At 42.4% G+C, this 72,089-nt stretch overlaps 1 protein-coding gene across 2 annotated transcripts; it reads right to left on the bottom strand.

The window, feature by feature from the left end:
* Positions 1–22,107: 22,107 nt before the first annotated feature.
* LOC120020129 (cadherin-6-like) lies at positions 22,108–45,663 on the bottom strand. 2 transcript variants are annotated; one of them, XM_038963592.1, is made up of 11 exons: positions 45,445–45,663; positions 29,982–30,276; positions 29,646–29,765; positions 28,590–28,763; positions 27,351–27,538; positions 26,902–27,158; positions 26,061–26,198; positions 25,739–25,868; positions 24,941–25,058; positions 24,174–24,425; positions 22,108–22,936 (listed from the first exon to the last, which is right to left on the bottom strand). In XM_038963592.1, the coding sequence occupies exons 1-11, from the start codon at positions 45,661–45,663 to the stop codon at positions 22,437–22,439; spliced, it is 2,391 nt and encodes a 796-aa protein (XP_038819520.1). In that variant the 3' UTR covers positions 22,108–22,436. The 2 variants fall into 2 exon arrangements, with proteins under 2 accessions (XP_038819520.1, XP_038819521.1); XM_038963593.1 differs by having other exon boundaries at positions 25,739–25,860; positions 26,062–26,198; positions 45,445–45,661.
* Between the last annotated feature and the right edge of the window lie 26,426 nt (positions 45,664–72,089).

Raw genomic sequence — 72,089 nt, 5'->3', positions numbered from 1 at the left:
TTTTTGTTTTCCTGAGGGGGAATAGGCTTTGTCGGGCCCTCTTCACGACTTTGGTGTGTTTGGACCATTCTAGTTTGTTGGTGATGTGGACACCAAGGAACTTGAAGCTCTCAACCTGCTCCACTACAGCCCCGTCGATGAGATTGGGGGCGTGCTCGGTCCTCCTTTTCCTGTAGTCCACAATCATCTCCTTAGTCTTGGTTACGTTGAGGGAGAGGTTGTTATTCTGGCACCACCCTGCCAGATCTCTGACCTCCTCCCTGTAGGCTGTCTCATTATTGTCAGTGATCAGGTCTACCACTGTTGTGTCTCTGCAAACTTAATGGTGGTGTTGGAGTCGTGCCTGGCCATGCAGTCGTGGGTGAACAGGGAGTACAGGAGGGGACTGAGCATGCACCCCTGAAGGGCCCCCGTGTTGAGGATCAGCGTGGCATATGTGTTGCTACCTACCCTCACCACCTCGAACCGGCCCGTCAGGAAGTCTAGGATCCAGTTGCAGAGGGAGGTGTTTAGTCCCAGAATCCTTAGCTTAGTGATGAGCATGAAGACTCTTGGAAGAATGATCTATGGACAGAGTCAAAAGTATAACTTTTTTGGAAACATGGGTTCCATTATGCCTGGCAAAAACCAAAACACTGCATTCCACAGTAGGAACCTTATACCAGCGGTCAAGCATGGTGGTGGTGGTAGTGTGATGGTTTGGGGATGGTTTGCTGCCTCAGGACCTGGATGACTTCTGCTCGGTATCAGATAATTCTACAGAAGAATGTCAGGCCCACTCAAATGGCTAAAATGCAACAAATTTGAAGTTTTGGAATGGCCTAGTAAAAGTCCAGACCTAATCCCAATTGAGATATTGTGGCAGGAACTGAAACGAGCAGTTCATGCTTGAAAACCCACAAATGTTGCTGAGTTACAGCAGTTCTGCATGGAAGGCTGGGCCAAAATTCCCCCACAGCAACGTGAGAGATGGATCAACAACTCAGGAAGCGTTTGGTTGGAGTCATTGCAGCTAAAGGTGGCACACACCAGTTATTGAATGTCATTTTTCACACAGGGGCATTGGGTGATGCATTTTATAAGATGAATGAAATGGTACAAGGGCTCCCAAGTGGCGCAGCGGTCTAAGACACTGCAACTCAGTGCAAGAGACGTCACCGCAGTCCCGGGTTCAAATCCAGGCTGCATCACATCTGGCTGTGATTTGGAGTCCCATAGAGTGGCGCACAATTGGCCCAGCATCGTCTGGGTTTGGCCGGAGTAGGCAATTTTTGTAAATAAAAATGTGTTCTTAACTGACTTGCCTAGTTAAGTAAGGGTTACATCCACACTATTGTTCAAAGGTTTGGGGTCACTGAGACATGTCCTTGTTTTTTAAAGAAAAGCACATTTTTCATTCATTAAAATAACATCAAATTGATCAGAAATACAGTGTAGACATTGTTAATGTTATAAATGACGACTGTAGCTGGAAACGGCTGATTTTTAATGGAATATCTACATAGGCATACAGAGGCCCATTATCAGCAAACATCACTCCAGGTAGTCACCTGGTAGTCACCTCCAGGTAGTCACTACCTCATGAAGCTGGTTGAGAGAATGCCAAGAGTTCAAAGCTGTGTAAAGAATCTCAAATATAAAATATTGATTTGTGTAACACTTTTTTGGTTACTATATGATTCAATATGTGTTATTTCATCGTTTTGATGTCTTCACTATTATTCTACAATGTAGAAAATAGTAAAAATAAAGAAAAACCCTGGAATGAGTAGGTATGTCCAAACTTTACTGGTACTGTATATATATACAAACATACATACTGTATATACAGTGCTTTCGGAAAGTATTCAGACTCTTTAACTTTTTCCACATTTTGTTACGTTATAGCCTCATTCTAAAATTTATTAAATTCATTTTTTTCTTCATCAATCAACACACAATACTCCATAATTACGAACCTTGTTGGTTAAGCCACAGAAAAAGTCAGCAACCTTCCCACTAGCCATGATTGGCAGATATGTTGAGCGGCCTGGACATGCCGAGAGAGGAGTTCGGATTGGTCTGCCATATAGAAGGCTTCTGTCTGTTTGAGCTGGTCAGTCTGTGTTAATCCTGTCGAATGCAGCTATTTTTTAAATATGTCATGTAGTGGAGCTGCATAAGTGTTGCTCTCTACTTTCTGGAGGATCAATTTTTGAAATCAGTGGAATTAGAGTATGATAGTTAAAGAGATGGAGAAAACACCTGTCTCTGGATTACATCTTCAAACTAAGGGCAACCGTGGCATGGCATCAGTGACAGGGAGTCGCGTCCATCATGCATGATGATGTATACGGGTAGGATAGTCTAGCATTAGCTAGCTACATTTTCAGATATTACACATTTCAAATTTTGACAGAAAGTGGTTTCATTTCAAGCTAAAGTGTACTGCTAGTTAGCTGGCTGGCTCCCTAGCTAACGTTACTGTATGTGCATGACATTATTATTCGTATCCCAGAACCATTTGCTTTGCTAGTTAGAGCCTAATGTTAGCTAGCTAACATTGAACCTGGTTGGTTGGCTCCCATCAGATTCATGCAGGATAGTAGCAACATGATTTGGCACTATGTTCATTGTTGTGTAACTCGCTAACGTTAGCTGGCTGGCTTGTTAGCTAACGTTACGTGACGTGTGTGATCTTACACATTGTTTACCTAGTTAGGTTCATTGTTTACCTAGCTACATGTCTTAAGCTAAAGTGTACTGTTAGCTAGCTAGCTAACGTTAGCTGGCTGGCTCCCTAGCTAACGTTACGTGTATGAGGTTATGTTAGCTAGCTTACATTGAACCTCGTTGGTTAGCTCCCAGTAGATTTATGCAGGGTAGTAACGACATGATTTGGCACTCTGTTCATTGTTGTTTAACTAGCTAACGTTAGCTGGCTGGCTCATTAGCTAACGTTACTTGACGTGTGTGATCTTACACAATGTTTACCTAGCTGGGTTCATTGTTTACCTAGCTAGCTACATGTCTTAAGCTAAAGTGTACAACACACGTTGAATATGGCCGCTGTCAGTAAAGGTAGGCAAAAAATTGTAATGAAATTGTTGCCATCTCGTTATCTAGAGGTAAACAAATCATTGGCCAGAGCGTCAAGTGTGCGCTCTGAATGCTCCGAGAGCGAAATGAGATGGGTGGGGCTAAAGCTTAGAGGGTGTGAATGATGCTGAATGGGTGTAGACAAAGAAGAGCTCTTCATAAGATACCAAAACATTCAAAGGCCATTTTCTCAAAGTAAGTTTACAAGTTTATCAAGTTTCAAAGCAGAATAACTTTCCCATTGTTTCTCAAATGCAGTGTATGATATACCATTTTCTAGCTCCAAGTCTCTACTTGTATCCAAAGTCTTTTTGCTACATAACACCGAATCCAGGTGGTGAGTCACATTTACATAAGTATTCAGACACGTTGTTGAAGCATCTTTGGCATTGGTTACAGCCTCAAGTCTTCTTGAGTATGACGCAACAAGCTTGGCACACTTGTATTTGGGGAGTTTCTCCCATTCTTCTCTGCAGAGCCTCTCAAGCTCTGTCAGGTTGGATGGGGAGCGTCGCTGCACAGCTATTTTCAGGTATCTCCAGAGATGTTCGATTGGGTTCAAGTCCAGACTCTGGCTGGGCCACTCAAGGACATTCAGAGACTTGTCCCGAAGCTACTCCTGCGTTGTCTTGGCTGTGTGCTTAGAGTCGTTGGAAGGTGAACCTATGCCCCAGTCGGAGGTCCTGAGCGCTCTGGAGCAGGTTTTCATCAAGGATCTCTGTACTTTGCTCTGTTCATCTTTCCCTCGATCCTGATTAGTCTTCCAGGCCCTGCCACTGAAAAACATCCCCACAGCATGATGCGGCCACCACCATGCTTCACCGTAGGGATAATGCCAGGTTTCCTTCAGACGTGAGACTTGGCATTCATGCCAAAGAGTTCAATCTTGGTTTCATCAGACCAGAAAATCAAATCAAATTTATTTCAAACTACATCAGCTGATATATCAAAGTGCTGTACAGAAACCCAGCCTAAAACCCCAAACAGCAAGCAATGCAGGTGTAGAAGCACTGTGGCTAAGAAAAACTCCCTAGAAAGGCCAGAACCTAGGTAGAAACCTAGAGAGGAACCAGGCTATGAGGGGTGGCCAGTCCTCTTCTGGCTGTGCCGGGTGGAGATTATAACAGAACATGGCCAAGATGTTCAAATGTTCATAAATGACTAGCATGGTCAAATAATAATAATCACAGTATTTGTCGAGGGTGCAACAAGTCAGCACCTCAGGAGTAAATGTCAGTTGGCTTTTCATAGCCGATCATTGAGCGTATCTCTACCGCTCCTGCTATCTCTAGAGAGTTGAAAACAGTAGGTCTGGGACAGGTATCACGTCCAGTGAACAGGTCAGGGTTCCATAGCCGCAGGCAGAACAGTTGAAACTGGAGCAGCAGCACGGCCAAGTGGACTGGGGACAGCAAGGAGTCATCATGCCAGGTAGTCCTGAGGCATGGTCCTAGGGCTCAGGTCCTCCGAGAGAGAGAAAGAAAGAAAGAAAGAAAGAAAGAAAGAAAGAAAGAAAGAAAGAAAGAAAGAAAGAAAGAGAGAAAGAAAGAGAGAAAGAGAGAATTAGAGAGAGCATACTTAAAATCACACAGGACACCGGATATGACAGGAGAAATACTCCAGATATAACAGACTGACCCTAGCCCCCCGACACAAACTACTGCAGCATAAATACTGGAGGCTGGGACAGGAAGGGTCAGGAGACACTGTGGCCCCATCCAATGATATCCCCAGACAGGGCCAAACAGGCAGGATACAACCCCACCCACTTTGCCAAAGCACAGCCCCCACACCACTAGAGGGATACCTTCAACCACCAACTTACCATCCTGAGACAAGGCCGAGTATAGCCCACAAAGATCTCCGCCATGGCACAACCCAAGGGGAGGCGCCAACCCAGACAGGAAGACCACGTCAGCACCTCAACCCACTCAAGTGACGAACCCCTCCTAGGGACGGCGTGGAAGAGCACCAGTAAGCCAGTGACTTAGCCCCTGTAATAGGGTTAGAGGAAGAGAATCCCAGTGGAGAGAGGGGAACAGGCTAGGCCAGGCAGAGACAGCAAGGGCGGTTCGTTGCTCCAGAGCCTTTCCGTTCACCTTCACACTCCTGGGCCAGACTACACTCAATCATATGACCTACTGAAGAGATGAGTCTTCAGTAAAGACTTAAAGGTTGAGACCGAGTCTGCATCTCTCACATGGGTAGGCAGACCATTCCATAAAAATGGAGCTCTATAGGAGAAAGCCCTGCCTCCAGCTCTTTGCTTAGAAATTCTAGGGACAATTAGGAAGCCTGCGTCTTGTGACCGTAGCGTACATGTACGTATGTACGGCAGGACCAAATCGGAAAGATAGGTAGGAGCAAGCCCATGTAATGCTTTGTAGGTTAGCAGTAAAACCTTGAAATCAGCCCTTGCCTTAACAGGAAGCCAGTGTAGGGAGGCTAGCACTGGAGTCTTGTTTCCCATGGTCTGAAAGTACTTTAGCTGCCTTTTGGCAAACTCCAAGCAGGCTGTCATGTGCCTTTACTGAGGAGTGGCTTCCGTCTGGCCACTCTACTATAAAGGCCTGATTGGTGGAGTGCTGCAGAGATGGGAGAACCTTCCATATGGACAACCATCTCCACAGAGGAACTGGAGCTCTGTCAGTGTGACCATCGGCCCTTCTCCCCCGATTGCTCAGTTTGGCCGTGTGGCCAGTTCTAGGAAGATTCTTAGTGGTTCCAAACTTCTTCCATTTAAGAATGATGGAGGCCACTGTGGGGACCTTAAATGCTCCAGAAGTTTTTTCTTACCCTTCTCCAGATCTGTGCCTCGACACAATCCTGTCTCGGAGCTCTACGGACAATTCCTTCGACCTCATGGCTTGGTTTTTGCTCTGGCATGCACTGTCAACAGTGGGACCTTTTATAGACAGATGTGGGCCTTTCCAAATCATGTCCAACCAATTGAATTTACCACAGGTGGACTCCAATTAAGTAGTAGAAACATCTCAAGGATGATCACTGGAAACAGAATGCACCTGAGTTCAATTTCATGTCTCATAGCAAAGGGTTCTAAATACTTATGTAAATAATGTATTTCTTTTTTTGATTATTAGTACATTAGCAAAAATGTCTAAATACCTGTTTTCACTTTGTTATTATGGGCCATGGTGTGTAGATTGAGGGGGAAAAAACAATTGAATCGATATTAGAATACGGCTGTAAAGTAACAAAATTTGGAAAAAGTCAAGGGGTCTGAATATTTTCCGAATGCACTGTACTCCTGAAACAGTAGGGCTATAATTATTGTTTGCAGTGCAGCTTGCAATTTCAGCTAGCAGTGGCTAAAGTTAGCTGAAGTTGGTAGTGGCTGTTTTAAGAAGAAAATGTACTTTCTCCTAGCCCATAGACTACTTTCAGGGTGAGGAACCATCTAACATTAATGAGAGTACACGGTCTCTGTACCATTCCTGCTGAAGGGAATAATTCAATGGCAAATCTAAATGTGAGACAGTGTTCGTCACCCAGCTAGCACATTTGGTTCCTTGGATGTTGTGGGAACGTACATTTTTCATTTCGCATTGGTTCTGGGAACAAAGCCATACATTTCCTGACCGGTAAAACGTATATTTTTTAATTTTCTGAGAACATAAGTGAATTTTTTTCCTGTTCTAGGAACGTTAATGTTTACATTGCAGGGAGGTTCTGAGAACGTTTTAGGATGGTTCCCTGAAAGTTTTCCTGTTAGATTTTATTAACGTTCTGAGAACAGAAATTATAGGTATTTGGAAGTTATTGAATAAGTTTCTTAACTTTCACTGAATGTTTCAATAACACTTTTAATAACACTGCTAGCTTAGTTTGGGTGAAAGGTGCAATATACAGATATCCCTCTGCCATTTCCTGGTTGCTAAAATTTGAATAGTTCGCCTAATCACTTTATGTGACAAAATAAGTGCAGAGAATCATTGTACTATTTAAACCGCTGTGAAATATGTTTTCAATTTCCCAAAATGTTGTATTTTCAGCTGTTTGAAGTTGTGGATTAAACTGAAAGTAAAAGACGTAAAAACAACACTTAAGAACGGGAATCATAGAAATAGCACACATAAAACAGATCTACAACTTCTTAGACTTCCTTTCAATGAGAATGACAGATCTTTAACTCACATTTCTATGTGAATATGGTCGAGTCGCCCAAAAAGTTATATATTGCAGCTTTAACTGTTTTGAACTCCAAGCACAGACGGAAATTCAATTTCTTAGGCATTAATCATGCAAACACATTTCTGTTTTATTGTGGCACACTGTCTCGAACGCATGCTCTTTTGTTGTCTAACCATGAAATTAGTCTACTGCACCACCAGGATGGAGCTAGCATGTCATGGTTTTTAAACTCATACAAAGGTGTTCATTTTAGTCTATTCAAACAAACTCCATTTCAAAGGAAACAAGCACTCATTAAGATCAGGTGTGGCCAATTAGTGGGCCATGAGGAAACCTGCAGAAAAATGTATGCTTCTGTACTGAAATTGCCACAGAAGAACATTGTTTCTTAATATTCTCTGAAAGTTCTGAGAACATGACTTTAAATAGAACCGTGAAGAAACCTGCAGGAAAAGTTATGCTGAAGTACTGAAATCCTCACCTAAGAAACATATGGTTCTCAGAATATTATGTGCTAGCTTGGTATCCTGTACCATTCCCACAACATTGTTGGAAGGTTGTATGCAAAAGAACACTAGGACAACCACGCTCTCACCAAGCTCTATGTGCTAGCTGGGCAACTTCGCGTGGCATTAAGGAGCTCTCTCTAGGCAGTCCGTTTCATCTTATCCTCGCCCGAACGCTTTCTTCTCCACACTTGTCTGAACTACTGAACCTTTTATAGACCTTTGTTCTCCGCAAAAGCATATTCACTACATTGTACTCTGCTAAGTAATTCATTTCCATTTCTGTCTGGAACATGAAAGTGGGAAAAAGTAAATTCTTGCTTCTTTTTTATGTCCCTAATTTCCATATGCGGTTGATGTATGGATTATGCTGTGCTATGCGCTCTCATGCAGTAGATGGTGGTGTTCTGTGTGCCATTCTAAGTTATTCTTGAATAAAGCATTATTTGATTCAATGAATATTATTTTCAGTGCTCTGTGAACAGCGCTCATATATCGGATTTGTGGTGGACTATCAGAGTGGATAAAAGGCTTGAGTTCTACAGTGCAGTCATGTGCATCCTCCTGGCCTCAGTTGTAGAAATAGCAGCATATAGAACTGTACTTGGGTCATTATTGGTGGGCAATTTTGACAGGATACAGCGTCACAGAACATTCACTAATCTCTCCACCACAGGACATTTGAATTATCTGCTGAAGGACACTCTTGGTGAGGTCACATCCTGTCAACTGGTTTAATAAACCCTCACAAACACAATGCACCCAACTTTGTCATCATGCTGCATGTTAAATTGACACTTCAATACTATGAGTATTGGAATTTAATTTAAAGGAACAAATCTATTCGTTACAACCCAACTGCCCTCAATGGTAGTCCTAGTCAAAGCAACAGTAGGCAGTGTGATGGTGGGATATATGAGAAAAGTGTGTATTTGGCACAATATTTTCCTGAGATTAACATAATTATAGAAAAAATAATTATAATCATTGCTAGTTGACCTGTCATGGCTTAATATAATTTCAGAGGAAAAATGTGCTTAAAGATGCTTCTTTCACTGTAGTGCACAGTATCATCAACAGCAATTGCATCCCAATTTCATACTACAGTATCAATATGTGCGGAGGATGGGTGAACCTGCAATCTCAACATAACGTCACCCCCAGGGGTAAGTGCCCCAGGGTAGTCCGGCCCTGTCTTTAAAGCATCGTTAAGTCATGCGGTGGGGAAGATTGGAGACGTCATACCCTTGCAAACAGCTGTTTAGCCTCTGGCTACATCACCCTTGGCTATCTGCTATGGTGGAAGTTATTTATATTCTCTGTATGTGCAGAGAGCTAAACTGTTGAATTCTCCTATTCTGCTCTTGCAGTAGTCTAGGCTGCATTATTCATTTTCAAATAGATTCTCAGGAAGAATAGTAAGTGTTTTTAGATGGTAGTGGTACTATACAAGATGTGTTAGACAGGCTATATATATTTTTTCATAATATGAGCTCTTATTCATTCCTGTTCAAGATAGTTTAGGCCTATATTGATCAAGTGCTCTCTTGTGATCTCTCTAGCTCAGTGCTCAATATAGACATCTATAGGAAATATTCATATTCAATCATGTTTTTATACAGCTACACAACTGTCCCCAATTTTTATATCAAGTTAATACAGTATCTGTGATAATGTCCTTGAACAAGAAATTTTTATCAAGATGGCTGCCCTTCATACATATAGTCTCGGGGATTTGCTGTAGCCTTCCCTCCCTCAACTAAACATGAAAGTTCAGACCACAATTTCTCTCATGTCCATGCAGCTAGGCCAGCTGTTTTCATACCGTGCGTTAGGTTGATGGGATGATCGATTGTAAAAAGATGAAAACAGTGGAGCATGTAGAACTGCCAGTTTGGTTCCTGAGGGACATGGGGTGGCACAGCGAAATGCCACACCTAGACAGGTTGGGATTTATGCCACATTGGAGTGGACGTAGTGTGTGTATGTATGTGTGTTCCTGTGTCTGTCTGTGTTGTTGTGTCTTTTTTAGTCTTTGTGTATGTACTGGATGTGTACAGCAGAACTGTAAAGAATTTATTTCATTTATATTTCACCTTTATTTAACCAGGTAGGCTAGTTGAGAACAAGTTCTCATTTACAACTGCGACCTTGCCAAGATAAAGCAAAGCAGTTCGACACAAACAACAACACAGAGTTACACATGGAATAAACAAACATATAGTCAATAACACAGTAGAAAAAGTCTATATACAGTGAGTGCAAATGAGGTAAGACAAGGGAGGTAAGACAATAAATAGGCCATGGTGGCAAAGTAATTACAATATACCAATTAAACACTGGAGTGAATATGCATTGTTATCAGCCCCACTCCCTACCCACCTCCCTCCCAACTCACTGAAGATTGATATATACCTAGCTGGCCAGCTGGAGCAGATACACCCCATGCTCTGCTCAGGTGACAGATCCAATCCATAACACACAGGGCATAATTTACACTTACAGTATTGACCCATCAGATCCCCCTCAACTGAAGCATGATTAAGGTGTTCAAAGACCAGGGCAGGGCTCTCACAGGAGACCAGGGCAGGGCTCTCACGGGAACAGCTGGGAGGTCATCTTTGTTTGGTCTCTCTCTCTTACCTAATCTGGTGGACTCTCTTTCGCTTTATTTTTAATTTTCTCTCTTCATCTCCCTCTCTCTCTTTCTCCTCTCTCTCTGTCAGTGCCATGTTGGCTCCCAGACAGATAGATTTGTCCCCTTATATTTCGTTGTTCCCAACCCCATGTTGTTCACATTTGAGCTGCCTGTGGAGCTCTCTCCTGTATCGTCAATCAAACACTTCACCCTAATCTTTAGACCATGGATGGGCAGGATTTGAACACAGACATTTTTCACGGCCTACCAAACAACATGACATTTATTTTTCAGTTTTAAGGATCAAAGACAGACATGTAGTTCTTGTCTTTCTTCTGATGCAGACAGTCATGGTCAGAGGGAAAGGAAGTCTGGGATTGACTATAATACAGGTGTACGATCATCATTTGATCACTCTTTTGTTGCTGAGAATTTTCCTGCACGGCAGGAAATGCAGATGAGCTTCATTATTTACCTAAATTCACTAAAAACTCACGCTTAAACACAGTTACTGAATGTTAACAGTATTTCACTTTTCATGGAGCAGACTTTTAGCCAGCTAATAGCCTAGCGGTTAAGAGCGTTGGGACAGTAAAGGGGAAGTTGCTGGTTCGAATCCCTGAGCCTGCAAAGTGGAAAAATGTGGCATTCTTCCCTTGAGCAAAGCTGTTAACCCCCAACAATTCTCTGGGTGCTGATAATGTCAGTTAAGGCAGCCCCCTTCACCTCTCTGATTCAGAGAGGTTGGGTTAAATGTGGAAGACACATTTCTGTTGAATGCATTCAGTTGTGCAACTGACTAGAAATCTCCTTAACCACCGATCAAGCAACAATATGGACTGAACATTCAAATCATGTTGCTGCAGGATAATTTTGCTGTGAGAAAATAGGTCAAATTAAGGTGCTACACCTATACATACTGCCTCAACGCTCCAGACTCCACTTCAACTCTCCAATCTGCCACCCACTACCCTGTCTCTCTTACTGAGACTGTGTTGAGTGCTGGCACTCACCCATTAAATAAAATTGCAATTCATGTTGCAACCATTTCTATTCTAAAGCATATTCAGAACAGTTTCCAGGCAGCCGACCAACCCCATCATCACACACCACATAGAAATCCATCATTTGCATCTAACTGAAGCACATTTCTTGTCAAAGGGGACCCTTAAGTGGACGCTTTACCATTCCAAGCCACTAGACATGAGAAATGTATTTTTATGTTATATTACAAATATGCAAACATATGCATGCAACAAATATGACCAATCACTCTAAACTAATAATGAAAGGCACAGGCACTATGTTGATGGAACGTTCCATCTTGGAACTCTGGAGTATTTTGTTTATTTATTTTATTCAACCTTTATTTCACTAGGCAAGTCAGTTAAGAACAAATTCTTCTTTTACAGTGACGGCCTACCCCGGCCAAACACTCCCCTAAACCGGACGACGCTGCGCCAATTGTCTGCCGCCCTATGGGAGCTCAAAACAACATCGTATACTGTGAATTATACATACAAATAGAAATGTTAATCAAGATTACCATCCTCTCTCTAGATCTCCCAGTCCTTTATCTCTTCTCCGCTCTGCAGCACTTCTTCTTAGACCAGCAGATCACACTGGCCTGTAGAAAGTTTGGGATATCATGAACAGCATGCAGTTCAAGACAGCAGAATTCAACTGTTATTCTATATTCTCGAAAAAATGTGTGATGAGTTCCACTTTGTGAACTAGAATGTGTTTGTGGCACCATGCCTCATGTCCCTCCCTTGGTGTTTGATGGTTGAATGTCCCTCTGTAAGATCAGACCCCCCTTCCTGAAACCTTGATCAGGCTGCCTATCATTCCAGATGAGAATATATCCTGACTTTGATCTGCTTGCTCCTGAGACTCCGTCCACAACTTTGATCTATTCCCTGTTAACGGCACAGACAATTGTAGACGACAGCATCCCTTCCAGGGTAGAGGGGGGAGAAGTGAAGAGACTGAGCCAGCTATGCAGTATAGTAGTATAGAGGGAGGAATGAAAAGAGCAGGAGTAGAACAGAGGTGAATGGTAAACGCTCTCTAGAGTCAGATAAAAGTGAGAAAGGGCTAGGTTGTGGTGATAAATTGGAATTCTGCTCCAGCTCCCCCTCAGGTTGATCTCTCTATATCCTCACATCCATATTCTTTATGATTCTTTGTTGTGCTGGAGGAGGAACGGCCCACTCATCTTCACTCGGCCTCCATAGGTGAGAATTAGTGGCTCCTCTGAGAATAGAGGTGCATTTCGCAACATTCTATTTAATCTTACTTTCAACTCCTATGAGTTGGCTTGTTGCTATACGAAATGCCTGAAAATAGGAATTTGGCGTTTTGATATTCAAGGAAACAACATGATCTAATTGACAACATTATCTAAATAGCACATTTAGTGTAAATTATGCTTAGTTGTGTTTACCTACTTGGTGGAAACAATGTAAAGCAATAGTATTTACTGTACATTCCTAATTAGCAAGCTAGAGTATGACTACCCCTTTGTAAATGAATAAGCCTACTTGTCTCTTTTCATTCATCATTCTGTTGTTAGACCTCTCTCACATCTCTCATTCTATTTTTAATATCCATTAGAAAGACCTGATTGAATGTCTGTATTGTAGATTTTTGAATAGGGTTATTCACCTTTTATTCTCCAAGCAGGTACTCTGTGCTAATCAATCACCTGTCTCTTAAAACTAAACTGAATAGATGTGCAAACGAGAATATAGAGGGCTTTTTCATGGTAAAAGGGCTTTTAATCAGGCAAAACATTTTCAGTCCAACATCTTAGAATTCCCCATATGTGGGACCTGCAGCTGGAAAGCATCATAACATGGAACCTATCCAATAACTCCTACGACTCCTCTATCCTCTCCTATCCTCTGGGATAGGAGAGGTATTCTAGTTCAAAGTCAGACAGGAATTAAGACTTTAGTTCCACTTCTCTCCCATTACAACCTTCCAACCCAACCCACACTCCCTTCTGGACCTGGAACTTGCCTCATCCCAAAGATTGGGTTTATCGTTTGCACCCTTCTCCAAAAACAACAGACAATATATATATATATATTTTTGCTCTACCTCCCCACATCTCAGAGAAAAATGTGGTTACTTTTTGAATGTTCAGATTCATAAATTTTGGGCTGACATTTTTAATGATATCTCTTTCATCTGGGGAGTTTTCATGTTATGTTTTTTAATCTATTATTCTCTCTGTTGCATCACATGCCTCCTAATGATCTTGTTCGTCTTTGGAGAGGGCAAATTCGAATATACTGCCTTATTCAACGAGATTTCATTAGTGAATATGGGACAGTCATATTGATGAAAGGTTTTAATTCCTTGTTGGTCATGGTGGCAAACCAACTATGTTAAATCAACACCTACAGAGAGGGGTAGAGATACATTAAAAGTTATATGAATTCTAAAGTCATCACATGTCATCAGGATTAGCCAGAAAGAAAGAAGTCTAGATTCTGAGGCCCTTCTATCACATTCTATCACATCCCCCATGTTGTCCACAGTTGAAGAGGCGGCCAAAGGATTATGTCCTTGAGAGTTACCCATAATGCCGCTGGTCAGGAAGTACCTGATGGCCTACTCTTGACGGCCCTTAAAGGTAAGAACACAAGCATCTTCAGAAGCAGCTGAATAAAGCCCTCAGAGTTCCACGTTTAGGGTCCGCAAGGAAGACACTGAAGACACTGACTGAAGAGGCCAAGGAGGTCATCGGTTCTCCAGAGTTTTGAGACAGAGAAAAGCTATGTTCGGTATGGGGGTTTGGTTGAAGTACCTGGAAGAATTCTTAAAGGACGGACAAAGAGGGACTTTTTTCACCAATAGGTGTTTGCTGCTTTTTCAGAGAGTGCACGCAGTGAGAGGGAGAAATGTGCTCTGACTTGGGGCCTTGGCATGTATGTTACCACCATGTGGGCGTTTTGCAAAGTTAATTTTAATCCTCCAGTGAATATTTTCCTATCCAGATTATACTAGTTTGGTTTGTTTGAATATTTATAACCATGCCAACAAAAGAAAACAACATTGCTATGCGACTAGTGTCGCTTACCATTAAATCAGGTGTTGTTTTAATGCAAAAAGGGTCATACCACAGTATGCCAATTATGATCAATTTCCATCTCACATTAAAGCTCATGTCAAATTTATGTTGAGAGTGAGTGACCTTCAGTTGGAATGTATGATCGCTAGTCTATTCATACTGGGTCACAAGTAAGTGTAATACATTCTGTTCCCAACAACTAATCCGGCTAAATTAAGTTTTAACACTAGAAAAGCCGAGATGCTAAACAAATTTAACAAATTAAATGTTGATATATTACCCTTACAGCCAATAGTTGATGGTTGTAGTAAAGATGGCTGTAGTGGATTGCTACATTAAGATTTGCCTCCTTTAACAAATGGAGGATAAATTATAAAATAGGTTGCTAGGCAGGTTAAAGAGTGCCCTTCCAGCTTAATCAATGAAGCTCTTGTCATGAGGATCAGTTAAGTGGCCCTAATGGCCACACATGCTCTAACTTAAAAGGGCTGTGTCTCCTGAAAAAGATTAGCAATCCTGTTTGGACCCGGCGTTCAATACGTTTTTTTGAATTGTTCTCCCATTGAGAGAGACGGTTCTATTTGTAGACCAACCATGCAGTGGCGGTTGTAGACCATGTCAACTGGGGGTGGCCAAGCTGGGGCCAGTTGTACTGTTAGAGGGGCCAGTTACATTAGACGTTATTGTTGTCATCGTTTTCTTCACTGCATTGAAGGCATTAGCAGGCAAAAGACCATGTTCATAATCATCATCGTTGCCACTGTCTAATAACGGATGTAAAAAAGAAAGGTAGCAAAAATGTGTTATGTACAAATTATTTCATACTCCACATTTAGGGGGGCCACAAGGGGGTCCAAAATTGTTGTCACAGGGGCACTCCCCCCCCCCCCCCCCCAGAACCGCTAGTGCAACCATGCAGAAAATGTGACACTTTCTCTCTCAACTCTTTTCTCATCCATTTACAAAATAACTTTGTTACAGTAAATGGGGGTAAAATGTAACTTTATGTACTTAAGATGCTGTGTTTTCCTGCTACACATTAAGCGTGAACAAAAGTAATTAAATCAAAAGTGTCTTTCCACATATTGACTCATTGATTAGCAATTTCATTCATCTGCTAATTGATAAACATGATTTATCAATGAAACATAGTCAGGAATAAGTATAAAAAGGAAAGAGCAGCTTCCAACTTGAAAAATAACTAATGGAGATGGAGTCTCAGCTTTTAGATATCCCTCTGGAATATGGAGTGGGCTGCTCGCTATTCGTGTGGATGCCTTTTGAGGCTGTGACCCCTTCCATATCTCCTCTAAGTACCCTGTGATCTGTGCTCATCCCTTTCTCTTCATTGAATTATACATATAGAGTATTAGTGTGTCATCTGTGCCATTACTGTACTGAGCTAAAATACCAATAGCATTAGTGTTATTTTGACAGGACTGTTAAGACCAAAAATACATTTTACAGTGCCACATTCTGGTTTTGTTTGGCAATATCTCTGTATTATCATAGAGAGAGAATGTTCTATGCAGACTTAAAGGAAACGAAGAGAAAAACAAAGACACAAAGATGTATCAATGCTGTAGACACGTTTCTCCTGTATCATCAAATGAATGAATATTTATGACTAAATAGTAAAAATCTCAGACTTTGTACTGAGGCCAACAAGGTTACCTTTGTGAAAGATGGTCCGTGGCAAACATGCCAATTATTTCTTTCAGGATTGGTCTATGTGGAAAGTCCATCTTCCAACCCATTGGAGAAAGATGTTAGCACATTTAATGTGTTTAGTTTGATGGCGAACCCTGATCTGTTCAGACAGAAAATTGTGTTTGCTCAGTGATCTTGAAATAGTTCAAAAGTTGAAGAAGCACCTCCAATAGCGCTGCAGTGGTTAGTCCACACACACCAAACTATGTTTATATTGATTTGTCCCCGTTTTACCCATTTATTGTCTGCACCGGTACACATTCACAACACAATACATGGCCACCAACCTGCTCTCACACACAGATGAATTTCAAAAGGAGCCCAAGATGGAGTGTTTGCTGCTTCTTAAAATGGTGTAGACAAATACAGTCAGTGTCTCAGTGTTCCCTGGATGTTAACACACTGCAGTCAGTGGCTGCATGTTCGGCTAAACAAGTGCTAAGCCTTGACAGTATTCTTGTCATGCCACTACATGTACACAAATGGGAAGAAAAAAAACACTGCAAAGTGCTCGACAACCCATGCCAGACATGATTCTGAGAACCTAAAGCCATGCGTCCAACCCTGGGAGTTTATAATCTTATTCCACATAGATTTGGGTCCCAGTAACCCTAATCCAGCTTCCCGATGGTTGACTCTATGTCAAAGTTTGAAAGTCTGAAGGTCAACAAAATTGGATTTTACTACACCTCTCTATTTGGAACTCAATCAGTATGTTATGTTTACCAAAACACAATGGAAATTCATACCAATAAAAGCTGTTTTGTAACTACTTTCAATGATTTGACAGATTCAGTAACACCTAGGAGACCCAATATTCTATCAAATGTGACATGCCATCCCGCTCTTCAATTTGGTGAAATTACCAAACCTTACTTGTTTCATTTAATCAGAATGCACAGACAGATTTGATTTTATCTCATTTCAAAGCTGAGTAAAATAAAAAGCTGTGTGAAATTGAGGAGAAAGACTGTTGAGACAGTGGTGTTTTAGAGAAAGAAAGGCATAACCGATATTAATTAAAGTAATCCATCAAATGTAGCCAACATGACAGTGCCTAACAATCCCTCTCCCTGGATGAGCTTCCATCCATAAGCTCCTGGCGAGTGATAACTGTGTCAGTCATAGAATTGAAATGCTCGTCTCTCCTCTCCCTGAGTCCTATTTCGATTTATCTTTGCAAAGTCACGTCATTATTTTGCAGCTGTGACAATACAATGCATAATGGATTTCATTGTGAGTTGTTTAAAAGCTAAACTAGTCACAGGCGGCTTAGTCTGAGGCTCACTCGGATGAGAGTGAACACCAAAACATATACAGCTTTCTCTGGTCAAAATTAAATGTGAACAAGATGTGTTATAAATGCAAAATAGATCTAAGTTTTTTAAATGTTTTAGTCTCCCTAACAAAGCCAAAATATGAGCAGGGCAACCATGCTGAACACACTTAAAATACATTCTAAATAGCCTTTTAAAGAAACAAAAGCACTTTACCAACAGTCAAAGCACTTTATCACTATTTAAACCCCCCAAAATAAACCTCCAACTGTGTAAAACCTCACTGTACGGTATTAGTTTAATATTCTATGTTTCAGAAGGCCCGTTGGAACCAAAACCTTCTGCCAGTCCTATTGAGACTGGCGATTGATAGAAAACAATGTTGGATCCCATAGTTTGCCACCACACAGAAGTCACTTCAATAGTAGTCTCCTTTCATTCAAGAAAAAAGAAAGAATTCGATGGCAAACCATTGACCGTATGTGTGTGAGGATCTGAGGACTTCTGCATAAAGAAATCAAGCACCTAAACACTTCACTACTTTGTTAATCCATTTGAAATGAACAATTTGGTGTAAGGTGATGGCTCCACCTAGAGTTCTGATGAGAATTATGCAAAGTGAACTTGCAAAATCTAGTGGTCAGGCACTTGTTCATAAGTTCAGATGTCATGTACCGCCATGTACAGCGATGGCATAGTCACATGGTCCCACCCGCTAGCATCCTATCCAAAGAGAAAGACATGAACCTGACTCTATGCTGTCCATATACAAATATATTCATTATTGCACCAAAGCCTCTAATACTTTCATCCCCAAATAAGTATATGGCATTGATTCCATCTATATAGATATCCAGTTGTCAGGAAAAAAACACATCCAAGGTGATTCTTTACATAAAAAAGAGGTATAGTGCTATAATGCCATTGAGATTAAATGCATTCAGGTCACAAATCAGAGAGACATGAGAGAGAGAGGGAGCGTTCAGCATTTATCCTCACATGACAGTCCCGTTAAAGATTAACAGAGAAGAAATGGCTAGGCCTAATAAAACTGGACTGGTAATGCACTGTTCTTTTACTAATGCAAAGTTACATCTCTTAGCACTAATGCTGGTGCTAATGTGATATGGTGGCTAGAGTTGATGTGCTTTTGGCCAGCTCATTGTGTTGCATGATATTTAGCTGGTGGAAACTGATGTGGGTCTCTCTCTCCTTTTAGTTACTGGCAGGTTGCAAATGCCTTGAGCTCCTATGGACAGTAGGGAAATGGGTTTAAAACATTTCTATTCATGCATCACTCAACATGTATGATGACTATGGTTGGCTTCTTTGTAGAGTTGCTGATGCCATTGACATGCCACGTAATCTTCTGCTTTTAAGACGTCTGAACTTGAACACACTTCCTGAATGACAACTAGCGACAATAATTAAAACATGAGCAGCACTTGAACAACATATGGTTCTCGGCTGACTAAAATTATGCTTTTATCCATTGTGTTATTTCCAACAATGGAACTGGCAGACTAACTTCCAATTGTAACATTTTCAGCATTGGATTTTCATCTACAATTGGATGAGGCAAATTTAGCAAACACCATCAGATGAGGTGCTATCACAAGTATTTACCGAGTGGGAGAGAGATGGCTGGTACAATTCAATGAACAAAGGCATTGTCTTAAATGTCACCATCTGCACCACATCTGATCTGCTGAACCTAGATCCATTTAGAAATGAATCCCTTCTCTCTAAATCAGGTTTCCAGTCCTGCGATATCTCCAGATCTCAATCACAGATTGTCCTAACTAGGTAATGCTGGGAGGGAGCCAGAGTGAGTCATTTGGCATAAGTACAGTAGAATAGGCCATCGGTACTGAAATGTAGCCAGTCTGAGAAAGATGTCAGTGAGCAGCTTGTGTGATAATACAGTAGTATTGTTAGCATGGTGGAACCAGCCTGATGCTGCGTGCACCATTCTACACTGGGCTTATCATTCTGTTTAATTTTATGTGCAGTAAGAGCTGGATTCAATCCATAGTGCTGAACATCTGCGTTGTAGCACGGTTAAAAGGTAACAGTCATTTTCGATTGAGCCGACATATGTCGCGTTTACCATGAATGCAGTCTATGCAAACGTGGAAACATTACCTTTAAATTTCAATCACGCTATAACACTGACCTCCGGCTCTACTGATTTGAATTCAGCCCTAAAACAGAATTGTGAAAGCGATCAGGCTGGTTCCACCAGGCTATATATAGCATTGTAGCTGGGTTACCTCTTAAATGTAACTACATGTAATCTAAAATGTAATCTCCGTAATCCACAAAAGTCTTTATTTATCATGAGAGGACCATAAACAATAACTAGTAATGCTGCATACTACAAGAAAGGTCAAAATCTCACCTTTCTGTTAAAAATTGTTACTGAGGTGTAGTCACTTTCGAGGAGACAAGCTCAAGTACACAATACAAATATAATACAAATATTAAATATCCTTATACCTGTAAAATACATATTTGTATGTTTAGTGTTAGAGAAAATGTGCATATTTTATGAAGGTCTCTCTTGATCAAAACATCTGCCCCCATCATATTAATCTTGTCCATCTATGACAAACAGAAACAGTGCTTTTTGTTTAAAATCAATGAATTATTTTAGATTAATGGCTATAAATCGATCTCTGTACTACAGTGACGAAACCACTCTCCCCTGCTGCGCTATGATGTAAGGATTGCAGGCATGTGCTTTGTCAGTGGCTGTGAGGTAGGGTTCAGCCAGGATTTGATTGACAGTTGGAAGAGCGATTGAAATGGTAGGAGGGACATCACAGCTTCAAGTGGTTACAGATTTCCCATCCTACATCACACAGGCACAACAAATAGACTACTGTGTCCGTGGGAAGCAGGGCTATCCATTTCGATCTACGGTGTCCACAGATCAATTTATAAGCAAAAATATTGGTGGAAACCCAGACCAGAACCACGCAGGTCCCCTAAACAGGGGACTTTACAGCTAAGAGGTGATAATGAAATAAAACCATTTCTTTTGTAGTTTACTGGAAAAGTTTATTATGATAAAATTGGACAATTGTTAATACATCATAATATAACATGTAATGTAGCCGTAGTATCAACATACAATTGTACACCTCCAAAAGACATCAAAACAGTGATATTGGCTGGACGCTTGTGTTTCAAGAATATTAATTCAGCATGTGTCCTATAAATATATATTTTTTTAAATCACAATATAAAAAGAAAAGTAATACATCATGAACATCCGCTACGCTCCCAAATCACTGCAACAAAGCACTGTTTCAACCACAGTATTTACCATTATTTAGTCAAACAATTTTACTGAGAAAAGTCCTGATGTCAAATCAGAATGATGTACTCCAAACAAAACACATCATTATCCGCCAAACTTTTAATGTTGAAGCACAGATCAGCTGTAATTGATCCTTTGGATCCCGTCTTTGCTTCTTTCATTTTGAAGTTGTTTTGGAGTGACTGCTTATGTTCGCTTAGCTATTTAGTGTGATGAGTTCAGAGAGTGAAAAGCATTACCATCCAATATTGGCACAGAGAGAACAGAACAATTAGCCAACACATTATGGCTAAATGAAATATTTACTTCAGATGCTATTTATAGTTTTGGTTCATTTCAAAGGTGTTAGTTCATTCTTAATGTAAATGCTTGCTCTCTGTAGGTATAAACTGTATTATGAACACAGAAAGGTAGACTATCTGTTTTTCATTGTCAATCAATCTCCTTCTCTGCAGTTGCTTCAAAATGACCTTGTCAATGGCTTTTTAAGATCCATATTTAATAATAAAATGAAGTAATCTCTCCCCACCTTCAGACAAAACTCCCTGTACTTTGTGACAGCACTTCCAATCCAATGCTGAATCTACATGTTGTTTTAGCTAATCAAATGCATGACTCGGGTATTATGTTTAAGAATTATTGTTTTCCTTGGTAAGTACTATTATGTAAGATAATATGAATGACATGTTCATTCACCTTGAGGGCTTTTGTGCTAACTTGATGTAAGTAAACCACATGTGTGTGTATATTGTTGGAACAATCGCGTCTAATATGACAATGATTGATTGTTGATGATTGACTGATTATGGATTATGCTAATGTTGTCAGATGTTGCTGAAATTCACTGTAAATCTTGGTGCATCGTTCCTAATTTCCCTCCATTTCTTCAGTTATCATCATGTACAGAGATAGATACACACAGTTCTTGTGTCAAATCACATTTTCAGAGAGTTGCTCTTAGATAGTGAACTGTCTGTGTAACAGAAGGCTTGATAGAGGAATAGAGCATATGTACAGAGTGGCTGTCCATTCTTCAGTTCCATAAACATTCATGAAGCAATGTTTTATTTTGGTGCTGGGCTTTCCTTCCTTTTTAAGAATTTGGACTTTTCAAAAAAAGGTATGAAGAATATCTTAAGATATGTTCAATTCCAGTTCCTTGTTCCTGGAAAAGCAAAGTTCCATTTCACTAAAACACACAAATATACCAAGTACAACATATTGCACTTCAGTAACAGTACAGAGGAACTAAAGGAGATATCACTTAAGAATACACAGAAGTATTCAGAGAAATGTGTAATCAGTGTTGTATTTCCTTCCAATGCAGCATAGAGTGACAGACGTAAACAGAAATGAAAAATAAATGTATCTTTTTATAGGTTTTTTTGACACTGAACTCCGGTTCTTAACTTCAACTGAGGGACTGAAGTTCATCCTTTCTTCAAAGGTCGGCCTTGCAGTAAAAGAAAATCCACACAGCTGCACAGTCTCTGTCTGGTCTGGCCGTCAGAAGGAACTATGGCCTACTGAGTTGGAAGGAATAAAAGGGCACTTTGTAAAAAACTTGGGCTGCAACATTTATCCTCTTTTCTGAGAAGACAGATTACAGTCAGTCATAGTTCATAGGTCATCCTCCTAGCTCCCACCCACAAACAGTTCAGGTGGTGTGTTAGGATTCAAGGTCGCTGTCCTCAGCCCCGTACATGTCAGCCAGTTTCCTAAAGCGGGGCCCCCAGTCACTGAGGTAGTTGTAGTCCTGGTCCCCTTCAGAGGATGCTGACCCCAAGGAGCTCAGAGACTCAGCCACTGAGCCGGTTCCCTCATAGGCATATGTGGCCAGAGAGTCATAAGGGGGGGCAGTGGGGTTACTGTCGTTATCCTGCACCCGCTGGTTTATGAAGTCCCGGACGTCTGCGTTGTCCCGCGACGGGATGGCTGTCCGTCTGATAGGGGGGTACAGAGTGCCCGAAGGGATGATGTCCCGCCTCTGTTTGCTCTCCTCGATGGCCTCGGGGTTACGCAGAGCCCCGATGTCGAAAGCCTGGGTGTCCTCCTCTCCGCCCCCCTCGTCATTGTAGCTGACCACGTTGTCTCGCACGTCCTCTTTAGAGATGATCAGAGGCTCCTTCTTCTTCTGCCTCTTCAGTGCAGCAAACAGCACTATGATCACTGAGAGATAACCAGGGAGAAAGAGACAGACAGGGACAGAGAGACAGAGATGGACACAAAGAAAGAGGGAGAGATGGAGCGTCAGCGTTAGAGAGAGGTTTGCTGTTCAGGGCTGGGTGATTTCATATTATCTTGCTGCTCATGCTGCAGTGAACACTGCATTAGAACACGGCCTGCTTCATGTATCCACAGCCCAGTAACAATTTAGAAACGACTGCAGTAGAGATGCTGAAAAATGTTTTAATTCCAACATCGCAATGAGATTGCAACTACTAACTGATAAATAACCAAGAATGGTGCCACATTTTAAAGCTGCTATATGTAACTTTTTAGGTGATCCGACCAAATATAGAAATGTAAGTAATAGATATGTCATTCTCATTGAATGCAAGTCTAAGAAGTAATAGATCTGATCTATGTGTGCTATTTCTATGCTTCCCGTTCTCAAGTTTCGTTTTTGCGTCTTTTACTTTTGTTTTTGTAGACCAGCCTGAAAATACAATATTTTTGGTTATTGTAAATATATTTACTTAGATGGTACAATGATTCTCTACACTATACATTGCTTATTTTGTCACATAAACTGAAATGAGGCTAACTATTAGTATTTTAGAAACTACGAAATGTTGGAGAGATTTCTGCATATTGCACCTTTAAATAAATGCATTTCCATTACACTGTATATGTAGTTAATGCTGCTGACATAATATATTGGGGTAATTGCATTCCATGTTGTATTAAAGTAACTCCTGGTGTATAAAAGGTTAATTTTACTGCCAGTCCTGTTGAATTACTATCCTGTCCACAATCTCAATCCCCTCAGACTTGTTTTGATCCTCTATATATAACACTTTTACTGTAGACAGCCAAGAGTGAAATAGGCTATCTTCTGGGAAATGTAGGGCTTTTCTTAGAAGCGCCTGTGTGTGTGTGTGTGTGTGTGTGTGTGTGTGTGTGTGTGTGTGTGTGTGTGTGTGTGTGTGTGTGTGTGTGTGTGTGTGTGTGTGTGTGTGTGTGTGTGTGCGTGCGTGCGTGCGTGCTATACAGAAGGGGCAAATTGAACTACACTATAACCTGTGAAATTTCTTATTAAAGACATATTTTCCAAACAGTTTGCATACATTAATATGAATGACTAAATTGGAGATGGAGATGTGTCAGAGAATGACAGACCGACAGACACACAGACAGACAGACAGACAGACAGACAGACAGAAAGACAGACAGCTATACTCACTGAGGAGGATGATGACACACAGCAGGATAGCCACCAGGGCCCCGGTGCTAAGTCCAGCTGAGCTGGTCTGGGCCTCGGCGTTGCACAGCTCCATGTTTCCCTCGCGGTCGCAGATGCACACGCGCACCGTCAGCGTCCCCGTGCTGCTCTGCATGGGGAAGTCCCCGTCCGTGATCAACACAGGAACCAGGTAGATGCTCTTGTGCAGTTGGCTGTAGCTGGAGCGCCGGGTTAGGACGCCAGCTGTGTTATCTAGGGAGAGAAACAACATACAGTACCAGTCAAAAGTTTGGACACACTTACTCATTCAAGGGTTTTTCTTTATTTTTACTATTTTCTACATTGTAGAATAATAGTGAAGACAGCAAAACTATGAAATAACACATATGGAATCATGTAGTAACCCAAAAAGTGTTAAACAAATCAAAATATATTTTATATTTGAGATTCTTCAAAGTAGCCACCCTTTGCCTTGATGACAGCTTTGCACACTCTTGGCATTCTCTCAACCAGCTTCACCTGGAATGCTTTTCTAAAATGTCTTGAAAGAGTTCCCACATATGTTGAGCACTTGTTGGCTGCTTTTCCTTCACTCTGCACTCCAACTCATCCCAAACCATCTCAATTGGGTTGATGTCGGTTAATTGTGGAGGCCAGGTCATCTGATGAGGCACTTCATCACTCTCCTTCTTGGTCTTCTTCACTATAATATCAGGTGATGACAGGTGTGATAGAGACCCCAAAATATCCTACAGTACAGTACTCACCGCCATTGTCTTTGACTGTGAAGTTGCCTCTGTAAGCCCCCTCCATAGCCAGACTGAAGAAGAACTTGTGTCCACCCACCGGGTCATCTGCATCCACAGCACTCACCGTCTGGATCTTCTGTTTACGGGATAAACAAACAGATTGATAAAAAACAAACAATCTGTGTGCTCTCAGATCGCAATAATAATAATAGTAAGGTGCTCTTTGGTTCCCCCGGTTTGTGACATCAGAGGAAAAATTGGAGGCTAAACTTCTAGGATATAGACCATCTATATAGACCAAACAGATTGATATGTTTATTTAATCGGTGGCATAAATAACCATTGTGGAAGATATATTGTGGATGATTTTATTGAGTCCTCTCAAGGGACCTTGCTTGGTAAACAGGAGCACAGCAAACACAAACACCTCAGTGAATTTATGATTATGAATAATGACAGAGGGATGAAGGAGGGATGAAAGGCAAGGGAGTAGAGGAGAAGGCATGTGTTGGGCACCTATTTAAACATGCCCTTGATGTGTGACAGCTACTGTCACCTGCCTTGTGCTGCCATGATAGATTATCTCATCAGCCGCCTCACAAAGTAGACCCTGGAGACCAATCACTACCCCAGAGGACTGCAGTACTCATCACAGTGCTTTATCACCATTTACATACATGGGTATTCCTGGGCATATACTGTACCTATTGTAGCACCTCTAGATGTCACTAGGATATGGACGTAATTATAGCAGCGAGAATAATAAAATCATGTCAATCTATCATGGGACGTAAGTGGAGGATCCATGTTCTGTACCTGTCCAGCCTTAGTCTTTTCACAAACAAATGTCTCGTAGAAAGAGGCGAACTTGGGTGCGTTGTCGTTGACATCTAAAAGACGGACATAAACAGGCACCCAACTGGTCTGCAGAGGTTTGTCTGTGTGTAGAAAACATACACATCACAACAATGTATAATAATTGTAATAAATAATTATGTATAATGTTATTATGTTTTTTATGTTTCAACAAAGGACAGAATATTATCATTATCATTATCATTATATTATCAACTCCATAGCCTTGGTATAAGTGTTTGTATTGTGAATTCATGTGCATGATAAAGCTGAGAAAGACTTACTGAACTCTGTTGCGATAACAGAAATGTTGTGCCAGGCAGCTTCTTCTCGGTCAAGAGGTCTTATGATAAATATGGACCCATTCCCAGAATGCACGTTGAAAAGCCTGTCTAGATCAGTACGACGATCAATGGAGTACCTGTAAAATAGGCATACAAATATTGATATAAGAACAAATAAAAGCATGGACTATTTTCTTCCGTTCCCCTACAACCTCTATTGCTGCACTTGACAACCCTTTTGCACGGAATTAGTCTTTCCTTCCCTCTCTGTGTATTCACAAAATTATTCTGAATACTGCACACCCTGGGGATCTGCCCTAAACAGCCAATGGGACTTAAATCACTCTATTGTCCTCCCTTTCTTCTTTACCCTGACTGGCCTGGAAGGAAAACAGCCCTGAACAGAGGCACAGAACAGACCAGCCCTATCAGTTTGATCATCCAGCGGATTACGCAATGATCTAATTAAATGTATCCTGGAATGCCCTTTCAGTTTATTTCCATGAGGAGTGGTAATTAAGGGACTTGGACATTGATAAGAACTCACAAAAAAAGTGTGTGCATGTGTGTGGAGATGAGCAAAACACACAGCTTGTCCTTCACTCATTAGTCTTTCTATGGACACAACGTATTCTCGACTCCAAATTTAATGAGATGGCTGATTCAACTCTAATCATTCTACATTTAAAAAAAATACTGCAACACAACCTTTGACACTCATCAAATGACCCCTGATACAAATTATTATAACCAATCTCCCCATGACCTTGGTGTGGGTGGTACGTACAGGAGAACTGAATGGGTGGGCTGGAGGGAAAACAAAGCAGTGCTCTAACTAACCTGACTGGACTGTTGTATCCATCCGGGTCCATAGCCCTGACAGACCCTACTGCAGTACCCACGGCTGCATCCTCCTTCACCTCCATCACGTAGCTGGCTTTCTCAAACAGAGGAGGCTCATCCACATCTTCTATGCCGATCCTGACTGTGGCCATGTCCTTGGTGGGTAGGTACCCCAGGAAGCGAGTGTCCAAGGTCTGAGTGTTCTGTACCTGGATCTCCAGTGTGTAGGATCGGGTCTTTTCATAGTCCAATGACTGCAGGGACAGGGACACAATAGAACATAGTAGATGACTCATGTTTTGTAATGATGCAGTACAAATGTATTTTGATAATAGCGTTTGTGATGGTCTAATGGCCTCAGGCCTATCCAGGGCTGATAATAGGGTATATATGCCCTAGAGGTTTGGCTGACTATCTTTGTCATTCACAGGGATAACAGATATTACCTTTAGAACAGTAATGATGCCCTCCTGTGAGTCTTTGTCCGTGATGACATCGAACATGTCCAAGCCATCCCCACTGACAACACTGTAGTACATCTCCGCATTCTTCCCAAGGTCTTTATCTACTGCGTTGATTCTCCCAACTGGGATTCCAGTTTTTATAGACTCTGGAACGCTGAACTGATATATACCTGGAATCACAAACAGACACACATACTGTATGTAAATCAACGGATGTTCTAACAAATTAACTTTGAGATACTTCATATTAGACTATTTGCATTTGTAGCATTCACTCCCATTTCACCATTTGTGTCACTAATTATGTTGGAGAGTATAAGGAAAGTGTCTTAACAAAATGGAGCCAAGACAGCCTGGAACCATGAACAGAATTGCATAAGCTTGTCACAAATAGAAGAGGTTGTTTGGCTTGAGTGAGTGTTTTTTGTGTGCCAGCTTCTCCTCAACACTTCCATGTTTCTGATGCTAACACATTTAACAATTCAGATTGTTAGGGAGCCTGTGAGCCTGTATCACTGCCCTGCAGCAGTGTTAGTGGTGAATTAACCTTGTGCTCATGGTGACCAATTAGACAGTTTCTGTTTCCTCTAGCATGGTTCTGACTGGGGGTGTAAGCCTCCTGCTGTAAGGTGTCATCAACTGACAAGGTGGAGAGAGAGATGTGAGAAGGCATATTTCACACTGTGTGTGTGGAGTGTATCAGAAGTGTTTTACCCCTTTACTTTCCACCATCCAACCACTGGACTTTAACAGAATAGTAATGACAAAAGCAATCTGTCAAAGTCAAACAGATTCCGGGATGTTTCTCATTTGTGTGTGTGTGTGTGTGTGTGTGTGTGTGTGTGTGTGTGTGTGTGTGTGTGTGTGTGTGTGTGTGTGTGTGTGTGTGTGTGTGTGTGTGTGTGTGTGTGTGTGTGTGTGTGTGCATGTGTGAGAGAGAGAGAGAGAGAGAGAGAGAGAGAGAGAGAGAGAGAGAGAGAGAGAGAGAGAGAGAGAGAGAGAGAGACACTCAGTATTACACTGCTCATCTAATCAGGATTATCAAGCTGATTCACTTCGTGGGACCCGGCATTGCAGTTTAATCACAGCTAACCCTATATAAGATGGACACACTTACACACACAGTACACTGACACTACCACTTATACTAGGACTACTATGTATACTTCAACCACCAGTATAATTCCAGTCATTGTGCCTCACTCTTAGTCTTCTACTCACTCTGAGAGAAGCGTGGGGGGTTGTCGTTGACGTCGGTCAGGGTGATATTGACTGTGGTGGTTCCAGTTAAGCCTCCCCTTTGGCCCGCCATGTCCTTGGCCTCAATCACCACCTGGTAGTGCTCCCGCTTCTCCCGGTCCATCTCTCCAGGCCCCAGGGCTGTCCTGATGATACCTGAGGACAAACCAGAAGAATACAATATTCATGTGTCATATAATATAATGAGATGTATTGTTAATGAGTTAGCTAAGAACATTTATCCTTCTCTGGTCCTGTAGGGATTACTCATGGTGCCACCATGCCAAACAGATTTAAGTGATGTGGGTATAGTTAGAGTGACCTAATTTATGTGCATGTCCTTTATTTAAATACTGTATCAGCAACTACTATAGTTACAACTACCAATGGGAATAATGTAACTAATAACTGTTCTGAGAAAGAAGCACCTCTTGCAAAGAAATGGTCACCACAATCGTTTCACATTGCTAAGACCTTGTGCTTGAATTTAATGAGAAACATTTAATACTGGTATGTAACCTAATTATTTTTATGGAACAGTAAAAAATGGCAACCGCCCCGACCTTCCATTAGATAGCACACAAGACCATCTGGCCTGGCTTGTTTTGTTTCTGTGAATGGGTTCTATCATCTGCAACATGACTGTTTTCAGATAAACCCTCAGAAACATCTATTTTTTTCCAAAGCTCTTAGGATTTCATGTCCTCTGGTGTGATGGGGACATCATCTTCCATGTCACATCAGGGATAAACCATATCGTTGTTAAGCCACACAATAATCTGCCAGTTGGAGGCTTTTATTGTTTCCATTTGTTTAAACACAGAACGAGCGACAGGATGTTCCAGAGTGCACATTAGAAATGATTAAATGTTTCAGTATACTTTGGAAAATGCACAGGGGGCTGAGAGAATAGCAATGGCTCTGGCAGTCTGACTCTGAACATTACATTACCGTCTCTCTCTCTTCATTGTAGTAATAATTGCTTTGAGGATAAAAGAGCATTGCTGGTGGTTCAAACAAACAGACGGACAGACAGACCTGTGTTTGGGTCCACAGAGAAGTATGGGTGCCCCTGGCTGATGCTGTATCGTAGTTTTGCGCTGTTCCCGTACATGCTGTCATCTGCATCCGTGGCTGTTACCTGGGTGACTGAAGTACCTGAGAACGGAAGATAATAGCTGAGGATGAATATGAACTCACATCAACTGTCAAAACCATTCATGGTTCAAAGAAAAGCAAACAAAATATTTGACACTTTAAGGCACCATTGACCTTGAAATTTTACTGATCGTTAATCATCAAAGGTTAAAACATAAATTGAAAGGTCATGACCCTGTCATGTCAAAAGTCAAATTAAAGTGAAAGAGCACATACCTATATTAGACCTCTCAGGTGCACTGGCAGTGTAAAGTTCCTTTGCGAATTTAGGCTCATTGTCATTGATATCGTGAAGTTTAACGATGAACTCTGTCTCAGGCTCCAGTTTCAGGCCTGTGTTCTTGTTGACTACGGTGGCTCGGAGGGTATAGAAGGCCTTCTCCTCTCTGTCCAGTCTCTTATTGGCATGGAGGTCACCATTGTTTTCATCAATAGTAAATATGTCTCCAGCCCCGTCCCCGGTTAGAATGTACTTCAGGGTTCCATCCCCCTTGTCCATGTCAGATTGAAGCTGCCATAGAAAATCAAAAGCATAGTCAACATATTTGTCTCCTTGGAGAAATGGGGCCTGAAGTCAGCAAGGCAAATACCAGATGTATACTACAGATGTAGGATCTTAATTTCATCACTCTTTTGATGGTGAGAATTTTCCAGCACAACAAGAAATGCAAACTTGTAGTGTATTCAAGGTTTAAAAAGTCTTCTAAAGTCTAATTTCCACTTTAAAATGTGAGACTTGATTTGCCCTAGCGGAAAATCTATCAACCTCTACAAAAATGTTAAATGAATTATAATCAAGAACAAAGATCTGTTTCGGATTGAAACCTTGTCAATAAATCGGTGAATTGGGAGCTTTAACAGTGTGCGGGCCTTCATGTTCTATACTATTAATTATAATCTACATAAAACTTTTTTTTTTACCTTTATTTAACTACGCAAGTCAGTAAAGAACAAATTCTTATTTTCAACAACAGCCTAGGAACAGTGGGTTAACTTGCTCTTTCACGGGTAGAACGACAGACTTTTAACCTTGTCAGCTCAGGGATTCGATCTTGCGTCCTTTCAGTTACAAGTCCAACGCTCTAACCACTAGGCTACCTGACACCCCATAATAATGAACATTTCCTGTTAATGTAGGATTATTATACTACTTTAGCAAACTGGCTTAAATTAAGGTCCTACATCTGTATATACTGTACAACAACTGCATTTAACAGACCTAGGGTTTATTCCATATAAATATTCCAGTCCATTTAGGGATTGGACTAACACGCCAATGGGGAAACTCCCTATCCCTGACCCCAACTCCGGAGGTCAGCTAGTAAAACACCAACAGATTTACACTTTGCATTAGATGGTGTGACAGTTGATGGAATGTGAGGAGGAGTGTGAGTGACAGGTAGGGTAGGTGACGGGTGCTGATGGTGAGTGACTCATTCTGTCTTTCCTTAATACGGTCTTGCTTTGCTGACAACGTCTTGATTTGTATTAGGACTAAAAATCTAAAAAGTAACGCTCCGGTTTCTCTGTACCAGCATACCTGGCTTATAAAGGTTATATGTTATTTAGTACACACATTTAATACCTACCCATTTATCTGTCAAACAGTATATTATCTACCTCTCCAGGTCCTTTTGTCTATCTAAACTGCTAGAGATTATACAGTAGTACACCAATCCAAACAGAGATTCACTGAATTAATTAGTGAACATCCCAGTGTACTCTCAATGCCCTCTTATAACTGTCATTGAAAACACACAGCAAGCCAGGTAATTGTCAAAGTACAAGGCAGTCTCAGAACATGCACACTTGAATGAAACAGGAGTTGACAATGATTGAGGGAAAGAAAGGAGAGAATCTTTGAAAACGAAGAAAGCCAAGATGGTATGAAGCCTAGATATGACAAAGGATGAATGATTGACGCCTCCCACAGATGTCTTAGAAAATCACCTAAATCCAACATGTACCACATAATACCTGCAATTCCCCTCTGAGCAAATATGTTTCTGTCTCATCTCATCTCTTATTCCCATGCCTCTAAGTAGACATTATGCAAATTTGAGCAATGGGTATAGAATGGGGCTTTATCCTCTACCATCCTCAGTGTGTGTCCCATCTTTACTGCATCACACTTATATGCATTTCAACAGTGCTATAATTATGTTGGTGGTACACCTAAGCACATAGGCGGTGTTAAATAAGGCTAAGGGAGGCTAAGCTTCTCCTGAAGTAAACTGAATTAAATGACAAGTTTAATAAACAAGTTTTTCAATTAAAATTATTATACAAAATTATTGCAACCAATAGAATGTTATATATATGGGGGAAACAATCATCCTAGCTCCGCAGATGTTGCTGCGAAGAGACAGAATCATTAGATCACTTGTTTTGATACTACCCATATGTAGCTTGTTTTTGGTCACAGGTTCAGGAATGGCTGAAAAAATGCAACATTTACTTGGAGTTAACTATGTTGGGTGATTTGAAAAGTCATAGTAAATTGATCAATGTAATAATACTCGTAGCAAATGTGTTTATCTTTAACCATTGTGGAGTGATCGGGTCTGTGGGACCCATTTTCAGTGTTTACGAAAATAAAAATGATACAATGAATTATATTTTAAACCTGAGACTCATTGGCCTTGGCTCATTTTCTGTGAAGAACATGTAAAATAACATACTTTCATTGAGTGCACACTGTGCACCCCCCTACACATTTATATAACATAAGTGGATTTCGGGTCCACTGGACCCGAGGGTTGTAAAAGTGTGGAAAAGTGTGTGTGTAGGGGTTATTAAACAAAAAGGTTTGCTGTGTGCCTTCACTCTGTCTTCCTTCTCCCTGTGCCTCTTGTTTCAACATAGCACCAATAACCTGTCTGTCTCCCTGCCTGTCTGCCTGTCTCCCGCTTTTCTCGCACTCTTTACCCTTTGTACATTTACATTTTACATTTTAGTCATTTAGCAGACGCTCTTATCCAGAGCGACTTACAGTAGAGTGCATACATTTTTTATTACATTTTACATACTGAGACAAGGATATCCCTACCGGCCAAACCCTCCCTAACCCAGACGACGCTATGCCAATTGTGCGTCGCCCCACGGACCTCCCGGTTGCGGACGGCTGCGACAGAGCCTGGGCGCGAACCCAGCCCAGCCTGGGCCCGAACCCAGAGACTCTGGTGGCGCAGCTAGCACTGCGATGCAGTGCCCTAGACCACTGCGCCACCCAGGAGGTCATTGTAGTGTGTGAAACTACACAATGTCTTGCGGGAACCTGCACAATGTTATTACAATACATTATTTTGATACATTGTAAAGAATTCAGTATTTTCCCACACTCTACCAAAGCCAGGTGCAAATTGGGGGAGGGACACAACAAATAAATAGCTTTGCATGTGTGGCTCTTCACCACAATCAATCAGTATGGCAAAAATAATCTCTGCTCAGGGGGCCTTAGAAATGATTTTGCAGAGAGAAAAACTAGTGTGGAAGGAGCGTCTTCCATTTTGGAAGATGAAAAATTTTCCAAACATGAGGATTATGTCTCTGTCAATTTGGAGTCTGACAGTGAGTTGGAAGAAGAGGATGAGATTGACCCTCAGCCAGCCCCAGGACCAGCCGTCAGCAGCCAGCCCCAGGACCAGCCCATCAGCAACCAGCTAATCAGCAGCCTGCAGGAGGAGAAATATGGATGTCAACAAAATGGTGAAATTGAATGGTCTTGTTGCCCAAGGAATGAGCCACCCCGCTTGGCTGCCAATGTGATAAGGATGCAACCAGGGCCGACGCTGATGGCAGTTACTCATGTGCAGGACATAAAGTCTTCTTTTGAACTGTTCATCCTAGACACCATCCAGAAAATCATTATGGAATTTGTGTCCAGAAATCATAATGGATTACAATGCCACAAAAGGAGGGGTGGACAATTTAGACAAGCTGGTGACTGGCTACAGCTGCAAAAGAAGAACCCTACGCTGGCCACTTGTGATATTCTTCAACATCTTGGACAACTCGGCGTACAACGCGTTTATCAACTGGATGGCATTGAACCTAGATTGGAACAGAGGGAAGCTCCAGAGGAGACGGCTCTTTCTCGAGGAGCTGGGCAAGGCATTGGAAAGACCTCAAATCCAGAGGAGGCAACATATCCCAAGGACCCCAGCTTCTGCAGCCATCGTGAGGAGGATTCAGGAGGAAGATGCTGGTGCTGTATCCGTCCGACCCACAGAACCAACAACTCCAATACCGGAAGTAAGTGTGAGTGATGTTGTTGCATGCGTGTGTGTCTGACTCTCCTACCTTGGCCTGCTATAACTATATATGTGAGTGAGTGAGTGAGTGAGTGAGTGAGTGAGTGAGTGAGTGAGTGAGTGAGTGAGTGAGTGAGTGAGTGAGTGAGTGAGTGAGTGAGTGAGTGAGTGAGTGAGTGAGTGAGTGAGTGAGTGAGTGAGTGAGTGAGCGAGTGAGTGAGTGAGTGTGAGTGAGATGTTAGTAAAAAAATTCCTGAACTAAGTGTTTTCATCATTCTAGATTGCAGCCGGTAGCAACAAGAAGAAGCACTGCGATGTGTGTGGACCCAAGAAGGACAGGAAGACACAGTACACATGCATCAAGTGCAAGAAATACATTTGCAACACACACACACAGTAAAACTCTGTCATGTGGTGTGTAGACCAGCCTTAATTTGTTTTCAATGGGGCTCAATGATCATTTCCATAAAATACTGTATGTACTGTCAAATTTGTCCTTCCACTTTGTTCAGTAAAAAGCAATAAACATCAATAGTGATAAACCTTGTTTCATGTATATTTGTTCAAGATAAACAGGATTTATTCCACCTATGTCTTGATTATAATTTATTTTTGTTTACAAAAATCACATTTTATCAAATAAAAATAATAGCGCTTTTATTGATAAATGTGATCTAGCAGAGGTAAATGGCAAATATGAACCATGTATGCTGTCTATATGTCTTGTAATTGATATAAGTCAACATCTAAGTATTAAATATTAAGTATTTTTACGTAAATTGTTATGGCTGTATTGTTTTAAAAACCCAATAATATTGTGGGTCCATCAGACCTGTGAACATTGGGTGAATAACAAAAACATGACCATCACACAACGGTTAATTTACAATCTGTAGAAACTACAAAAATAGAAAGGTTCAGAACTTTTGTGAAACCTCACAGCTCAGTGGAAAATATATGGCAGCTAGAAATCAAAACTGGATGGTCTTCAGATATTGGAGGTTGGAGGTTGGAGTCAATAAAACTCGTTTTTTAACCACTCCACAAATTTCTTGTCAACAACCTATAGTTTTGGAAAGTCGGTTAGGACATCTACTTTGTGCATGAGACACGTAATTTTTCCAACAATTGTTTACAGACAGATTATTTCACTTATAATTCACCATATCACAATTCCAGTGGGTCAGAAGTGTACATACATACACAAGTTGACTGTGCCTTTAAACAGCTTGGAAAATTTCCGAAAATTACGTCATGGCATTAGAAGCTTCTGATAGGCTAATTGACATCATTTGAGTCAATTGGAGGTGTACCTGTGGATGTATTTCAAGGCCTACCTTTAAACTCAGTGCCTCTTTGCTTGACATCATGGGAAAATCAAAAGAAATCAGCCAAGACCTCAGAAAAAAATGTAGACCTCCACAAGTCTGGTTCATCCTTGGGAGCAATTTCCAAACACCTGAAGGTACCACGTTCATCTGTACAAACAATAGTACGCCATGGGACCACACAGCAGTCATACTGCTCAGGAAGTAGAAGCGTTCTGTCTCCTAGAGATGAACGTACTTTGGTGCGAAATGTGCAATTAAATCCCAGAACAACAGCAACGGACTTTGTGAAGATGCTGGAGGAAACAGGTACAAAAGTATCTATATCCACAGTAAAACTAGTCCTATATCGACATAACCTGAAAGGCCGCTTTCCATAAAAAAGCCAGACTACAGTTTGCAACTGAACATGGGGACAAAGATCATACTTTTTGGAGAAATGTCCGCTGGTCTGATGAAACAAAAATAGAACTGTTTGGCCATAATGACCATCGTTATGTTTGGAGGAAAAAGGGGGACGCTTGCAAGCCAAAGAACACCATCCCAACCGTGAAGCACGGGTTGGCAGCATCATGTTGTGGGGGTCCTTTGCTGCAGGAGGGACTTGTGCACTTCACAAAATAGATGGCATCATGAGGAATTTAAAATTATGTGGATATATTGAAGCAACATTTCAAGACATCAGTCAGGAGGTTAAGGCTTGGTCGCAAATGGGTCTTCCAAATGGACAATGACCCCAAGCATACTTCCAAAGTTGTGGCAAAATGGCTTAAGGTCAACAAAGTCAAGGTATTGGAGTGGCCACCACAAAGCCCTGACCTCAATCCTATAGAACATTTGTGGGCAGAACTGAAAAAGCTTGTGCGAGCAAGGAGGCCTACAAACCTGACTCAGTTACACCAGCTCTGTCAGGAGGAATGGGCCAAAATTCACCCAATTTATTGTGGGAAGCTTGTGGAAGGCTATCCAAAACGTTTGACCCAAGTTAAGTCATTTAAAGGCAATGCTACCAAATACTAATTGAGTGTATGTAAACTTCTGACCCACTGGGAATGTGATGAAAGAAATAAAAGCTGAAAGAAATAATTCTCTCTACTATTATTCTGACATTTCACATTCTTAAAATAAAGTGGTGATCCTAACTGACCTAAGACAGGAATTTTTACTAGGATTAAATGTCAGGAATTGTGAAAAACTGAGTTTAAATGTATTTGGCTAAGGTGTATGTAAACTTCCGACTTCAACTGTAGATGGGAGGGGTTGAGGGTAACTGAAGGTTTGGACTAAAAACAAAGAAAAGATAACACATTTTAAATATACTATCTGTGAAATGTATGTAGTATGTATAAACTGGAAGTCGAAGCCTAAGTATTGTTGTCCATTAGTTTACTCCAATTAGGGGAGGATTGGTAGGGTCATGTGAAAATAATAATGAAGCAATATATATTTAAAAAGAAAATATTTAAATATAATATTTATAAAAATCTATATGGGGGGTTGGAATTTATGCAGACAATTACATTGATAGAAGCCACAATCTATCTAGATTAAAGCTGATCTACCCCCTGATCTACCCCTCATTTTGGCTTCTATGCCAAAATGATATATCCTAATTAGCCTACTCCTGTCTATACAGAAATAAATGGATTCATTCAAAATATGCTACTACACCATAAAGCATGATTTGGAGAATCAGAGGAAGGGCCCGCAATTAGAGCAGCGCACACGGCAAATACGAAATACACTAGATGATTGTTGAATTGCGAATATCAATGAAAGAGAGGCCCAGCCATTCATATCGCAACATTTCAAAAATACAATTGCAGGAAAACATAGTTTGGAAACCAAATGCCTATTGCTGCAAAGAGAAGACAAGGAAAAGACTCTAAACTTAATAGAACGAACGGTAGCCTATCTTATTGGCACACGCGGAGCATTGGCCATATCCCCGGTGATTGCGCATATTCACTGTCTTTATTATTGGGTCATTGCCATTTTAAAGTTTGTTCTTGGACAATAATTTCCTCCTCCGTTAGATCATATTTTATTTATGTCTCTCCTTTCCGTAAGCCTATTAGATAGTTGCAGACAACGTCGTTTTTATTGATCTGCTTGTCAGTTTCAGCAGAGTACAGGCTACCCTGTAATTAAAAAGATTCTGCTAATGTCTCCAGTCATATACATTTGATTTAACCTTTATTTTGATAGAGAGTCAATACTGACACCAAGGTCTCTGATATACTGTGCATTTGGAAAGTATTCAGACTCCTTGACTTTTTCCACATTTTGTTACGTTACCTTATTCTAAAATTGATTAAATCGTTTTTCCCCCTCATCAATCTACACTCAATACCCCATAATGACAAAGCAAAAATAGGTTTTTAGAAACGTTGGCAAATTTATAAAGACTACAAAACTTAAATATCACATTTACATAAGTATTCAGACCCTTTACTCAGTACTTTGTTGAAGCATCTTTGGCAGCGATCACAGCCTCAAGTCTTCTTGGGTATGATGCTACAAGCTTGGCCCACCGGGCCTTCACGACTGGACTACCGACGTTATCTGCCCGAGGGAGTTATCTAACTGGCCCCTCCGTCGCGACGTTACCTGAACTCCCATCTGCGGCCTGCTAATTGTTAGCTGTCTTATCGGCTGCTATCTGAATAGGTCTATCGGACAATTTTTCTTGGGTCACTATAACTATATCTATTTTGCCAATTGGATTGATCCCCTCTACCACACGGAACCCCACTAATCTACCATCGGAAACGCACGAGGTGGCTAAAAACAGACCTCCATCCTATGCTAGCTTGCTACCGATGGCCCGGCTAGCTGTCTGAATCGCCGTGACCCCAACCAACCTCTACTCACTGGACCCTTATGACCACTCGACTAAGCATGCCTGTCCTTAATGTCAATATGCCTTGTCCATTGCTATTCTGGTTAGTGTTTATTGGCTTATTTCACTGTAGAGCCTCTAGCCCTGCTCATTATACCTTATCCAACCTTTCAGTTCCACCACCGACACATGCGATGACATCACCTGGTTTCAATGATGTTTCTAGAGACAATATCTCTCTCATCATCACGCAATACCTAGGTTTACCTCCACTGTATTCACATCCTACCATACCTTTGTCTGTACATTATACCTTGAAGCTATTTTATCGCCCCCAGAAACCTCCTTTTACTCTCTGTTCCGTAAATTCTAGACGACCAATTCTCATAGCTTTTAGCCGTACCCTTATCCTACTCCTCCTCTGTTCCTCTGGTGATGTAGAGGTGAATCCAGGCCCTGCAGTGCCTAGCTCCACTCCTATTCCCCAGGCGCTCTCTTTTGATGACTTCTGTAACCATAATAGCCTTGGTTTCATGCATGTTAACATTAGAAGCCTCCTTCCTAAGTTTGTTTTATTCACTGCTTGAGCACACTCTGCCAACCCGGATGTCCTAGCAGTGTCTGAATCCTGGCTTAGGAAGACCACCAAAAATTCTGAAATCTCCATTCCTAACTACAACATTTTCAGACAAGATAGAACGGCCAAAGGGGGCGGTGTTGCAATCTACTGCAAAGATAGCCTGCAGAGTTCTGTCCTACTATCCAGGTCTGTACCCAAGCAATTTGAACTTCTACTTTTAAAAATCCACCTCTCTGAAAACAAGTCTCTCACCGTTGCCGCCTGCTATAAACCACCCTCTGCCCCCAGCTGTGCTCTGGACACCATATGTGAACTGATTGCCCCCCATCTATCTTCAGAGCTCGTGCTGCTAGGCGACCTAAACTGGAACATGCTTAACACCCCAGCCATCCTACAATCTAAGCTTGATGCCCTCAATCTCACGCAAATTATCAATGAACCTACCAAGTACCACCCCAAAGCCGTAAACACAGGCACCCTCATAGATATCATCCTAACCAACTTGCCCTCTAAATACACCTCTGCTGTTTTCAACCAAGATCTCAGCAATCACTGCCTCATTGCCTGCATCCGTAATGGGTCAGCGGTCAAACGACCTCCACTCATCACTGTCAAACGCTCCCTGAAACACTTCAGCGAGCAGGCCTTTCTAATCGACCTGGCCGGGGTATCCTGGAAGGATATTGATCTCATCCCGTCAGTAGAGGATGCCTGGTTATTTTTTTTAAATACCTTCCTCACCATCTTAAATAAGCATGCCTCTTTCAAGAAATTTAGAACCAGGAACAGATATAGCCCTTGGTTCTCTCCAGACCTGACTGCCCTTAACCAACACAAAAACATCCTATGGTGTTCTGCATTAGCATTGAACAGCCCCCGTGATATGCAACTTTTCAGGGAAGCTAGAAACCAATATAAACAGGCAGTTAGAAAAGCCAAGGCTAGCTTTTTCAAGCAGAAATTTGCTTCCTGCAACACAAACTCAAAAAAGTTCTAGGACACTGTAAAGTCCATGGAGAATAAGAACACCTCCTCCCAGCTGCCCACTGCACTGAGGACAGGAAACACTGACACCACCGATAAATCCACTATAATTGAGAATAACAATAAGCATTTTTCTATGGCTGGCCATGCTTTCCACCTGGCTACCTCTACCCCGGTCAACAGTACTGCACCCCCCACAGCAACACTGTCACGCCCTGACCTTAGTATTCTTTGTTTTCTTTATTATTTTGGTTAGGTCAGGGTGTGACGAGGGTGGTATGTGTGTTTTTGTCTTGTCTAGTGTTTTTTGTATGTCTAGGTGTGTGTGTCTAGTCTAGACATATGTAGGTCTATGGTGGCCTAGATTGGTTCCCAATCAGAGGCAGCTGTTTATCGTTGTCTCTGATTGGGGATCCTATTTAGGTTGCCATTTTCCAGTTTGGTTTGTGGGTTATTGTCTATGTGAAGTTGCATGTCTGCACTCATTGTTTATAGCGTTCACGTTCGTTTTGTTATTTTGTTAGTCTGTTTAGTGTTCTTCATGTTTATTCGTCTTACATTAAAAGTATGTATTCACATCACGCTGCGCTTTGGTCTCCTCACTACGACGAACGTGACAGAATAACCCACCAAACAAGGACCAAGCAGCGTGATAGGAGGGAACAGCGCGTAATGGGGAAATGGACCTGGGACGAAAAACTGGATGGAAAAGGATCCTGGACATGGGAGGAAATATTGGATGGACCCTGGACACAGCCGGGGGAGTATCGCCGTCCTAAGGAGGAGTTAGAAGCAGCGAAAGCGGAACGGCGATACTACGAGGGAGAATGCCGGAGAATAGAGGAACAGTGAAGATATGTAGGTACATGGCTAGCACGGAAGCCCGAGAGGCAGCCCCAAGATTTTTTTTGGGGGGGGAACACGAGGAGATTGGCTGAATCAGGTAGGAGACCTGAGCCAACTCCTCGTGCTTACCGTGGGGCGAGTGTAACTGGTCAGGCACCGTGTTATGCAGAAATGCGCACGGTGTCTCCAGTTCGCATTCTTAGCCCGGCGCGCTCTATTCCAGCTCCTCGCATTTGCCGGGCTAGAATGGGCATCCAGCCAGGACATATTGAGCCAGCTCTATGTTCTGGATCTTCAATGCGTCTCCACGGTCCCGTGTATCCTGTTCCTCCTCTCCGCACTTGCCCTGAGGTGCGTGTACTCAGCCTGGTACCACCAGTTCCAGCACCACGCACCAGGCCTACAGTGCGTCTCCAGGGTCCAGTATGCCCTGTTCCTCCTCCCAGCACTCGCCCTGAGGTGCGTGTACTCAGCCCGGTATCACCAGTTCCGGCACCACGCACCAGGCCTACAGTGCGCCTCCAGGGTCCAGTATGCCCTGTTCCTCCTCCCCGCACTCGCCCTGAGGTGCGTGTCCCCAGCCCGGTACCACCAGTTCCGGCACCACGCACCAGGCCTACAGTGCGCCTCCAGGGTCCAGTATGCCCTGTTCCTGCTCCTCGCACTCGCCCTGAAGTGCGTGTCCTCAGCCCGGTACCACCAGTTCCGGCACCACGCACCAGGCCTACAGTGCACCTCGACAGTCAGGAGCTGCCAGAGCCGCCCGTCAGTCAAGAGCTGCCAGAGCCACCCTCCTGTCCGGAGCTGCCAGAGTCGCCCTCCTGTCCGGAGCTGCCAGAGTCGCCCTCCTGTCCGGAGCTGCCAGAGTCGCCCTCCTGTCCGGAGCTGCCAGAGTCGCCCTCCTGTCCGGAGCTGCCAGAGCCGCTCCTCAGTCTAGAGGCGCCCTTCCGTCCAGTGGCGCCCTCTACGATGGTCTTCAGTCCGGGGCCCGCTGCGAGGGTCCCCGCTCCAGAGGCACCACCTAAGTGGGCCAAGACTAAGGTGGAGCGGGGTCCACGTCCCGCACCCGAGCCACCACCATGAAAAAGGCCCACCCGGACCCTCCCCTTTAGAGTCAGGTTTTTGCGGCCGGAGTCCGCACCTTTGGGGGGGTGGGGGGGGGGTGGGGGGGGGGGGGGTACTGTCATGCCCTGACCTTAGTATTCTTTGTTTTCTTTATTATTTTGGTTAGGTCAGGGTGTGACGAGGGTGGTATGTGTGTTTTTGTCTTGTCTAGTGTTTTTTGTATGTCTAGGTGTGTGTGTCTAGTCTAGACATATGCAGGTCTATGGTGGCCTAGATTGGTTCCCAATCAGAGGCAGCTGTTTATCGTTGTCTCTGATTGGGGATCCTATTTAGGTTGCCATTTTCCAGTTTGGTTTGTGGATTATTGTCTATGTGAAGTTGCATGTCTGCACTCATTGTTTATGGCGTTCACGTTCGTTTTGTTATTTTGTTAGTCTGTTTAGTGTTCTTCGTGTTTATTCGTCTTACATTAAAAGTATATATTCACATCACGCTGCGCTTTGGTCTCCTCACTACGACAAACGTGACAAACTCGCCCAAGCCTTCCCCATTTCTCCTTCTCCCAAATCCAGTCAGCTGATGTTCTGAAAGAGCTGCAAATTCTGGACCCCTACAAATCACCCGGGCTAGACAATCTGGACCCTTTCTTTCTAAAATTATCTGCCGAAATTGTTGCAACCCCTATTACTAGCCTGTTCAACCTCTCTTTCGTGTCGTCTGAGATTCCCAATCTTTGGGAATTTATTTATTTATTTATTTTGCTCCTTTGCACCCCATTATTTCTATCTCTACTTTGCACATTCTTCCACTGCAAATCTACCATTCCAGTGTTTTACTTGCTATATTGTATTTACTTCGCCACCATGGCCTTTTTTTTGCCTTTACCTCCCTTATCTCACCTCATTTGCTCACATTGTATATAGACTTATTTTTCTACTGTATTATTGACTGTATGTTTGTTTTACTCCATGTGTAACTCTGTGTTGTTGTATGTGTCGAACTGCTTTGCTTTATCTTGGCCAGGTCGCAATTGTAAATGAGAACTTGTTCTCAACTTGCCTACCTGGTTAAATAAAGGTTAAATAAATAAAAAATTGGGGGAGTTTCTCCCATTCTTCTCTGCAGATCCTCTCGAGCTCTGTCATGTTGGATGGGGAGCGTCGCTGCACAGCTATTTTCAGGTCCGGGCTCTGGCTGGGCCACTCAAGGACATTCAGAGACTTGTCCTGAAGCCATTCATGCCTTGTCTTGCCTGTATACTTAGGGTCGTTGTCCTGTTGGAAGGTGAACCTTCGCCCCAGTCTGAGGTCCTTAGCGCTCTGGAGCAGGTTTTCGTTAAGGATCTCTCTGTACTTTGCTCCGTTCATCTTTCCCTCGATCCTGACTAGTCTCCAAGTCCCTGCCGCTGAAAAACATCCCCACTGCATGATGCTGCCACCACCAATCGTCACTGTAGGGATGGTGCAAGGTTTCCTCCAGATGTGACACTTGGCATTCAGGCTAAAGAGTTCAATCTTGGATTCATCAGACCAGAGAATTTTGGTGCCTTTTGGCAAACTCCAAGCGGGCTGTCATGTGTCTTTTACTGAGGAATGGCTTTCGTCTGGTCACTCTACCATAAAGGCCTGATTGGTGGAGTACTGCAGATATGGTTGTCCATCTGGAACTCTGGAGCTCTGTCAGAGTGACCATCGGGTTCTTGGTCAGCTCCCTGACCATGGCCCTTCTCCCACGATTGCTCAGTTTGGCCCGGTGGCCAGCGCTAGGAAGAGTCTTGGTGGTTCCAAACTTCTTCCATTTAAGAATGATGGAGGCCACTGTCTTCTTAGGGACCTTCAATGCTGCAGACATTTTTGGTACCCTTCCCCAGATCTGTGCCTCGAAAGAATCCTGTCTCAGAGCTCGTTGGACAATTTCTTCGACCTCATTGCTTGATTTTTGCTCTGACATGCACTGTCAACTGTGGGACCTTATCTAGACAGGTGTGTGCCTTTACAAATCTTGTCCAATCAATTGAATTTACCACAGGTGGACCTGTTATTTCTTTGTCGTTATGCGGTATTATGTGTAGATTGATGAGGAAAAATGTGTATTTAATCCATTTTAGAATAAGGCTGTAATGTAACAAACTATGGAAAAAGTCAAGGGGTCTGAATACTTTCCAAATGCACTGTAGCCTAGGCCTACTCCACTATGCACTGCATCGAACAGTCTTTTTTGCGAACAGTGATTGAGTTATATTATTAGCCTAAATTATGACTATCCAATTTACTCATCACTTTAGTAATAGTACGATATCTTACTTACAAGTCTGGAAATGTGATAATGCATGGAATGCTTTATTATAAAGGTACATTTTTATGGTGACTCACGCGCGGTCTTAGCCTGAACATCTATAACACACAACAAGGCTGTTCAGTTCCATCAGAGAGGACAGAACAGTCAACATCACATGTGACAGATAACATCTTATTATATGCATGGCAGCACAGAGCCAGGCTTGGTGAAAAAAAAGAGGGACCTGACAAGGTGAATCATTTTCTACAATGCATATGGAAATAATCCACCACACAGCGTTGCTCCACTCCCCAGGGCTCCACAGAGTAACCTAATGCAAGACTAGTGGTGGTGGCTCCAGAATAACTTTCTCTCCCACTCTGCGTTTGCCCTTTTTTCTCTCCATCCTTGATCATCTCCCTGCATGCTCTGTGAAGCTGGGTCTTGCTGTAAGAGCCTGGAGGGTTACAGGGTACAACAGGGTACAACATGGCCTCAGTAGCTCCAGTATTTCTTCTATCTCTAGCCTCCTAAAACAGGCCCCCTGCAGTGCTGCAGGCATCTCCACATCTAGCTACTCCACAATACTACTTCTGATTCATGGCTCTATCTATTGTCTTCTGAGATCTGAGGTAAAGGTGGCAATGCATGCTGTTTTTGTACATCAGAATATCCCAATCCTCGTGGGGGGATATTGTCTTAGGTTTATCTGGCCAGAGACATTGATATTAGGGTTGGGTGGTCTCCAGATTTTCATACTGTTCCTGTACCATACCGGGGTATATGGTATTACCGGTAGTGCACACAAGGGGTGCTATATTAATATGTTGTTTTTTTACGCACAAAACAAATGTAGGCAGCAGGGATCTTGATCCAGGAGGCGATTGATTGTCTCTGCTGTAACCAAGAAGCTTGATCTTGCAATCTAGCCACTTATCTAGCAAGTTAGCAAACCAAATGCATAGCAGGAGCCCTGAGCATAGATAGTTAACTTGGTCAAACTTTATGTGGATAGTCTGGATTTTCCATCTCTAGATGCTCTACGGGTGGTCATACTATCAAAAAACGATCTGTTGATTAGCAACTAAAGTTAGGGTAAGGGGTAAGTAGATAGTTAATTAAAATGTTACTGATAGTCTGTAGAGCATCTACAGATGGACTATCCAAATAAAGTGTTATCATTACTTATAGTTATAAGCAGCGGTGTAGCACGCACCCCCGCAGCTGAGCTTTAGTGGGCCCCCAACCCCCCAAAAATGTCAAATAAATTGACATTTTTTGTACGGTTTTGAAAATCTTACTGCCGGTATTTCAAAATACCCCAGTATACGTTATATACGGTATACCGCCCAAGCCTAATTGGCATTTGATGCTCTGGAAGATTTCTCAATATTCATATTATCTTTGTGTCAAGGCCGGAATTCAACAGTTGCAGACAGTGGAGTTTTCCCCACACACTGAAGTGCATGGCAACAATTAAACAAAAGGAGGCTAATGGACATACCTTGCCAATGTACTGCTTATCACTCCCAGTGTACTCTTCCTGTAGAAAGAACTGGTTCCACATCCATCCTCGTTTGAAACGTTTCAGTATCTTCCCTCCCTTTGCTCCATCGCTGTCCTCCTCTCCTCCCATCTCTAACACAGTCTTTCTGCTAATAGACGTGGAGTTCACATAAAGGGACAAGCACGCCCATATAATGGTCAGCAAGCAAGTCCTCATGGTGGAATTGTGGTATTTGCACAGAACGCCAATCCTCTATCTGCGCTGGTTTTTACGTCCTTTAAGGGAGCTGGGCTTCACCCTCATAGTCCTCTTCCTTGATGCCTGTGGAGAAACCTTGCGGAGGGGAAGATGAGAAACAATTATAGGGACATATTTTCACTCTGGAGATCATTTTGTTTCCCATTGCGTTTTTTCCCCTCCAATTTCCATCCATTTTGAAAAGTAGGGGGTATCATTTATTTATTTATTTTATTTTTATTTCACCTTTATTTAACCAGGTAGGCAAGTTGAGAACAAGTTCTCATTTACAATTGCGACCTGGCCAAGATAAAGCAAAGCAGTTCGACACATACAACAACACAGAGTTACACATGGAGTAAAACAAACATACAGTCAATAATAGAGTAGAAAAATAAGTCTATATACAATGTGAGCAAATGAAGTGACATAAGGGAGGTAAAGGCAAAAAAAGGCCATGGTGGTGAAGTAAATACAATATAGCAAGTAAAACACTGGAATGGTAGATTTGCAGTGGAAGAATGTGCAAAGTAGAAATAGAAAATCTAACAGACAATAAAATCTAACAGAAAAACAAACAGACAATTGAATAATGCTATTGAAAACCTTCATTGAAAAAACTGGAATGCCTTTGATTTCAATAAGCCTTTAACACAGAAAAGACTAAAAGGGGTTTGCACACTAATCAATTAATCGATAGTCCACATCCACATGAACTGCTCTATTTTAGAGAACAGAACACTTACAGAGCCACTTATGGTAATGTCCTTTTCTGTATCTACTGTGAACACTATCTGCATTGGTGTTATACAACCTAATAACATGCCATGCTGACCAGATGAAATATAAACCACACACAGACAGAAGCATCCTGCTACCAACATCATCTCCAGCAATCATCAGCGGCTTCACTCGTCAAGCCATGCCTCGGCCCCTTTTCTACTTATCAAGGAAATTGCCAACGTGATTGCAGTGGAAAGGGGAGGGTAGTGCAGATGTATTTTCTATTCAGTGCATTTCTGTTTCCCCTCTACGACGTGTGATCTACAGTGTCGGTGCTGGCATTAAATGTGTGCCTACTCATCAGCATAGAAAGCTAAGGGTCAACACTGCTTCACTAACGGTGACAGGGACGGATGCAGAGGCCACGAATCAGTTAAAATACATAATTAAGATGGGCGGATTAACTCCTGCAATCATGTCGTTGCTTTTCTACTGCTGCCATTCAACCTTTCAACCTCTCTTCCATTAGGACCATTATGCCTGCTTTATGAATTAGACTAATTGAATAAGGTACCAACAGATACTAAAGTGTATTGATTTGCTGTCAGAATCAGTCTGGTTTAAAGGACCCCAGGGGGTTGTAATTGTGTGCTAGGGTACTGGGGACCGTGGGCTGGGGGTTCTTACTATATGTTCAGTTGATGGGATTAATCCCTGTGTATATCAGTGTGGAAGTGAGGCCTAGAAAACTGCAAAGTAGAGTAGTGGGACTAGCCTAGTGAAGCACATTAGTCAAGGCCCCAGCCCAGCCGGGAGCCATTTGCCTCAGCTTTCTGACCTGTTAAATCCCCTGAGAGTCTCTCACTGGGGGAAGTCACCTGGATCTAGAGTGTTTTTTTTTACATACTATATCAGAGGACACAGACACACAGCTTCCCATACATTCCCACTACAAAATGTCTGTTAATGCATTGACAGGTCCTGCTGAGAGACAAGGGTCCATGCAGTGCAGCCTGAATATCAACTTGTGTGAGATGAACGAACAAGCCAGTGGTTAAGATTCACTGGAGCCTACCTCTGTACGTTAATACAATAACACATTAAAACCATCCAAAGGCTGCTCAATATTATTAAACATTAAGCTGAATAATCATTATATTAATAACACATCATATTTATTTCAGAGTCTGTATTCTGGATGTGATACATACAATATCTATCTAAATGCATCCAATATACATTACCATATAGATTAGTATTACATTCATTATACAGACTAATACAGACATAATACAAACACACAGCGGAAAAATCTATCTTCTATTTTGGACACCATGCCATCTCATGTCACTGCAATACAAACCTACTAGACCATCTAGTATGACCTTCAGGTGACACGACACTCGTTCTCTCCCTGCTGCCTTTATAGCCTTGCATTTCATGGCAGGGAGATTTAAAGGGGAGGAGGGCTGTGCCGTAGGGTGTTGAAGAGTAGTGCGAGGTAGGGGGGTTAGAGGGGGTCTGACAGGCTGTGGGGAGTCAGCGGGGAGGCGGGTGGAGAGCGAGGACCAATAGACTAGCAACACCTGTGGGGGTGACAGGAGTGAAGAGCTGGGCTTAAGATTGTGTCATGTGGTGGGGGTGAGAACCCAGCGCAGCAGCTCATCCCTTCTGTTCTGCCACCCTGCAGACAGCCTCAGCTACTGCCTTAGCCTCAGCCACAGCGAGCCTGATGAGACTGCCTCAGCCACTCCCTCAGCCACTGTCACAGCGAGCCTGATGAGACTGCCTCAGACACTGCCTCAGCGAGCCTGATGAGACTGCCTCAGCCACTGCCTCAGCGAGCCTGATGAGACTGCCTCAGACACTGCCTCAGTGAGCCTGATGAGACTGCCTCAGCCACTGCCTCAGCCACAGCCACAGTGGGCCTAATGAGTCCCACAGGAGCAATTAGAGGTGAAGAAAGGAGAATGTCAGCCCTGGGCTGCCTGTGTGTGAGGAGGGAGAGGGGGTAGGCGGTCAACAGGTGAAAGGACTGCTACAACAACAGGGCAGAGCAGCCTTATAAAGGCACCTAATGGGTGTTCCTGTGTCACAGAAACACGCACACTGTCTGCAGACTGCTAATGAATAAGTCATGGAGGTGGAACTATCAGCTGTTGACTAACTTTTGGAACAGTTTTAATGTGTACTGTATTACAAAAGCGTATGAATTTGGTATGGTACAGCAGCTAAGGCTGATATAAAATAATAGAAGCACACTAAAAGCACCCAAGGCCAGAAAAACATGTTTTTCTATATCTATTCCACAGTATCCAACTTCCCTATAAAAAAATGTATGTCTGGAAGGTAAATTGCATTTGGGTGGTGGATGTTAGGAGGGGGGCTGCTATCAGGTTGCCAGCACTCGGAGCGATAGGCAGCCAAGCAGCTGACTGTCATTCCCCAGGGACCAGTAGGCCATCAATACCTATTGATCTGTCTGTTTAGGGAGGGGAGTCTGTCTAGACTATAGACTTCATGATGCCATATTATCTATCACTTTGCTTGGCTCTGCTTGCAACACTCTTTGACTTGTCTGCTCTAAGTGATAAAGATTTCCTCCTCTCATGTAACATCTGTTATTTCTTTGTTTTGTACCGTTGAAAACAAAACAATGAGTGAAATCAAATGATGAATGATAACCTGACATATCTTACTCAATATAGCAATCCTCCCTTCAGGAAAAAAAAAAAAAAAAACTATTTGCATTGAGCAGTCTGATTTGAGCTTGTACAACTATTATAGTGCATTCTCTGAGTAGAGAAGACTGTCACAAAACATGGGTGCTAATCCCTGCTCCCATCTCCCCCTCTCATCTCCCATCACATACAAGGGTCCCAGTCCCTCCCCACTCCCACTATAATCTCCCCAGCAAAATGTGTGCACTAATCTTAACAAGAGGAGATAATAGATGTTGAGTGTGTGCGTTTTCCTGAATGGAACTGCCATGTGCACCAACACAATTACTGTCAAGGAGCGTCGGTCGCTGTCATGCTCATACCAGATGGGACCTCTTAATTACGTAACCAGAAAAGAGGCATGATGTGATTTGGAGGCAATGCTCATTACATTGTGCCACCTCTGATTCTGTATGTATTGGTCCTGTTTCCATCATTGTCTTTGAATGGCGGGACACATGTCAGTTCCACACCATTGCACCTACAGAAGTTCTTCTTACATGATTGCATTTTGAGGACAAATACATTCCACCCAAACATAGATGTCGGCTAACAGTTTTCCAGATAAATACATTTGTGTGTGTTTGTCTTGTTTAGACCTCCCAAAGCTGTTTTGTTTCCTCAATCATCCATGCGTGTGTAGTGGTTCATTGCTTTAGTGTTGGATACTAAAGAAGATTACACCTTCTTAACCTGTGTGTGTCTTTCATTTATGGCGTCGTCGTCAATGGGGCTTCCTGTGTAACCCAGTGTCTCCCAGTGTGTGTTGTGGGTGGCTGTTTGGGTTCCTCCTTGGAGGAGGAGAAAGTGTGAGAACGGCAGCTTTATGGTCCGCTTGTGCAAAGACCCAGCAGGAGTCTTCAAGTCAGAGCTTTTCCTCCGCCATTGTGGCCAGGAACTGGAATGTGGCTGCCTCTCTATTACAATGCAAATGTGCCAGCGTCTGGTGGAGCTACTGTTTATGTGTGTGTGTGTGTGTGTGTGTGTGTGTGTGTGTGTGTGTGTGTGTGTGTGTGTGTGTGTGTGTGTGTGTGTGTGTGTGTGTGTGTGTGTGTGTGTGTGTGTGTGTGTGTGGTTGAATCAACGTTGTTTCCACGTCGTTTCACTGTTTCAAATTACATTGAACCAACGTGGAATAGACACTGAATTGACGTCTGTGCCCAGTAGGCTTGTTCTATGGCCGTGTTCCAGCTTCTCTAATGAACCATAAAGGAATCATGAGACTGCTAGCAATTGCCAAAACCATAGGAAAATAATTATATAATAATATCTAATTCAAAACCACTGTCCATATTCAACCAACTCCTACTGTCCTCATGCAAGAGAATAATTTGTCTGGGAGTTGGGCCGAAGAGATATTCAATATTTCAAGTCTAAAATGTTTGACCTTCCACTCCCTGTTCCATGTTAACAGTAAACACCCACACATGTCAGAAGGGGGAGCAGCATTAAGACGAATCCCCTTGGAGAAATCAGTGCAGTGGGAAGAGGGCAGGGTCAAGCACTGGATGACCCCCAGAGGTCAACATGTGTCATCATGGTTAAGATGTATGTGAAAGAAGCACTGGCCATCTTGAGTTATGCCACAGGTTTGGTCAATAAACTACTTGATGTTAGGCCTAACTGTATACACAGCTAAATGTCTTGCAAATGGTCAATAGGAGAGCAAATACGTCTATTGCCTCAGTTAACACATTGCAGCTGATGGATACAAGGGTTAAACTATCGCACAAAATAAACATTTAAACGTTGCTTTTAATTTTTACCAACAAATTCTCATTTTTCCCCATACTTCTTAAATTCAATAATTGAAATGGCAGATACAAAGAGTGTTTCTGAAAACTTAGCTGCCGTTCTAATAGAGCGAGTGGGTCCATGAGCAATTATGTTTCAAACTAGCTTTCCTACATCAATGCCCTCTTTTCAAATCTCTTTCTGTGAAGTATTTCACCTTCAATTATGCTTGACAAAGCCTGAGAACTAACCAAACAAATAAAGCTAACATTTCTAATGGAAAGAAGAGATTGTGTGTGGGTATGACACCAGTGTGCGTGTTAGCCTCAGGGTGGGGATTCTGCACTGGGAAGAAATAAACAATCTATTAGCTTTAACAGGGAAAGAGCTCCTCTCTATTTCAAACACCAAACTCACATTTACAGCCAATCCTTCAATGATACAAAATAAGGCCCGTGGCAAAGAACACTTGTACTAGAGGTTGCAGCTCTCAATCAATAACAAATCGATGGGCTTGTTTTCATAGTTGGTAGTACACCAACCTATCTGAAAAGAATCCATTCATTCCCATGCCTTCACTGATCTTTGAAGACTATTTATTGTATTTTTTGTGTGTTAAATGTACAGTAGTGTTTTCAGTCCATTGATAGATTATCATGGGAATGTAAGTTGTTATTTTAGACTATTTTTGTCCTTGTTATTCCAGGTACAGTAGTGTTAAAAAACAAAGAGAGATTTAATGACAACATTAGGCCTTGTTATAGACATGCTGACTGCTGATAAGGCTCCCTCTCAAGTAAGCTATAATTGCCATGGCTGTCAAACAGTGCATGAAAATGTTTGAAAAGGGGCATAAGTTGTCTTCGAAAGACAATTTAATTATTCTATTCCAGGCAGAAGAGCAGATTTGTTGTCAAAAGTAATTGTTAATTTGAATATAACAATTCAGTAACTCATTATAGCTCTGCCTATGCTATTCAATGGCTTGGATATAGTACATTGTTCTCTCAGAAGACCAGTATTCATGGTGTCATCCCAAATTTCAGGAGTTTGATCAATAAAAATATCACAAACACCTTTATATGTAAGTTCCTGTGTAACTGATGACAGACCTGTGCTAGTCAATGCATTCCAACCTCTCGCTAGCTGGACAAACACACGGGGCAATGGCCCATTGTCAAATGAGGTGACACACAAGCTAATTAGCATACAACACTATTTACAAATCTAGTTACATTTACATACAGACCTCAAATAATTTCAGTTCGATTATACTGTTTGACAAATGTGAGTGCACTCGGATTACGTTGTGGTAAAATGAAACTGCTGACGGATGATGTGAATAAAGAATAGGTCTTCTGAGAATACAGTGGATGGCATGTACTATTCACACTCACTCTCAATAACACTTTTAGACATGTAAGATGAAAGTAGTTAAGAAAAAGGCTATTCCAAGAGACACATAGGTGTGAAAACATTACTGTGTGATCAATATACCCATATGGGAACATCCATTCCTGTGTGCATGTTCCTCTGTGACCACATGAGGGCACAATTAAAGAGATGTGTGGATTTTCCAAATGAGACTCAATTGGAACACCTCACATAGTGGACATAGAAATTAATCATAATTCCCTATAGTGAAGGGTCACATAATTGTTTTAATCTAGGTTTAAGACAGTGGGATAACCAATCTTTTCTACTGGAGTAATCAGTGGAAAGCAGTTTGTTCCAAAGGTCACAGTGACCTGGGTGGGTAGTGGGAAACTAGCGTAGAGCTGGGCTTTCTATAGTACTGGAGACACTCAGAATGTTGAATGTTGGGTATATTTACAACATCCACACAACAGGTCATTTATAAGATAATCATCATCAATCAATAGTATTGCAAGCTTTTTACAACAGCATTTCAGTATTTCAGGCTTCTAACATTCAGAGAAATTGTTTTAGACCCATTGCCTGTCTTGGTACAGTCGGCTATGCAGTACTATGTGCTCAAGAAGGTGTGTTAATAATCAGTCATGCTTTACCAAAATAAACACTTTCTTATTCATGAATACACACCACAAAAATGTTTGACTAATTTGAACAGGCTAATTGATCTTTAACAAAATTATTTATTTATCTTAGTCATTAAAAATGCTATTTGGCAACCACCTGGAATTCATGGGTTAAATAGATTCTAATTATTGCTGTGGAAAATAAAGGGCGATGTTTTGCCTGTATTTTCATTTTTTACATAATTTATCATTCACAAACTCCTGGGGCATGCTCTGCACATAGGACATAGCCGTCTGAGAACGGTAAGATACAGGTGTCTTGCCTCAGCTCTGACTAACGGGTAGACTAGACTTGGATTTAGGGTAACACCCACATCTACATTAGAGTATGTCCAGGTCCACAGCAATAGAGCGCCAGTGTCTAAACAATAAATAAAACAGTACACACCAAGCATTTCTAATAGGGCATACAAAAGGTTTTCACTGTTGGCTATGAGTGCTTTACCACTAATACAATACCACTATAAACAGTAACCTACAGTAGTCTACTATATCATGAGACTTCCCATTACCATTCAACAAACATGGCCATCATAATCCATTTAATCTAAAAAACAATTATATTTTACAAGGGAGCCTTGATATAATTCCCTGACATGTAACATGAAACAGGAACCCACACCTTGCGCCACTGGTGCCAAACAACACTATCACTAAAGACATAACTGCCACTAACAATAAAAAATTACTTAGATAACTTTAAATCGGATTAAATTAAGGGGTCTGATTGTATCATGACAGACTATACAGGGAACATGAAAATATGCAGCTTTTTCGACACAAAGCTAGTGCATTTTTATTTGAGAAAACATTCAGGTTTTAGCCTGATAAGATCAATTAGACCAAGTTATGAGATAGTTTAATTCTAAATTATCAAATGAAAGCAACTTTGTTGAAGTTATGAGCTATTTTTTAACAAACTGGAGGAAGCGCAGCCTACCGAACAATTGAACACATTAAAGTGCTCGTCTATTGTAAAAGACAGTCAAAAAGACAATATTTCACGACCGCTATTTCAGCATCCACAGTTAAATAAAACACATTGACACTTACCACGGTTTGACGTAGCAGAAAGTTCAATCAAGGTGCGCCTGTGTGAATCCGTCGTATGCGACCGACACACTGAACACGGAGTGGTCTCTCTCTCCCTTTCTCTCGCTCATGATGAGCATCTCTCCCTCTGGAAGTTGTCGGACCTTAGCTGCTTCTGATTGGGTGTCACGCGCTGGTCCACGATTAAAGGGACAGGCTGAGGTGAAAATTACGAATTCATCACCGATATTTATGAGGGGTTTTTCCAACGTATTTTCGACAGGAGCACATATTTTCCCTCTGAGCCATTCTAACAGGATACTGCTCTTCTCCTGCCTTTCAAAGCTGATTAACATTTGCAAATAAGTTAATATTCCACAACCACTGTAACAATTAAAGATACAAAGATAGCTTGACAATGCTTTGCTAATGTTTTGAGAGCATTTTAATAATGAAGTTTGTTATTGCATTGGACAAAATGTCCTTCTGTGCCTATATCTACACAGCTGCTACCACTAAGTTTAGCCACTTAAATGTCCGATATCCCACACTATGCACTATTTTACACTTGCCCTAAATCAAGCTGTTTTGATTCACATAGACTGGGGTTGTTGGTTATGAAATGTTGTAATGAGAGGAAAATGTCAGCATTTGTGAGGCACTGGGTGGGTGGTTGAGGAAGGCACCTGAGCACTGTCACTATCTGACGGTTAGAATGGCTAAAGGGTCATAGGGATGTGCTTCTCACTCTGAGTATTAAAAACAGGTTCAGCACCTGGTTCGACCGTGATCTTTGAACCAGGGGCTCGGAACACGCATACTCAGGCTGACTGGCTATCGTTCAGGCAAATGAGAAATAAGTGCACTCAGGCTATCAGGTAAGGCCAAAGTTAGTTACTTTAAGGAGCAGTTCTCTCTCTGTGGATCTAACCCCAAGAAGTTCTGGAAAACGGTTAAAGACCTGGAGAATAAATCCTCCTCCTCACAGCTGCCCATGTCCCTTAATGTTGATGATGTGGTTGTTAATGACAAGAACCACATGGCTGAGCTCTTTAATCACCACTTCATTAAGTCAGGATTCCTATTTGACTCAGCCATGCCTCCTTGCCCGTTCAATATTTCCTTATCTCCCACCCCTTCTAATGTGACTATCCCCGATGCTTTCCCCTCTTTGTCCTCTGCCCCGCTACAAAGTTTCTCCCTGCAGGCAGTCACTGAGTCCGAGGTGCTAAAGGAGCTCCTTAAACTTGACGCCAAAAAAACATCTAGGTCAGATGGTTTATACCCTTTCTTCTTTAAGGTTTCTGCCCCTATCATCACCAAACCTATCTCTAACCTTTTTAACCTGTCTCTCCTTTCTGGGAAGGTTCCCATTGCTTGGAAGGCAGTCACGGTTCGTCCTTTATTTAAATGGGGAGATCAAGCTGATCCTAACTGTTATAGGCCTATTTCTATTTTGCCCTGTTTATCAAAAGTGTTGGAAAAACTTGTCAACATTCAACTGACTGGCTTTCTTGATGTCCATAGTATTCTCTCGGATATGCAATCTGGTTTCCGCTCAGGTTAAGAATGTGTCACTGCAACCTTAAAGGTCAAAGGTCCTCAATGATGTCACCATTGCCCTTGATTCTAAGCAATATTGTGCTGCTATTTTCATTGACTTGGCCATGCTTTTGACACGGCAGACCATTCCATTCTTGTGGGCCGGCTAATGGGTATTGGTGTCTCTGAGGGGTCTTTGGGCTGGTTTGCTAACTACCTCTCTCAAAGAGTGCATTGTATAAAGTCAGAAAATCTGCTGCCTCAGCCACTACCTGTCACCAAGGGAGTACCCAAAGGCTTGATCCTAGGCCCCACGCTCTTCTCAATTTACTTCACAACATAGCTCAGGCAGTAGGAAGCTCTCTCCTCCATTTATATGCAGATGATACAGACTTATACTCAGCTGGCCCCTCCCCAGATGTTGTGTTAAATGCTCTTTCCAACAAGCTTTTTTCTACCCTTAACCTTGTTCTGAACATCTCCAAAACAAAGGTCATGTGGTCTGGTAAGAAGAATGCCCCTCCTACCACAGGTGTTATTACTACCTCTGAGGGTTTAGAGCTTGAGGTAGTCACCTCATACAGGTACTTGGGAGTATAGCTAGACGGTGCACTGTCCTTCTCTCAGTACATATCAAAGCTGCAGGCTAAAGTTAAATCTAGACTTGGTTTCCTCTATGGTAATCGCTCCTCTTTCACCCCAGCTGCCAAACTAACCCTGATTCAGATGACCATCCTACCCATGAAAGATTACGGAGACATAATTTATAGATTGTCAGGCAAGGGTGCTCTCGAGCGGCTAGATGTTCTTGACCATTCGGCCATCAGATTTGCCACCAATGCTCCTCATAGGACACATCACTGCACTCTATACTCGTGTAAACTGGTCATCTCTACCTGTCGCAAGACCCAACGGTTGATGCTTATTTATAAAACCCTCTTAGGCCTCACTCCCCCCTATCTGAGATATCTACTGCAGCCCTCATCCTCCACATACAACACCCGTTCTGCCGGTCACATTCTGTTAAAGGTCCCCAAAGCACACACATCGTTGGGTCACTCCTCTTTTCAGTTCGCTGCAGCAAGCGACTAGAACAAGCTGCAACAAACACTCAAACTGGACAGTTTTATCTCAATCTCTTCATTCAAAGACTCAATCATGGACACTCTTACTGACAATTGTGGCTGCTTTGTGTGATGTATTGTTGTCTCTACCTTCTTGCCCTTTGTGTTGTTGTCTGTGTCCGATAATGTTTGTACCATGTTTAGAGCTGCTACCATTTTGTGTTGCTACTATGTTGTTAATATGTTGTGTTGCTACCATGCTGTGTTGTCATGTGTTGCTGCCTTGCTATGTTGTGGTCTTAGGTCTCTCTTTATGTAGATTTGTGTTGTCTCTCTTGTTGTGATGGGTGTTTTGTCCTATATTTATACTGTACCCCCCCCCCCCGTCCCTGGGGGTAGGCCGTCATTGTAAATAAGAATCTGTTCTTAACTGACTTGCCTAGTTAAATAAAGGTTAAATAACAAATACAAATATGTTACCTAGTGTTATGTGAGAATATGTTACCTAGTGTTATCTGAGAATGTTACTTAGTGTTATCTGAAAATATGTTACCTAGTGTTATCTGAGAATATGTTACCTAGTGTTATCTGAGAATATGTTACCTAGTGTTATCTGAGAATATTTTACCTAGTGTTATCTGAGAATATGTTACCTAGTGTTATCTGAGAATATGTTACCTAGTGTTATCTGAAAATATGTTACCTAGTGTTATCTGAGAATATGTTAGAAGTGTGACATGTGAGGTGAATGCAGAGATAGGAGGCAAGCCTCACAGTGACCCTGACTGGATAACTTGTAAAATAAATCCATCTAAAACAAAGTAAACATTTATTGTTTTATTGGTTCAACAGTCACACGTGTACTCAATGATCATGTAGCAGATCGATAATACACATAACCCAGTTGATATAACAATTCCCTTCCAGCTAGCTTACCCAATAGTGGAGTCCCAAATGGCAACATATTCCCTATATAGTGCACTACTTATCACCAGAGCCCTATTTGGCCCTGGTCAAAAGTACTGCACTATATAAGGAATAGGGTGCTATTTGAAACGCATCAATGTCTTTCTAATTAGGATGCCCACCACAGGCTCTGGCAGAGCCAGGCTAATATATTACAATGTTGAATGGACAGTCTGAAGTCAGAGCACACCCCTACTGATCCCTACCCCCAGGCCCACAGACTGGCTCTTCAAAACCCCTCTCTGGTCCATGCCCCAGCGCACTGTGGAGAATCTACAGTTATCGCCTCAACAGGAAATGGCAGTGCCAGTAGATTACAAATAGTGGGGCCATACTTGGGAACATTAGAAACAGTTTAAGTTTTAGTTTAAGTTTAGCATCAGCCAACTAAAATCGTTGACATAGTTGCACGTGATCAAAAGCTACATGTTAGCTGTTTTCATTTCATAACCTGGCACATTAAGCCATATACTAACTTCTCCAGCTTATTAAAATCGTTGACATAGTTGGACATGATCCAACACTTGTTCATGGAAGCGTCCTTAAGAGAAGTCAAATGGCACGATCTGCTATTCAAAGTTACTTAAACATGCAAGAAATGTCAACTGGATCATTAGCAGTGTAGCCAGCCTGTCTCCTGGTACTATTCACTGTTTGTAGCAAGTTTCAATCCCAAGTGAGATATTGTTTTTTCCTTTGAAATGTAGAATTACATTTATTGTGATAGTGTGTTCTGAAAGGAAGTGCAACCAAAACCGTGTAAATAAAGATTAAAAATCTATTTAATGAGGAGTTTCTCACCCTCTTGCAGACCGACACATAGGCTACTGCTATACAGGGGTGTAATGCTGCCGATGCCAGAGCAACGCTCCACCGCTTTTCAGAATGGTGCTCGTTTAATAAAGTTTGGATTAAAGCTGAATCAATTTCTCGCAAGATCACTTATTGATGAATTACTATTTTACATAGGCCTAACATATCAAATATAATAGCATAGTATAATGTTACTGTTTGACCAAAAACACCACTTAATTTCTTATGTGGGCTACAATTACATGTACAACGTTTTAAGGTTAAGGTGTTTTCACATATAGTCCTCTTTAGAACAACCGATCTAAGCCCTCTTTAAAGTGAAGTCTGGGGTAAAAAAAGTGAAATAACTCAGTTCTCTTTTTATTCACACTGCCCTTGCTTATGAATGAGGACTCAACTCTTTTGCCAGTTCACTTCACCTATTTTGTGGTCTGAGTCCTCTTTGCATTCACATTGCTATGTTTAGAAAGGAACCAATACCTTTTTTCAACATTCCCTCAATGCACTCTGGGTTTTAGCAGGGTTTTTACAGTGCAGGACAAGCCATTCCATCAGAATGTGTTGTCGAACAGCTAGATATACCTACTTACATTTCCGAAGCTAATAGATTGCATTTAGCTAAAAGATGAGACATAATAATTGTAATTAGAAGATAATATGAAGATGTAAATATAATTGGTAATAGAATAACTGCAGATTAAATAATGCTGTAATTGAAAATTTTACACCCCGTGAAGGCTGCTGCCCCTTTAAGAGCTAGAATAGATTCTGTACCCTATGTTGTGATTCTCATCAAGTAAGTTGTTGTCTTCTCACACTATTCAAACCCCACAATCAAAAGAATAGTATGGAGCTCTTTTAGCCCATAGATCAGTTATTGAAAACAAATAATCCTGAACTAAAAATTAGACATATTTTGAATTCCTGTGCAACCTAGAAAAATCGCTAATCAATATCCAAAAACAGCACCTGTTTTCCTCGAACATGCACATCATAATCTTTTCTCTTTCGTGGCACCAATATGAGGGGTTATGGCAGGGGAAACGGTGTTGTGTTGCAGTAGTCTAGTGTGTGGTGCGGGAATAATGACAAGCGAACGTGGGGAGTTTTGTGTTTACAATGCCCTAAAAAAGGGAACTAGACCGCGAAATTCAAGCGAACCGAACAAAGACCACCTATCGACAATTAAGCCAACAGCACTGAGTTCAAAAACATTGTCTGAAAGGGACCAAGTGTGAAAACACCCTTATACGCATTATTATAACCATCCATTTCGTCACATATGCATAATTTTAATCGAGCATCCGCATTGACAACCGGCTGTGAACAGTTCCTTAACAAAAAAGTTTGACAGGAGGGGGGCTCGAAGCCACAGCTAAAGTGAACGTGAAACGGATAAGCAAAAACTTTTGGATTTTGTCCTATATGCGAAAACAAGTTTTGTCTAACGTAACGTTAGTAAGTAACCTAGTCAAGGATGTGACATTCATGCAATGTTGGTACTCTACACTTGAAACAGACCAAGTGAAGGGAAACATAAGTAAACTTGAATTTGGACGTTTAAACATGTCCTTCTGGTGGCCAAATTGACCATAAAAAATGCCATTTGTTTGTGGATGAAGTTTAAAATCGTTGATAATCTGATGCGAAATATGTTACAGGAAATAATCACTGCCACCTGGTGAGATTAGCATAGTGCTAAATGTGCCAAGTTATAAACCCAGCAAAAAAAGAAACGTCCTCTCACTGTCAACTGCATGTATTTTCAGCAAACTTAACATGCGTAAATATTTGTATGAACATAAGATTCAATAACTGAGACATGAACTGAACAAGTTCCACAGACATGTGACTAACAGAAATGGAATAATGTGTCCCTGAACAAAGGGGGGGTCAAAATCTAAAGTAACAGTCAGTATCTGCTGTGGCAACCAACTGCATTAAGTACTGCAGTGCATCTCCTCCTCATGGACTGCACCAGATTTGCCAGTTCTTGCTGTGAGATGTTACCCCACTCTTCCACCAAGGCACCTGCAAGTTCCCGGACATTTCTGGGGGGAATGGCCCTAGCCCTCATCCTCCGATCCAACAGGTCCCAGACGTGCTCAATGGGATTGAGATCCGGGCTCTTCGCTGGCCTTGGCAGAACACTGACATTCCTGTCTTGCAGGAAATCACACACAGAACGAGCAGTATGGCTGGTGGCATTGTCATGCTGGAGGGTCATGTCAGGATGAGCCTGCAGGAAGGGTACCACATGAGGGAGGAGGATGTCTTCCCTGTAACGCACAGCATTAAGATTGCCTGCAATGACAACAAGCTCAGTCCGATGGTGCTGTGACACACCGTCCCAGATCATGACGAACCCTCCACCACCAAATCGATCCAGCCTCTCTCAGCCTATTGCGGACAGTCTGAGCACTGATGGAGGGATTGTGCGTACCTGGTGTAATTCGGGCAGTTGTTGTTGCCATCCTGTACCTGTCCCGCAGGTGTGATGTTCGGATGTACCGATCCTGTGCAGGTGTTGTTACACGTGGTCTGCCACTGCGAGGACGATCAGCTGTCCGTCCTGTCTCCCTGTAGCGCGGTCTTAGGCGTCTCACAGTACGGACATTGCAATTTATTGTCCTGGCCACATCTGCAGTCCTCAAGCCTCCTTGCAGCATGCCTAAGGCACGTTCACGCAGATGAGCAGGGACCCTGGGCATTTTCTATAGTTTTTTTTCAGAGTCAGTAGAAAGGCCTCTTTAGTGTCCTAAGTTTTCATATCTGTGACCTTAATTGCCTACCGTCTGAAAGCTGTTAGTGTCTTAACGACCGTTCCACAGGTGCATGTTCATTAATTGTTTATGGTTCATTGAACAAGCATGGGAAACAGTGTTTAAACCCTTTACAATGAAGATCTGTGAAGTCATTTGTATTTTCACGAATTATCTTTCAAAGACAGGGTCCTGAAAAACGGACGTTTCTTTTTTTGCTGAGTTTATAATGGGAACAGCTAACATCTAGTCTTTGATCACGTGTACTACTTTTAATTGGCTGATGCTTGAACTTAAATTAATATTTAGTCCATTTTTTGTATGTGATTTAATCCTGATGTGACCTAAATGCATTATTTGACATGCCTGAGGCACATTCTACTCCGCTGCTTATGATGACGCAGAATTTCTTAAATCAAAGAAGTCGTTGTGGTGGGTGAGTTCAGAAAAGCTGCATGTACCTAAATATGTTTTTTAAGCCCTAAAAGTGGGAGTCACTGGCTCTTGAACTGTTACACCACACACACACACACACACACACACACACACACACACACACACACACACACACACACACACACAGATGGCTGAACAACAGTTGGGCTGGTGGAAAGTTAATAGATGCATACAGCACGGTATTAACATACTGGCTAGGCCAGAGCCTTCTCATGCATTTATAAACTCAAGAAAGTATGTTGAATGGCTTGAGTTGATTTCAAATGTTTATCAATGAATTCACAAAGCAGCATATTACAGTCTCAATTAAGCCATCAGCCAGTATATCCAGACTAATTAAGGATATACACATTATACAGGTAATTATTAAGTAATCACAGATATGTATCTCCTGTCCTAAATACACTACATGACCAAAAGTATGTGGACACCTGCTCGTCGAACATCTCATTCCAAAATCATGGGCATTAATATGGAGTTGGTCCCCCCTTTGCTGCAATTAACATCCTCCACTCTTCTGGGAAGGCTTTCCACTAGATGTTGAAACATTGCTGCAGGGACTTGCTTCCATTCAGCCACAATAGCATTAGTCAGGTCAGGCACTGATGTTGGGCGATTGGGCCTGGCTCGCAGATGGCATTCCAATTCATCCCAAAAGTGTTCGATGGGGTTGAGGTCAGGGCTCTGTGCAGGCCAGTGAAGTTCTTCCACACCAATCTCGACAAACCATTTCTCTATGGACCTCGTTTTGTGAACGGGGCATTGTCACGGTGAAACAGGAAAGGGCCTTCCCCAAACTGTTGCCACAAAGAAGCACTGAAACATCTAGAATGTCATTGTATGCTGTAGCGTTAAGATTTCCCTTCACTTGAACTAAGGGGCTTAGTACGAACCATGAAAAACAGCCCCAGACCATTATTCCTCCTCCACCTAACTTTACAGTTGGCACTATGCATTTGGGTAGGTAGTGTTCTCATGGCATCCGCCAAACCCAGATTCGCCTGACGGACTGCCAGATGGTGAAGCATGATTCATCACTCCTGAGAACGCATTTCTACTGCTCCAGTGTCGAATGGTGGCGAGATTTCCACCTCTCCAGCCGACGCTTGGCATTGCGCATGGTGATCTTAGGCTTGTGTGCAGCTGTTCTTGTACAGTTCTTGTGCCGGCGTTGCTTCCAGAGGCAGTTTGGAACTTTGTAGTGAGTGTTGCAACTGAGGACAGATGATTTCTACATGCTTCAGCACTCGGCGGTCCCATTCTGTGGGCTTGTGTGGCCAACCACTTCGTGGCTGAGCCGTTGTTGCTCCTAGACGTTTCCACTTAAGTGAAAATGCTCGAGAAGCCGGTGTTTGGAGGATATATTGGCACGGGTGTTGTTAGGCCCGAGATGGGTTACCAACATATTTAAATAATGATTGACATATTTTCATTAAAAACAGTATTTTGATTAATTTATTCATACTATTTCATCCTGGTGAGACAGTGGATTGCGGACTCAGATGGAACAGAGTGAATAGGCATTTTAACGTAATAGATTTAGCCGGTGGTAACTTGTGGAATAGACACCAGCTGGAATGCGGTTTTAACCAATCAGCATCCAGGATTAGACCCACCCGTTGTATAATTCACAATAACAGCACTTACAGTTGACCGGGGCATTTCAAGCAGGGCAGACATTTGATGAACTGACTTGTTGGAAAGGTGGCATCTTATAACGGTGCCACGTTGAAAGTCACTGAGCTCTTCAGTAAGGCCATTCTACTGCCAATGTTTGTCTATGGAGATTTCATGGCTGTGTGCTCGATTTTATATACCTGTCAGCAACTGGTGTGGCTGAAATAGCCAAATCCACTCATTTTAAGGGGTGTCCACATACTTTTGTGTATATAGCATATATTTAAGTGACCACCATGTTGACCTACTTATTAACCAAAGCCTGATGGTTTTAACTTAGATTACTGTGCTGATAGGGATACAATGGTAAACATGCAGTTATGGATACGTGTTTGATAGTACACATGGTTCTTTCTATAAACTAGGGTACCAGTGAGGATTTCCTATTCTGGACAACTTGTTACAGCTCTTGATAAGTCATTGATAATAATCTGCACATTCTTTTCATGTAATTACTTTAAGATATAAGGGAGGATCATAGCTATATTCAATCAAATTCACGAGTTGATTTAAAACCTATGGATCTGTCCAAAACCGCTAAATTAACATAGCAATCAAAAAATAATAATTGCTGACATGGGACTATCAGTGACTGACAAAACGAGAAAAACTTCTGATGAACCAAATTTCGAAATTGCACCTTGTGTATTCTGCTATTCTAACTCGCAACAGTAAACTGAGACCCAGACAGAGATCTTAGTCAGTCTCACTCAGATATCATATTTAAACTGCAAACATTTCTCTCCACCCTATGTGGATATGCAGACCCGGTAGCAACTGCGGCCCCTCATGATGAGGTCAGATTTTTTGTGGCCCCCACCCCCATCAAAGTTTCTCATCCCTGATGTTGATCATATGTTGTGGTCTGCTAGATATACATCACGATCTCGTTTAGATTTAACAGAGATAGCGTCAAGGTAATGGGTTTATGTTTTTGGGCCTCGGAATGGACACCCGAGTCTACTGTGCGCAATTGTATAGGACAGACTATTCCTATGAATTATTCTGGATATAATGACAACAAATGACATAGCCTAGAACCCTTATTCACAATATAAAAAATAAGAATATTTTTATTTAACCTTTATTTAAATAGGCAAGTCAGTTAAGAACAAATTCTTATTTACAATGACGGCCTACCCCGGTCAAACCCGGACGACGTTGGGCCAATTGTGCACCTCCCAATGGGACTCCCAATCACGGCTGGATGTGATACAGCCTGGATTCAAACCAGGGACTGTAGTGACACCTCTTGCATTGAGATGCAGTGCCGTAGACCCCTGCGCCACTCGGGAGTATTTTTAAAATGTTTAATTTAACCTTTATTTATACAGGTTTTTCTCATTGAGATAACATCTCTTTTTCAAGAGAGACCTGCTCCAATAGCAGCAGGGGGAACAAAGTTTCAGACAAAAAAGCTTACATACACTAACACAACGTTAGACAAAACTATAGACACACATACAGTACAACAATTACATATTACATAAAAAAACAGGAATGTCTTGACTACAAAACAGCTGTCCTAAAGACAATTACACTCTTCTCTGATATTGACATCAATCAAGTGTTTAAACTCCACCAACAAGACAAGATCATCAAATTTTGTAATTTTCAGGAGAGAATTCCAGGACCACAGAGCTGAGTAAATAAAAATATTTCTACCATGACCTGTTCTAATTCGTGGTACTGTTAAAAGCAAATGAGAATGGGACTGTAATTGATCTGGTAATGAAATAAAATGACACATTTTGTTTTCCATGTTACACCTGCAATTTTAAACAATACAAGGGGCTTGAAGTAGCCTACTTTAACTTGAATTTGGAGCTCAGATATTCAAGTACTGGAATAGGCCTACATTTGCTCAATTTGGTACTTGAAAAGTCCTTGTAATTATTGTAGCCAATTTAAAGGTTCCACTGCTCCCTTATTATCTGTGATTTCATTTTTGATCAGTTTTTGCGAGAGATGTGGCCACTTTTGTCAGGATGGTGTATTGGAGGCGAAGTCAAGTGCAGGAGAGCAGATAATAATGAACAGGCGCACTTTTATTATAGTTCCAAAAAACGAGAGCACTACATGAATCAAACGCGCTCAAAAAACGGAACATAAAATTAGAGCGCGTAAACTAACACCACCTAACAATGAAAACAATTACACACAAAACATGATGGGAAACAGAGGGTTAAATACAAGTAGCTTAATTGGGGAAATGAAAACCAGGTGTGTATGGAAACAAGACAAGGCAAATGGATATACGAAAAATGGAGCGGCGATGGCTAGAAAGCCGGTGACGCCGCCCGAACAAGGAGAGGGGCTGACTTCGGCAGAAGTCGTGACAGCATTAGTTTGTTTCCCGACTCTTCAATTGAAAGGGGGTTGCGCTAATGTTTTGCGATGAACCACTTGCGGTTATTATGAGGACGACAACATCTAATGTTGGCTTCAACTTGTCTTTCCATACAAATCCTTCCATTAAAAAAGGAACGTGGTTTTTGGTCACTTTCTCATAAAAACATTGATGGTGAGATTCAAATGGTGAGATTAATGCTACCGATATGCATGGTTTTATTCTGTGTGCCTGTGTCGGCCACCTCATGCATGCATCCAATCTATTTAGTCAGAAAATGTCAACATTATTCTTATATATTTTAGAATGTAATTATAACTTGTATATCAATGCATTGGCAGAGCCTAAAAAAAACATTATTATTAAAGTTGTAATGACCTACCTTTTTGACACTTGAATGCTAAGCTTTTTTATTAGGCCCTATGTACAATTATATAAATCATACAATTGTATTACACTGAGGTCCTTAAAAATTACAAAAGTGTTTGAAAAAGTCCTTGAAAGTCATTGAATTTGACTTGCCTATGTCTGTATGAACCCTGCTTAAATGATGTATAGTCCTAGTCCTATGTTGTTGTATACAGTTGGTGGAGTTATGGGTCAATTTGCATATATTCACTTTTATTCCTCTAAATACACATGTGAAACTGCATGAAAATCCGTTTTATTTTTGTTTCAAACCATTTAGAAATGTTGATCCCAATGTCACATATTGGCCCCATTATTTATAAAAACACCCACATACAGTACGTCAACAGCCAAGCTTTTTACTGACCTGTTTAAGAGTTTAATATGGAAAATAACACTTGAATGCTAAGTTTATATGCTGCACAGACTGTTCATTATCTACTACTGCTATAAAACCATTCATACACCCAACAGTATGTTATCTCGGACTAATGTACACGTGAGGCTTTGGATATTTCCCTGTTTAAACAAGAAATAATATGTTTTACATCTAAATAAATAAATAAAAACATGAAAACACAGTAATGATGTGTGTGTAGTAACAAAGAAGCTGTACAAACCAAGGTGTGGTCACAGAGATATTACATAATGTGGTCAAAATGGCTGTTGTTGCTTTTCTCAACCCAAAGGTCTGTTCTCCATTAATATTTTAGAGGATTCACCCTAAGATTAGGACAGCAAACCATAATCCGCCTTAAATCAGTAACAGCATATTGGCTAGGGTTTATGCTTTCTACCAGCAAACACAAGTCAAGGAGTATATCGTGTGATAAGGTTGAATAAGTAGCACAGATCTTGACAGGCACTCTATTTATGTACCATAATGAAGGCCTGCTGTAAATCTATACTGCATGTAGGCCTATGGAAACCTAGACTCATATATCAGTAAACAGAGGATTGTTTTGAGTACACACCACCATTAGAACAACTTCGATGGCTATACCCATATACTTTTCCCTGTTTTTTTCAACTGTGTTTGAAGCATGGTATCAAAGCTGTATCCCCTCCAGAATACCCCAGATAGTCATCGTTGAGGAGAGAGGCAGTGACTAGTGGGACTCGGTGACGAGTGGGACTTGCTGAGCGCGGATAATCGCTGGAACTGACCCAGCAGCCGGCTCCTCAGACAAAATGTGATTTCCACTGTCAGCAAGAGCAGTGGCCGGCAGCGACCTGGGGCGACATCACTACAGCAGGGGGAGAAATGTATTAGACACGCATCTCAATAGACTTTGTCATGTCACATTTACTAAGAGAATGCAGGGGTAAAACAGGGGGAAGGGAAGGACAAGGCATTCTACAAAGGAAGAACAAGGTTAAGTAAACCTTGTTTAGGAATGTGTCACCACTCTTTTTTGATAAAAACTGAGTCTCTGAGTCTGCGTGCAGCCAGCCCAGCAGTGGGTCTGTTTTGAGCCAGAGTAATATTCATTTTCTGAGAAACTCAAGAGAGTTGATTTTCTTTCACAGTACATGCTCGATCCACTTGTCCAAAATTGTTTCATGTCCATGTTTTTTTAGACAGATGTTGATTGTTCAGGAGTTCTAAAATATACTCCTGTACCCATCAAACAAACCATTGGTGCATTATAAAACTTCATTCTTTCCTCTCCTCATACTGCACAGACAGGGATTAATCGACCCCCCTCCACTGCCACAGATGGACTTTGTTTGCCAGCCAACTGGTATTAAATCCTCTGTGTCATACTGTACTATTCATCAACACGTCTCCAAGCCTCTATCCGTGAGAACTCACATCAGACCCACAACATGCTTACAATGGAACCAACACACAAACAAGAGGGGCTGTAGCTGTCGGCCTGTGGCACATTCAGCACTGTATAACACATTAGTAGGGTCTTTGAGTTTGCCCTCTGATGATAATTCTGAAATCTGGGGGTTTTGCCATTAATCTAGCTGCAATACTCTTTGCCAGGGGGATTACTGAGGGACAATTTCAAGAGGAACGAAAGATGTAATGCGCCGCCTAAGCCGCGGATCTATTAAAAGCCAAACGGTCCTGTCACTTAACACATAGGCCTTACTGCACAGTTGCCAAGTATTTCATAAATAAGTTGATGATGAATTTTCCTAAGAGAAAACAAGAACATTTCCCCACCCACCCCCCTTGTCCGTCAGATAAAAATCCCTTTCACAGTGCTGTGGTTTGGGGATTTAATGACATACAGTAAGACCCATGACCTGATGTAAAATCTGAACAGAACTGCAAGTAAACACATCCCAAAAATGTATTAATACAGTACAGCTTAGCAAAGGAAAATAGCTAAAGGAAAAAACCTATTTGAAAATTGACATTGTTTTGACACGTCCTCCTTTTAGAAATAGTATACTGTGGGTTCTTTGAGGTGTCGATGGGGTGTAAATCTAAATCCATGGTATATAATCCCTTAACACGCCACCTTAATTGCCCCCCACTGAGCAGTTTAAAAACAGCAAGGCAATAATAGGCTACAATATGAGGCACCGCAAAGGACCACAGTTTACAATCCTAAGCGGAACAATGACTGGGAGAAGGACTCCAAATACAATGTTAGAGTTTTCAATTGATCGTCTAGCAGGATGTGAAGGCGACAGTTGTCTCTCAACTGAACCTTTTACTGCGGTGGGCTAAATCAGGGTCACACTTGGTAGTCTTAAGCAAATCTACTTTGAACAAAATTATACACCTCACATGGTTATGGGCTTAAAAAGACACCTGTGCCATGTCAGATATAGAGTTTGAAATGTATTCACTTTTGAGTTTGCATCCCAATATTACACTTTATATACATCATAGAAGACTGAAATATAACAAAACCGTTTGACATAGAAACACCGGATTTTCAGCTTTAAAAAAATACGATGTTTCTTAAAATATGAATGACATTCCACCAATGAGGCCACTAGAGGGCGCTTTGTTCACTTGACTGCAGGAAAGGGCTACAAGATAAGTACAGAGTATAAGGGTGTCACGTTCCTGACCTGTTTTCTGTTAGTTTTTGTATGTGTTAGTTGGTCAGGACGTGAGTTTGGGTGGGCAGTCTATGTTTTCTGTTTCTATGTTGGTTTTGGGTACCTGATATGGTTCTCAATTAGAGGCAGGTGGTTATCATCTCCTCTGATTGAGAATCATATTAAGGTAGGTGTTTTCACTTTGTTTGTGGTGGGTGGTTGTCTCCTGTGTCTGTGTTTGTTTGCACCATACGGGACTGTTTCGTTCGTTCGTCGTTTTGTGTAGTCATTTTCCTGTTCGTGAGTTCTTCGTGTTATGTAAGTTCTTATGTTCAGGTTAGTCTACTCCGTTTGTTGTTTTGTTTAGTTTCAAGTGAAGTTCGTGTTTTCGTCTTTACTTAAATAAATCATGTCATATCAAGACGCTGCATTTTGGTTTAATCCCTGCTCCTCCTCTTCGGATGAAGAGGAGGAGGAACGCCGTTACAGAACCACCCACCGAACCAGAACCAAGCAGCGTGAATTCGAGCAGTGGCCTGCTACACAGGATTATTGGAGTTGGGAGGAAATATTGGACGGAAAAGGTCCATGGGCACAGCCGGGAGAATATCGCCGTCCCAAAGCTGAGCTGGAGGCAGCGAAAGCAGAGAGGCGGCGATATGAGGAGGCAGCAAGGAAGCAAGGCTGGAAGCCGGAGAATCAAGCTCAAGACCGGAGATATGAAGGTACGCGGCTAGCAAGGAAGCCCGAGAAGAAACCCCAAAAATTTCTTGGGGGGGGGCTTAGAGGTAGTGGGCCGAGGGCAGGTAGGAGACCTGCGCCCACTTCACAGGCTAACCGTGGAGAGCGGGAGTACGGGCGAACACCGTGTTACGCAGTAGAGCGCACGGTGTCTCCTGTACGTGTTCATAGCCCGGTGCGGGTTATTCCACCTCCCCGCACTGGTAGGGCTAGATTGGGCATTGAGCCAGGTGCCATGATGCCGGCTCAACGCGTCTGGTCTCCAGTGCGTCTCCTCGGGCCGGCATACATGGCACCAGCCTTACGCATGGTGTCCCCGGTTCGCCTACATAGCCCGGTGCGGGTTATTCCACCTCCCCGCACTGGTCGGGCGACGGGGAGCATTCAACCAGGTAAGGTTGGGCAGGCTCGGTGTTCAAGGGAACCAGTACGCCTGCACGGTCCGGTATTTCCGGCGCCACTTTCCCGCCCCAACCCAGTACTACCAGTGCCTACTCCACTCACCAGGCTTCCAGTGCGTTTCCAGAGCCCTGTTCCTCCTCCACGCACTCTCCCTATGGTGCGTGTCTCCAGCCCAGTGCCTCCAGTTCCGGCACCACGCACTAAGCCTCCTGTGCGTCTCCAGAGCCCTGTACGCACTGTTCCTTCTCCCCGTACTCGTCCTGATGTGCGTGCCCTCAGCCCGGTGCCACCAGTGCCGGTACCACGCACCAGGCCTATAGTGCACTTCGAGAGGTCAGTGTGCCCTGTCCCTGCTCCCCGCACTAGCCTTGAAGTGCGTGTCTCCAGCCCAGTGCCATCTGAGCCATCCGTCTCCCCAGCGCCATCTGAGCCATCCGTCTCCCCAGCGCCATCTGAGCCATCCGTCTCCCCAGCGCCGTCTGAGCCATCCGTCTGCCCCGAGCCATTAGAGCCGCCCGTCTGTCCCGAGCCGTCAGAGCCGTTCGTCAGTCAGGAGCCGCTAGAGCCATTCGTCAGACAGGATCTGCCAGAGCCGCCAACCAGACAGGATCTGCCAGAGCCGCCAACCAGACAGGATCTGCCAGAGCCGCCAACCAGACAGGATCTGCCAGAGCCGCCAGTGAGCCATGAGCGTCCAGAGCCGTCAGCGAGCCATGAGCGTCCAGAGCCGTCAGCCAGCCATGAGCGTCCAGAGCCGTCAGCCAGCCATGAGCGTCCAGAGCCGTCAGCCAGCCATGAGCGTCTAGAGCCGTCAGCCAGCCATGAGCGTCCAGAGCCGTCAGCCAGCCATGAGCGTCCAGAGCCGTCAGCCAGCCATGAGCGTCCAGAGCCGTCAGCCAGCCATGAGCGTCCAGAGCCGTCAGCCAGCCACGAGCGTCCAGAGCCGTCAGCCAGCCACGAGCGTCCAGAGCCGTCAGCCAGCCCAGAGCTGCCAGTAATCCAGAACTGCCCCTCAGTCCAGAGCTGTCTCTCTGTCCGGAGCTGCCCTTCAGTCCGGAGTTGCCCCTCTATCCTGAGCTACCTCTCTATCCTGACCTACCTCTTTGTTTTGAGCTATCTCTCTATCCCGGTGCTGTCCCTTGTCCCGGTGCTGCCCCTTGTCTCGATGTTACCCAAAAAATTAAGTGGGTGGAATAGGAGGGTGGTCAGTCGTAGGGGGAAACGTAAGCTGGGATTGACTATGGTGGGGTGGGGACCTCGCCCAGAGCCTGAGCCACCACCGTGGTCAGATGCCCACCCAGACCCTCCCCTAAACTTTGTGCTGGTGCGCCCGGAGTTCGCACCTTAAGGGGGGGGTTATGTCACGTTCCTGACCTGTTTTCTGTTAGTTTTTGTATGTGTTAGTTGGTCAGGACGTGAGTTTGGGTGGGCAGTCTATGTTTTCTGTTTCTATGTTGGTTTTGGGTACCTGATATGGTTCTCAATTAGAGGCAGGTGGTTATCATCTCCTCTGATTGAGAATCATATTAAGGTAGGTGTTTTCACTTTGTTTGTGGTGGGTGGTTGTCTCCTGTGTCTGTGTTTGTTTGCACCATACGGGACTGTTTCGTTCGTTCGTCGTTTTGTGTAGTCATTTTCCTGTTCGTGAGTTCTTCGTGTTATGTAAGTTCTTATGTTCAGGTTAGTCTACTCCGTTTGTTGTTTTGTTTAGTTTCAAGTGAAGTTCGTGTTTTCGTCTTTACTTAAATAAATCATGTCATATCAAGACGCTGCATTTTGGTTTAATCCCTGCTCCTCCTCTTCGGATGAAGAGGAGGAGGAACGCCGTTACAAAGGGTGTATATAAAGGCATACTCTGTGCTATCTAAAATGTACTGATAAGAGCCGAGCTCAAGATTTATACATTTTACCCCTAAAAAATGAATGTGAGAGAATGCATGGTA

This window comes from Salvelinus namaycush, chromosome 25 (genome assembly GCF_016432855.1).
Source record: "Salvelinus namaycush isolate Seneca chromosome 25, SaNama_1.0, whole genome shotgun sequence".
Classification (NCBI taxonomy): domain Eukaryota; kingdom Metazoa; phylum Chordata; class Actinopteri; order Salmoniformes; family Salmonidae; genus Salvelinus; species Salvelinus namaycush.
The sequence above is the reverse complement of the archived record's forward strand: the minus strand, read 5'-3'. Positions and strand labels throughout refer to the sequence as shown.

What these genes read in the sequence shown, in the direction of transcription:
- LOC120020129 (XM_038963592.1), bottom strand. Translation starts at nt 45,663, where the DNA reads ATGAGGACTTGCTTGCTGACCATTATATGGGCGTGCTTGTCCCTTTAT. An exon ending in GCATCATTACTGTTCTAAAG is followed by an intron (nt 27,159 to 27,350) that starts GTAATATCTGTT and finishes CTGTCCCTGCAG; the next exon opens with TCATTGGACTATGAAAAGAC. An exon ending in AAAAGACTAAGGCTGGACAG is followed by an intron (nt 25,059 to 25,738) that starts GTACAGAACATG and finishes TCCCGTAAACAG; the next exon opens with AAGATCCAGACGGTGAGTGC.